General features: G+C 42.5%; 1 protein-coding gene across 2 annotated transcripts; it reads right to left on the bottom strand.

The window, feature by feature from the left end:
- Positions 1 to 12,598: 12,598 nt before the first annotated feature.
- TMEM161B (transmembrane protein 161B) lies at positions 12,599 to 41,315 on the bottom strand. Of its 2 annotated transcripts, XM_035099832.2 has the most exons (12): positions 41,126 to 41,315; positions 35,018 to 35,121; positions 32,797 to 32,880; positions 32,122 to 32,219; positions 30,917 to 31,073; positions 23,562 to 23,713; positions 22,438 to 22,498; positions 20,110 to 20,250; positions 18,317 to 18,430; positions 16,456 to 16,630; positions 15,171 to 15,267; positions 12,599 to 13,789 (listed from the first exon to the last, which is right to left on the bottom strand). In XM_035099832.2, the coding sequence occupies exons 1-12, from the start codon at positions 41,126 to 41,128 to the stop codon at positions 13,524 to 13,526; spliced, it is 1,452 nt and encodes a 483-aa protein (XP_034955723.1). In that variant the 5' UTR covers positions 41,129 to 41,315; the 3' UTR covers positions 12,599 to 13,523. The 2 variants fall into 2 exon arrangements, with proteins under 2 accessions (XP_034955723.1, XP_034955722.2); XM_035099831.2 differs by lacking the exon at positions 41,126 to 41,315 and having other exon boundaries at positions 35,018 to 40,041.
- Between the last annotated feature and the right edge of the window lie 30,774 nt (positions 41,316 to 72,089).

The raw sequence follows: 72,089 nt of genomic DNA, 5'->3' as shown, positions 1-72,089 counted from the left end.
TATACCTGTTGTGTCCCTACTACACCTTGAAACCTGTACCTTGCCTATGCACCTATCTGATTCATGCATTAAAGCCTTTGGCAGAAACTTGAGCTGGGAGTTGGAGTTCTTCATCTGGCAGCGAGTTTTTCTGTGCACACAACAGCCGGTTCACTGGTTTCCATGCTACTTGAGTCAGTAGCAAAAAGGAGCACTTTGTAAAATGTGTAGTTCTTCAACAATTTCAAAGCACTCTAAAGTATGCCGTGCTCCAAGCCAGTGTCTTTCTATACCACCACTAATGTATATAAAAAGGCACAGTATCAAAATGACAGTAATCAGCTTCCTCCATTTCAGGAATGAAATTGTTCTGTATTGCCTCAGGTGCACAAATGTACACCTTGTTGTTGTTCACCGAGCACACAAAAAATTGGCCAAAATACGATAGTTGCGTATGTGCATCCCACACACCATCTCCATGTTTATATCCCGAAGTCATCAGAATGCAGCAAGTTTTCAAGGGATAATGGCTTGGATTCCAACTTGGTGCCTGCAAATGGAAAGCCTCAAACCATTCACAGACAGCATCAAGATCTACCAGCAGATTGGGGTGGGGGAGCAGGAGAAGGCAATGCCAGTATGTCCCTGAATGCCAGTTGCTGTGAATCACCAATAGAGAGAGCACTGTGGCCCTCAGCTCCTGCTTTTGGGCTTTCCCATAGGCCTCTGAATTCTTGACTTGAAGGGCCATTGGCCTGGTTCTGCCGGGCTCTTCTCATGCTTTCCTCTCATCCTCCCAAGTCACTTCTCATGCAGCTCAGGTCCCACAACCCCTCAGAGTAGAGTTTCATAGAGTGCAAGGGGTCGGAAAGGGAAAGGGGAGTTGCTGAGTCCCCTCTCCCCAGTACCATCACAAGCATTCCAGTGGTGGGAGCATCCCATGAGTGGAGTAGTGCTTGGGATGCCCCTGCCAGAAGAAGCCTAGTTAGGAACCAAGCTCTTGAACACCAAATTTCTTGTCCTTATTTTCTGTGGCCGGCTAATAAGCATCCATCCAATAGGCAAAATACTATATGATGTTTAAGTCAGGTCCATGAGGTGTTTTCATGGGCCTATTACAATGCAACACACTACAAAACAATATGGAAGGGGGTATCTTAGGGACCCAGGTGGCGCTGTGGTTAAATCACTGAGCCTAGAGCTTGCTGATCAGAAGGTCGGCGGTTCGAATCCCTGTGACGGGGTGAGCTCCCGTTGCTTGGTCCCAGCTCCTGCCAACCTAGCAGTTCGAAAGCACATCAAAATGCAAGTAGATAAATAGGAACCGCTACAGCGGGAAGGTAAACGGCGTTTCCATGTGCTGCTCTGGTTTGCCAGAAGCGGCTTTGTCATGCTGGCCACATGACCTGGAAGCTATACGCCGGCTCCCTCGGCCAATAATGCGAGATGAGCGCGCAACCCCAGAGTCGGTCACGACTGGACCTAATGGTCAGGGGTCCCTTTACCTTTACCTTTATCTTAACAAATTCCTGTAATACAAGGGGCCATAGTTCAGTGGCAGAACATCACTTTTCCATGCAAAATGTCCCAAGTTCAATATCCAGCATCTCTAGGTAGGGGTGGGAGAGACACCATGTCTGAAACCTGTTGCCACTGAGTGTAGACAACACTGGGCTTGATGGACCAGTGGGTCTGACTCAGTATAAAGCAGCTTCTGGTGTTCCAAACTTCTCCTGAATGTGAAGTCATAGATGCTGTTCAAGGTTATGTGGTTATAACTGACATCTACCCCCCAGGTCAGGGGACGCGGGTGGTGCTGTGGGTTAAACCACAGAGCCTAGGGCTCGCCAATCAGAAGGTCGGCGGTTTGAATCCCTGCAATGGGGTGAGCTCCCATTGCTTGGTCCCAGCTCCTGTCAGCCTAGCAGTTTGAAAGCACGTCAAAGTGCAAGTAGATAAATAGGTACCGCTCCGGCAGGAAGGTAAACGGCGTTTCCGTGTGGTGCTCTGGTTCTCCAGAAGCGGCTTTCTCATGCTGGCCACATGACCTGGAAGCTGTACGCCGGCTCCCTCGGCCAATAAAGCAAGATGAGCACCACAACCCCAAAGTCGGTCACGACTGGACCTAATGGTCAGGGGTCCCTTTACCTTTACCATTACCCCCAGGTCATGCTCACATCTAGGGTTGGGCAATACCTGGTTTTTCAACATCATGATATATCACCAGCTAAACATCACAATTTACAAATACATCACGATGCCAGAAATAAAGATGAAGCTATGTAGAGGCATTGGCTGGCTTCACTGTTTTTCCTGCGTTGTGATTTTTCTCAGTGCCTCCTCTTGTACTTCACTGCTCCTTGCGTGAGGCAGGGGAGAGCTGAGCCAGCAGAGTTAAGAGGGGCTGCAGGAATCAACAGAAGCATTGGCTTGGTTCACACTTTCTCCCACATTCTGATTTGTGCACAGTACACACACACCATGATTCACAATATATTGTCAGGTCAAAAATTATAAAACCATTATCAGTATATGGACATCAAACTGGTTTTGGACGTTACTGTATATTGATATATTGCTCAGCCCTACTCACCACCACCACCACCCCTTCTTCTGCTTCTTTAGTTCAGCAGTGTGCAGAAATAATGCACAATGCTGTCTTACAGCCCAATACCAAGTTGTACAGCCAGCAATAATACCAGAATCTCCCAACATGCTATGCGAACAGGCAAGTAGAACCTGCATGTCATACTATGTCTATGTTGTGCATGAGTCCTTCATGCTTGCTTATATTAAAACCAAAACACATCTCATCTGTTGAAGGGTTTTAAGAGCCTCTTTCATTCGAATTTTGTGTTGGAAAACTCAGCAGTTCACCCCACAGATCAGCTTCTGCCCCTAAGATGGTCCATCATAATACCGAGGAAAGTGCTGAGCTGGAGGCCAGAGGAGTCCTAGGGACAAGGTCTCCCTCCTCCCACAATGCTCTCTGCCATAGCCAATGCTAGTAATCAGATAAACTAGGTCAGCACAAACCAACAAGGTGAGGCAGCTGCAGACTAAATGGGCAAAGGCAGCAATGAGCCAGATAGCTCGGAGGGCATATGCACAAGAGTTCAAATCTCTGGAGAACACCTTCGTGCAGCACTAATCAATTTTTAAATGTGCTTACTTCCTCTCCCACCCCCCACCCCGTTTTTTTTGTAACTGAGTTGAGGCAAAGTATTTCGCACTAATTTTGTAACCGTTTTTAGCATCAAAAGGCACACTCAACCTGTCAGTTGAATTGCAAGCACTTCAATTAAAATTTCCCTTTCCTGATTATTAAAGCTAATCAAAAAGATTCCTCCCTTCCTCCCTCAACTTTCCCCCCCACCCACCCAAATAGTTCCACCTTGGCACCCAAACTTGCATTGTGCTTGCCAGTTTAAAGAAGCCTGTGGGGATCCCATGGGCTTGTCAGGAAAGGAAATCCTTCATAGCTGAATAGCTGGCATAAAATATACAGAAGGTTCGTTGCTGAATTGCAGAGGCAGCCCTAGGCATCAGTGGAAGATGCAATAAGCTCAGCAGTGCTTTCTGGATGGCCCTTAACAGTTTGAGGGCAGAGGAGGATTATGTAGGAAGATCATTTCTCTCACCCCCCACTGCCACCATGGCCCATATTCCCAGCCTGCCTGCTAGGGTGAGTCAAACTTCACAGTGGGTGAGAAAAGTGCCTCCACTGCCTGCTGTGAGGTGGGTAGTGAGTGGAGAGACGGGCCTTCTCAGTGGTGGTGCCCCATTTTTTGAGAGCTCTTGTCAGAGGCCCACCTGACAACTTTATTGCTGTCTTATTTTCCCCAGGCTTTTAGCCTGGGACAGAAATAGTTTTCAATGCTTGCTTTTCTTCTGCTTAACTTCCAGGAGTTGCTGTTGTTGTTTATCCTTTACCCTCTGGAGGGTAGGACTCGAACCAGTGGCTTCAAGTGACAAGAAAGGAAATTCCAACTAAACATCAAGAAAGACTTTTCTGACAGTAAGAGCTGTTTGACAGTGGAATGGTTTCCCTTGGGAGGTTGTGGACTCTCCTTCCTTGGCGGTTTTTAAGCAGAGGTTGGATGGCCATCTGTCATGGATGCTATAGCTGTGATTGCATCGTTGTTGATTTCAGCTGCTCAATAGATGCTCATGGGGAGCTGTCACTTATGGGGCAGGCACTCAACTATTTCCCTGGCTTTCCTGCCCCCAAACTGGGCTCTGGAGATAATTATAGTACAGTGGTACATTAGTACTCGAACAAATCAGCTCCTGAATGCCGCAAACCCGGAAGCGAGTGTTCCGGTTTGTGAATGTTTTTCGGAAGCCAAACGTCCGACGTGGCTTCCAATTGATTGCAGGAAGCTCCTGCAGCCAATTGGAAGCCGCACCTTGGTTTTTGAACAGTTTCGGGAGTCGAATGGACTCCCGGAACGAATTAAGTTCGAGAACCAAGGTACCACTGTACTAGAGAGATTGGGCTGGATAAGACATAAAAGAGTTTGTGGTACCATTTTTTTTTTTTACCTCAGGCAGTTGATCTTCTCAGTTCTCACACCTGCTAGCCCTGTGGCACAGTAAGGTGCAGGTTTCTCCCATAAGGACAATATTGGAGAACAAAAGTGTTTGGGTGAACCAGACCCTGAGTACACTTTCTCTACTTTAACATAAATTTCAGCTGAGGTAGATCAGAGCATAGATTCTTCGATTTGGGGGGGGGGGTTGCAGTTATGGAGGCTGTTGTTGTTGTTGTTATTATTATTATTAATACCCCGCCCATCTGGCTGGGTTTCCCTCACTACTCTGGGCGGCTTCCAGCAAATACCAAAATACATTAAAATATCACAGATTAAAAACTTCCCTAAACAGGGCTGCCTTTAGGTGTTTTCTAAATGTCAGGTAGTTGTTTATCTCCTTGACCTCCGATGGGAGGGCGTTCCACAGGGCGGGCGCCACTACCAAAAAGGCCCTCTGCCTGGTTCCCTGTAGCTTTGCTTCTCACAGTGAGGGAACCACCAGAAGGCCCTTGGCACTGGACCTCAGTGTCCGGGCTAAACAATGGGGGTGGAGACGTTTCTTCAGGTATACTGGACCGAGGCCGTATAGGGCTTTAAAGGTCAGCACCAACACTTTGAATTGTGCTCAGAAATGTACTGGGAGCCAATGTAGGTCTCTTAGGACCGGTGTTATGTGGTCTCGGCAGCCACTCCCAGTCACCAGTCTGGCTGCCGCATTCTGGATTAATTGCAGTTTCCGGGTGACCTTCAAAGGTAGCCCCAAGCAGAGCGCATTGCAGTGGTCCAAGCGGGAGATAAGGCTGTGAGCATTGGGGTGGGCTGTAGTGCTTCAGTGATCAGCACCTCATAAAACTCATGCATTTGCCCAGCTGTAACCTTTATAGAACTTATATTTTCAACTTAAATTTGATTTTTATATTTGGCTTTTACATTTTTACATTAGATTTTACACACACACACACACACACACACACACACACACACACACACACCTTGTCCATGAGACAAATGCTGCCCCGCCAGAGTCCACAAAAATGGCAACGCTACTCTCACACACTGGAATAGCTTGATACTGTCTTTAAAAAAACAAAAACAAAAAACAACCGAATATCTCAACGGTATAGGCAGACTACCGGTACTTTACCAACAACACACACACACACACACACACACACACACACACACACGACCCTCAAAGGAATGTGGTTGCTTTCAAATTCCGCAAAGTGTAATACCATGAAGTTGGAAAAATAAGGAAGTGGGGAAAGCATGGGAACATACTGATAACACAAAACTCCCAACAAGGTTTCCTATACCTCCTCTGTGGACTCCAGTTTCACTTTTGAGTCCTTTTCCCAACTCCCTCTTTAAGCAGTTTTGCTAGTCTCCAAAGAAATAAAAAGCACAACAACTATTGATCTCAGGATGCCAAGCACAGGATTATGTTAAGAAAACTTCAGCGAAACAGAAATGCCTTTAGTTAAGGATTTGGTCCGTAAATATTCACTGTGCATATAATATATTTAGAAGGGCTTTGAAACAGGGCAAATCAAATAGTGGTACTGTCTTAAGAGATCCATTCTACATGTACAAAAGGAAGTCACCACCACCACATATTTATTGATCTTTGGTTTGAATAAATTTCCTTTTTCTGATCTGAGCAATTCAATAAGAACAGATACAGTAACAGTCCACATGTATGGTATGAACAAATAAACAGGTTAAATGGTCAAGTTACAGTGAAGATTAACATTACAGTACTAAGAACATTCTATTGCCTAGTAAATGCAGCGTAATTGATATTGCTTCCCACCAGCTGAAGTGATAGTTTGCAGAGGCAAACTTATTGATGCAATTACTGCTATCCACAGTAGGCATTAACATTCATATGAATCCAGTATGGCTGGTGCTTAGCCAGCAACCCATTTCAGTAAAGACTGTAGAATCCGGCTCCTCCTAGAATATTTTGACGAATTATACAAAAAGCAAATCTTGAGTCACAGTGTTTACTATGTTGGTATCAAAACACACTGAATGGGATATAATTTCTATAGCACTTGCAGAGCACAGAGCAGTTTACAAGCCTTATTACAACTACCTCTTATCCTTTCCCACCATTATTAGTAAAGTGCTGCCTGACATGCAAAAATATAAAGTAGATTAATATATTGCTTTTATTTGCAGGCATAAAATATAGCAATAAGCAATACGTTTGCTTTACACATGGTGTAAAAATTTGTAGGTTATAAAAGAGGTCTCCTGGCCCCCACCTTTTGCATATACCTTCTTACTTACTACTGGTTTTGAAGTATAGCCTACCCTATGGACACTGGAATATTACACAAGCTGCACTGGGCAATGAACTGAGAAATGGACAAAGTACAGAAGAGACTTTTTCTTTTTCTTAAAGGGGGAGGGGTGGCTTCATTCAGTACAATCTTAATTTTATGGAGTTCCAGTTACAAGCACTGCACTTTGATTTGTAAACTGATCCACTAAAAAGAAGGTTTTATATATGAATGAATGAATAAATAAGTAAATAAATAAATAAATAGGGAGGGTCATTTCTCATCTGAATTCTCCAGCTGTGTGTGGTTTTTGAGAAAATAACAGTTAGCCAAGAAGATAGAGGTGTCTGTTGGTTATAAGAAGCTGAAGACTTAAACATGATTACTTTCAAGTAACACTGAGAGACTTTCTTCCAGTTACTGTATGTAGGACTTAAAGCTGCACTTAAAATTAGTGACTATCCCGTTTATTGGTTAATGTGTGTAACTTGTTTTCTCTTACCTGTGAACAAAAAGATAATTCTCATATTACTTTTTGAGATGAGATTATACTAATGGCATGATCACCACATAGATGTAGTAGCACTGCTGATAAATGCGTCAAGGACAGTATACCAGACTATGGATAGCATGTTACATTTATATCACACATTTCCATTTAAAAGCTCAAGGTGACTAACAAACAGCATTATATATATGTATATATGCGCACGCATGGCAATTTCTCAATTCGGAGTCTATTTTTCCCTGTCCAAAAAACAAGACAAAAAAAAAAAAACCAGCCATTTTGTCATTTTGTATCCAAATTGTCTAGAGGCTAATTCACATGATGTTTCCATGTAGGTTGACATCAGTTTGCACCATGCCACAGCCCACTGCCAAGGGCATTTGTTGTACCAGTATATGGGTTTGATTTGCAAGTGAGGCAAGACATTTTATAATATACACCATAAGTGGGGCAAAGACTATAGCAGAGCAAGCAAAATTAAAATTGAACTGATCCAAAAAGAATCATCAAAAGCTCTGCTGACATCACTCTCTAAACAAATGCACATTTTCATAACAATTGTACTAACACAGCATTCCATTTGAAGCATAGGGGAAATTAATGTAGGTTATTTACTGGAGAACCAGAGAGATCTATTTTGCCCCACATACAATGATACCAGTCAATTAAAAGTTGTGCTTGCAGACTTCATTGTAATTCAAATGATTGAACCACTTACAATTGATAAATCTCCCAAATGCCAACAAAAAATTGTTTCCAGGCATGTATTGAGGCATGAGACCAGCTTTCCTTTGTTTAGCCTAAAAATATTTCTCATCAAGTCGCTCCTCCAGAATGCAATTGTGCTGTTGGCTCTTAATCAGGGAGCAATTGGTTATATCACACAACAGCCCAGAAAGGCACAACTTCTAAGAAAGTTTTCTGCCATTCAGGTGTGTCTGCATTTGATCAATGTTAAGTTGAAACCATACAATATTAAGTTGATATCACACTATGATGAACGTTTCATCTGCACAAGCATTGCAGCTTGCCAAATGAAAGGACCATCCTTCTCTTCCCCTTGTGCGCTGTTCTGGGGGTGTGAGGAAGGAGGGGGGAAACTCTGTTCTGCAAACAGAACTCCTTGTTCAGAGCTTCCACTGACAAAGTTAGGTGACTCCTGCCTTAAATGTCTATCTTAAACTCTCATTGCTCCAATGTTCCAGTTTACTACCCACTTCTAAAGAGATCACACAGCAAGGATGTCAAAGATGACATTATCCGACACACAGATGGATCAAAGCTGTTTTCTATCACTTGAGAGCGTAGAACTCAAACGAATGGGTTCAAGCTGCACGAAAAAGGGTTTAGGTGAAACATTACGAGAAACTTAAGTGTTCAAAAGCAGAACTCATTGCCTCATAAGGCAATAGATTCTTCTTTCTTAGAGCATTTTAAACAAGCTGGATGGTCAGGGATGCTTAAGTAATGGGTTTCTTGTAAGGACTAGATAGTTCTTGCTCTATGGTACTGAAAAATTTAAAGCATCTTTTCTATAGGTTCTGCATTTTACAAAAAAGTAAGTTTTTTTAAAAAAGACACTGGTTTCTAATGATCTCAGGTGTATAATTTTATGCTACCCCCAACATTCTTAGAAAATGAAGTTAATCTGTATTTCATAACCAATTATATGACAAGGAGAAATTCAGCTGGTATAGTTTCTGCTAACATGGTGATGCAGTGATGAAGAAATAGCTGCACCTGTTAAAAGTCAGAAAAGTTGCCAGTCCTAATTCTACTTGAAATTGTTGTGAAATATCATAGCTTAACAAGCATTTAAAAACAACCTAAAGGAATCAAACTGCATGGAAAGGGTTATTTATATAGTGTGTCACATCAGATTCAAGCAAATGCAAGATCTATACCTTTAAACATGAATTATTTTTGAACTTGCATTTTTTTTAAAAAAATTAATCCAATTTTTATGTATTTTTATCAAGACAGACCTGGGTTTCAGCCACTGTTGATAACCACAATTCTTACAGTGCTCTTCTCCATACTGTTTCCTTCCTTCACAATCTTTTTTCCATGCTTCATGTTCTCCAGCTCACATATACATATCCGAAGTGCAATAGCACAAACGGGCACGAGATCTCTCAGTATGCTCCAATCAGCATGTGGAAATCCTATGCAATTCACTTTGATTGAGGCACTGGTGCACATTCCTTCACATACACAGAGCTACCCCCCCCCCCCATGAAACTTGAGTGCGAAAGCTCTGATATGCAGGCAAGTTGCACGGTGAAATCACTTGATGAGAACATTCATGTGCAGAAAAACAACATTCTCTGGGTGAATAATATCAGCACCACTGTAACCTAGATATTTTATTTATTTAGTCACGACTGTTCTTCAGAAGGATGGTCAATGCTGTAGAAGCCATCACAGGACACCGATATTTTTCAGGTCAAGTTTGATATAATGATTTGGATCCAAAAGTGCAGCTGTGCAAGCCAAAGTGACATCCCCCCATTTCTATTGCCACAGTCTCCTGTACCAAGATATTTGAGGATCTTGGCCCTCAAAGGTGGCTTTTCAGGCACAAGTGGTTGCAGTGGAGGGGAGAGATGAGAAAGCTCCATTGTGCAATTATAGATTTCCACTTGCTTGTGTTAGGATCCAAGCCATTATTTTAAAAAATGCTTCCTTCAGAATGTCATAAAGCCCTACTACATTTAAACTAAACTGCGTTATTTTTTTGGTTTTAAGCCCTGACTGGAAACCACACTTCAGAACTGTTTGGATTCTGATTTTTTTTCTTCTCCTTAAACAAATGAATGCCATTTGTACATCACTAGCCTTTGCAATGTTCAGATCTGAGTTGTGCAAAGCTGACAAGCAGCTTAAGTACACATGCACTTTTCATACAAAGAGTCAAAGTGAAGTATTCTAGTATCGTGGTATTCTAGTAACACAGAGTCTACACAGCATCACTGACAAAGTGTTGGCCTGCCAGGGCACTTCATAAAAAGGTATCAAGTCTTAGTGAGAACAAGCAAATGTGGGATCCTGGAGAGAAGGATGCACCCATTTTGCTCCTCTTCCAGTCCTGCGGCTGTGAGCTAAGCCATAGTTAGGGCTTAGCATTACATATGAACCTGGGCTAGTGGTTTATCTCCTCCAGACAAATCATGAATGGTATGCCAGAGAATAAAACTTGGCTACGTCTTGTGTTAAACCACAAGCCTGGATTTGGATGCCATGCTAAGCCAAACTATGTTTTAGTTCACAACAAAATGGAAGCACCAGGACTGGAGGAGAAAAGCAGTAAGAATCTGGTCTCCAAGAACCCGCACATTTCCACTAAGTCAGGCATCCCCAAACTGCGGCCCTCCAGACGTTTTGGCCTACAACTCCCATGATCCCTAGCTAACAGGACCAGTGGTCAGGGACGATGGGAATTGTAGTCCAAAACATCTGGAGGGCCAAAGTTTGGGGTGCCTGCACTAAGTAATTGTTTGTCAAAGCATTACATGCCAGCCAGGTCTATGAATGAAACACTTGAGTACTTTACACAAATACCTTGCCTACCTATAAAAAGCTGGTCAGGTTTATAATTACTAGCAGAATGAGATGTACAAGAGATGTTTAAATCAGTTTTACTACCATTCAGCATTTTTCTGTAAAGTTCCTTTTGTAGTTCTTAATCACAATGCTTTGGTGTTTTCATACCTGCAGTCCTTTAAATGCACCCTGCTAATGGGACTGAATTCCAATTTTTGATGGTAGACATTCATCTTTCTCTTCTCTCTCTCTCTCTCTCTCTTTTAAGTACAAGTGGTGGCACTACTGATATGGCTCCCTTTAGGTCAGGATGTGACTCTGTTATGGTCAATGAGCCACCAGTTGGACTCATTCTTTTAACTACTCTACACCAGCATAATCACCTTTGAGGTACAACTCTTCTCAAATGGTGCAATGTTACGAGTCCCTGACCATTCCAGGCCAAGTCACAACAGGCTAGAGCTGTCCAACAAGGGACAGGTGTCTCCATCATGCCTTGTGAACCTCTTGGGGGCATGTGGATGATAAGTTTTATGCCACAAGGCAATTCTCCTGTTTCTATGTGCTATGTCTATGTGAGCACACACAAAGAGAACCAAGGCTAGTATAATGAATTAAGCTTAAGGTCCAACAAAGGCAGTACAATGAAGAGACAGCCAGCTTAGAAGGTGAGCCTGGCATTTGGGGAATACTGCCTTTTTGGTTAGGCAGAAGTATCTAAGGCAAATTGTCTAGAAGTTCCCGTTTTCAAGTTTACACTACTAGAGGGAACTGTTAAGATTATTGTGAATTGCTGTTTCTCATGCTACAGTAAGAAATCCTTCCACCTTATCTATATGAATGCCCAGTTCAGCTCCTGAAACAAAAATAAGCAAAATGCTAGAAAAGTCAGTTTTATGAATAACCACTGTTTCTACCTTTCCAATTGAACATTGTCAACCAACATAGAATATACAGACAAGTAAATGAAAAGCTTTAGCTGGAGTTTTTTCCCCTGGGTTAGCAAAGTTTCTTAACATAGTCCCAACAGCTACTGTGGCAGCTGAATACTTAAACGACGGGCCATAGCAATTACTGCACAAGTGTGATACAGTGATCCATGGTGCTGTCATGAGCCAACTCTGCATATTGCACTTGTACCATATTTTGGGTGGTAATAGTCTGATGACGGCAGCTACTTCTATACAGTATTATATGTGCCATAGCAAAAAGGTGGCCACAACAGAACAACGTATGCTGGCACCATCTAGAATCTGTATCCATTATAACAACAGCGAGGCAGGGCAGGTGACTCACTGAAAATTAGAAAATCTGCTACAGTTCGGTACCCTCAATATGCTGTTGGACTCCTAACTCCCATAGTCCCTGATCTCTGGCCATGCTGTTAGGGCTGACAGGAGATGGAGTCTAATAATATCTGGAGAGCATCTCACTGGCTACTCCTGAACTACAGTACTTTCATTGACGTTGCAGCTATGATTACTTATAATTAAAGGCATTGACGAATCTTTTCACAGCATAACCCTTACTAATTCTCCCAAGCTTGCCTGTCCTGCAGTACACATTCATAGGGAAATTTCAATATTTTCACCTTTTGTGATCTATTAACTATATACACATAGTGAAATAAGTTTAGGAGACTTTGATTAGTGTCAACCTTTCTTGTGAATCCAATGAAATCTGTCTTAATTTCAGAACAGTAAAACCCAAATGGATCTAAGTGGATAAATATTAGCACCAATACGTCCAAGGAGTCATATGGCCATTTATTATTTTTTAAAAGACTATTAAGACTGAAACAATATATTTACTTTTACAATATGAAAATTCTTTAGGACTTCCTGACACATTACATTATAGGATACAGTGCCTCACATATGCTGTGGAAGCCTCAGCATATTATACCACTTTGCATAGTTCTAATACATGAATGTGCAGGAGTGAGGTACACATAGTCTCGCAGTCTTACGACTTACTGCTCTTCCATTATAACCACTAAAAGATGCGTTTCAAGTATGTGAGTGCTCAAAGAGTGAAATGCTTTTAAAGTCTGACAACTGCACACTCCTGAACATTCATACATTAAGTAACCAAGTGACACAATATTGCAATACAATACCCTTACTGTAATATGTAAACAAGTCCTTTAGCACAAATGCTTGCTGAGTCCATGCATTTTATTTACAATAAACTCTTTTGAAACAGCTTCCTTTACTGTAATATACAGTATTTCTTTGTCCTGTTGGATTACTTTGCTCTTCAGTAGAAAAACCACCCATGTTTTTTGCCAACAGGATAACTTCTCCAACCCCCTTATATGGCTCAGTTGAACGTTCCATCTTCTATGCAGTGACTATTAACCCTAGTACCTTAACACCACTAAGATCAGCCAATCAATGACTGAATAACACAGTGTTTTCAGGGCAGCACGAAGTTCACCAAAACAGAAGGTACTTCTGACATATTTCAAAGCAGTCCAAAAACAATTCAGCAGTTACCTACAACTTTAGGTAACAAAGTTACAAACTCATTTGCAATTTCCAACATTACCCAACAATTGCCTGGAACATGGAGAAAGCATTTATGAAAAAGACTTTGCCGTGTTATTTCTTCCATTTTTTCTTCAGTCTCCTTTGGGCACATGGGTTTCCTAGCTTTGAACTTGTTAGGTCATGCCACTGTTAGGTATTGATGATAGAACAGCCCAAAAAGGCTTGTGGAAAAGAGACAAGCAGCAATCCACCAAGTGAGAAAGGACAGAAGTCCTCTGAATAGGAGTGGAGTGAAAATGTTCTTCAGGCTAGCCAGTGCCATTGTTAGCTGTATTACAGTTACCTTCACCTTTCCATCATCAGATGAAGATTCAGAGTTTACTGAATTGCTCTCCACTGGTAAATCTGAAGTAGCTTCTGGATAAATACCCCAGGAATAGTTACCTACAGGAGGAAAATAAGACAGATGTTAAGGGTTATAGTCTCTCGGATCATTTTTAATTATTATGTCCATATGACTAGTGCTCACGCTGCAAAGAGCTGAACCACTTTCTAGGAGGTAATAAAATGGAAGCCGCCTGAATCCCAAGATGCACAATGCAACTTTGCTCAGTACAAACTCAGCATTTCTTTTTCGTGCTCTCAGCAACAGATGAAGCAGGAATTTGCACTTCTCCCCTGCAGCCAAATGTGCAAGCTCCAAAATCACAAGCTATACTTGCTTCTTGTTTTTACTGTGCAAAGCATGAGCTTGGAGATATAAAATTAAGCTTAGGACAGCATGCACCGATTCAGAAATTAAGAATACATGAAGGGGAAAACTTCTGCACCAGCTGCCCATCTAATATGAAGCCACGTTCAAGGTCCTTGAATTAATTCATAAAACTCTGAACAACTTAGGTCCAAGGTACCTCAAGGGAACTGCCTAAACCCTTATATCCCAGCTCAATCACTGAGATCCTCTGCAGGAATGTCGTTGGTTGTTCCTTGAGCTGAAAAGGCTCATTTGACAACAAGAAGAAACCAAGCCTTTAGTGTCATCAACTCATTATTGTGCAACACTCTGCCAATAGAGGCACCTTCTGTTTCAACTTTTAAGTGCCTGCTGAAAACCTTTCTATTCAGGAAATTAAGAATTCCACAATAGTTAACTGATTTCTGATTTTAACTTTTTAGTACAGTTTTTACTGTATGGATTTATATACTATTATTATAAACCACTCTGATATCTTTTATGAATAGTGACGTAAATGTATTTTTTTTATAAATAACAGAGAGAAGACTAATAAAGAAATGCTACTTCAGTGCTTCTCTGTCCTACAATTTTACAAGTAATGACCAAAACATCTGCTCACCTTATTCCCAACTCTAGTTCCCAATGAACATTATTTTGTATTGAATGAACTTTGTGTCTCTAAGAACTGATTTATACATTCTAGCAAGAACAGCACTTATTGGTGGGAGGCAGTGGGAGTGTAATATGTTATGCCCAACAAGCGTATTTTGAATTTCATGGACAGAAAGCACAAATACATGTGTGCCCTTCACAAAAATATAACTATTCTACAGTTTTATGCAAAACCACTGATACATTCAGTTCTTCAGCTGTTTTTGAGCAAGAACTGCCCTAATTGCCAGCTGTCTTATATATGCACATCTTGCCAGTCATTCCTGGATTTGCAACAGAGATAAGAAGCATGCTTGTCATGCAGTTGTGCCTCAATATCTTGGCTTGCCATTTCTTCCCAGAATACTTAACAAAATAATACCATTTTAGAAAACAGCATTACTTGGCAGGTTCTTTTCTTTATTGGATACATCTTACCTAAAGTTTTCAGCAGCAGAGTCATGTGAAGCAGCATAACCAGAGGCGCCACATACTGAAGTGCAATTATACAAAGGTAATAAAACACTCTGGCCACCTAAGTTAACAAAAATATTGAATAACTCAGTGCACAAGCTAATGCAGTATGACTATCACATAGCAAGCAATAAAGCACAGTTGTTGGTATTATCAAATAGTTTAAAGGTAAAGGTACCCCTGACCATTAGGTCAGGGCGCGGATGACTCTGGGGTTGGGGTGCTCATCTCGCTCTATAGGCTGCGGGAGCCGGCGTTTGTCTGCAGACAGGTTTTCCAGGTAATGTGGCCAGCATGACTAAGCCGCTTCTGGCGAACCAGAGCAGCACACGGAAACGCCATTTACCTTCCTGCCGGAGCGGTACCTATTTATCTACTTGCACTTGACGTGCTTTCGAACTGCTAGGTGGGCAAGAGCTGGGACTGAGCAACAGAAGCTCACCCCATTGCAGGGATTCGAACTGCCGACCTTCTGATAGGCAAGCCCTAGGCTCTGTGGTTTAGACCACAGCGCCACCCGCGTCCCTAGCAAATAGTTTAGAAGCAGTTTATTTTGTACAATTTATCTATCACTTAACAGAAAAGCCTTCTGAACAGTTTACAAGAAAGAATGCAGGAATAAAATCAGAAGCTGAACTCTAAAGCATACATAGTATCAGAATAGAGTGAAAATCACAACACTGAACAGAACAATCTGAAAACCCATGCAATTTTAATAGTGATCCCTTTGAAATCTGTTTGCTATTTCTGTCCTAAACACTCCCTAAAAGCAAGTATATAGTTTACATTATGTACTTGTCTGGTTAAAGTAGTATTACCCCTTGAAAATCAAAGGGACTCCCACTACCATAGCACTAAACTATTTCTCCAAGGCAAAAAACATAGATCTATTGATTGCAACTTTCATTGTCCTTTTGCCTTCAATCAAAACAGACGTTTTCATTGATAACCACTGTTTCCCTCCTACAATGTCATGAATTGCTCTATCCCCTAACCATTAGAATTGCAGTACGTAATATCCTTCAGAACTAATGAAAAGTAAGTGATTATTTCCAGAAAATATTAGGTTTAAATGTCCCTAAAGTCACAGTACCATGATTCTAGAGAACATTTCAGGTTGACTATAAATACAAGATGGGACAGTACTGTACTCATGAATTTAAATATATCTAATATATAATGAGTCTAAATATATCATTAGTTACTTCATTTGTTTTATACACACTATTATTCTTTCAGGCAGGCTTACCATTTTCTGTAGTTCAACTGTACTTATTCTGCCAACTTCCTTTTTCATTTGATCCACACATTTCTGTGCTAAATTAAGATAGGCTTGGAGATGACTACGCATCATGGCTAACCTCAAAGCACACAGGAGAATTATAATCCACAACCTGAGAGTATCAAAAGTTGCTTCTGACATTCTGTAGAATAGAGAAAAAGTAATGCAGTGATTTTCCAAAGGACGTCCTACACTGTACTAAGCACATTTTGTACAAGATTGTTGGAGTGCTGAAAGAAAAAATTCCACTACAGAGTGAAACCATTCAAATATCAATGGCATATTCAGAGATGCTGATAGTCACAAGCCTTTAGGAACGGGAGTGCAGAAAAATCTCTTATTACTACTACTTCAGTTAGCATTCCTATCTCAGAGCTTTTTAGATACTGGGTGCAATATGTTCTCAAGTAAATAAATGAGTCTTGACCCATTTGTCTTTCTTTTCCCTTGTCAAAGAGAAGGGCAAAAATATGTTCAGTGTATTTTTACAGGCAATGGGAAGCAACAGAAGAGAATTAATACTGACTTTTTAATTTATGCAGTTTACTGGACAGGGTATTTGGTCTTTTTACTGCTTTGGGCTTTGTATTGCAGTCTCATTCTCATTCTGTCTTACGCGACAGTTCTATTAAATGTCAAGCAATTACAAGAAATCTTCCAAATTGTTCTGTATTCTGTTCATGCTAAAAAAAATCCTATCATAGCCCAGAACTCATTTCCTTGTTACAGAGAGTTAGACAAGCTAGAAGATGGCGCCATTTATGCTTACAAGCAAGTTCTGAAGTTATTATTAAACACTTCCTCCCCACCTCCCAGTGACAGTTATGAAATTAAATATAAACATTTTTATGAAGTGGCAAAGCAAGATTTGCTTGAAGGAGCCAGGAGGACAGGCACCAAATATAGAACCTTGCCATCTGTATTTACCAAAGAATTCATAGCAGATGTGTAAGAGCATTGCATATTAAAATATAACAATTTTTGTGCATGCAGTGGTTATAGCTAACTTTCAGAAGCTTCTCCCCAATGCCTAAAGATCAATAGATCCTTTGCATTACAGTTTCTCGGTGATTTACATAACCAGCTGCCTCCTTTGCAGTTATAGCCAAATAGGGAATATAGTGGTATTAATAGTTGAGATCTCTGTAGACCAAAGAATAGGTTCTGTTGATAACATTAACCAGTGCCTTTTCTCGATTCCAGTGGGCACCTTTCTCTATGTTACTACCATCAAAGTTAAACCATTAGAAGAGAATGAATAACAGGCTACCATAATATATGTTATATTCCTTGGTACTAAATAAAAGAACAAAATTCCGAGGATTAAAGCGGGGGCAATTGTTAAGTTGTCCTCTTTCCACTCAATATAGCAATAATGGTTTAGAAAGTAAAAAAGATAAAAGTAAAGGACCCCTGGACAGTTAAGTCCAGTCGAATTTGACTATGGAGTGTGGCACTTATCTCTGCTTTCAGGCCAAGGCAGCCGGCATTTGTCTGCAGACAGCTTTTCCAGGTCATGTGGCCAGTATTACTAAACGGCTTCTGGACACCGTGACAAGTGCCAGAGCACATGGAAATGCTGTTTACCTTCATGCCGCAGTGGCACCTATTTACCTACTCGTGCTGGTATGCTTTCAAACTGCTAGGTTGGCAGGAGCTGTAACAAAGCAATGGGAGCTCACCTCGTCGCAGATATTTGAACTGCCGACCTTACGATCAGCAAGCCCAAGAGGGTCAGTGGTTTAGACCACAGCATCACCCACGTCCCTCTACAAAGTGGTACATGCACGGTAAGATTTTACAAGGTAGATTTTCAAAAGCAACTTACAAAGGCACATTCTCTTTTCCCAATGGGGGATTCATTATATAGTCCTTAGTAATGGGTTTTACCCACAATAAGACCATCAGGAGGGGTGCCAGGAAGTTTATATGCAGCAGAGTTCTGAAAGTTAAATAGAGAAACAAAATTAATGAACCGTAATAACTGCGTTTTCAAACTGCTATGTTGAAAATAAAGTAAAATACATATAATCTAGCTCATAATCCTTCTGATACATTTGTTTTATCTGCTAGGACGGTGGTTTTCAAAAAGTCACTGAAAATGCTGGATCTCCTGTATTTAATCCTGGGTGAGGTTATTGGTTTGTTTTTGTTTTTGTATTTATTATGTGTGTGTTTTTTTGGGGGGGGATCTTGTATTTTTATGTTGTGAACCGCCCTGAGATTTACAGATGGAGGGCAGTATATAAATTTAATAAAGCATCATCATTTCTTCAGGAAGAAGACACATAATGGCTCTAGCTTGTTTGCCACTACCAAATTTTCAATTTAGATTATATTGTAAAATTCACTATACAGTTGCACACAGTGCAACAGTAAAGCTCAAAGTGTCTGAACATGAGTTAGCTATGTGCCCAGGAATGCCCCACACTCTCTGGCAGGCTCATTGGGCTTTGGGGTTCCCGAACAGATATTTCAGACTATTACATTGACAGTCAAGCTAAATGTAGGGAATGCCAATGAATGCACAGCTTCACCCCTAATCCATACACCAAACCTGATTCACAAATTTATTAATGAACCGAAATATAATACAGTTACTGTTATTCTAAAGTAGCATATTTGTTGATTAGACAGTAGAGAAGGAAACTTTGAAACAGATAAACTGTTTAGTTAGCAATCAACATCTCTGCAATTTAAAAGCACTGAGGCAATGCAGGTAGAAAGAGGTAGCTGGTATGAAACTAATGGGTTTCTGCATGTGAACAGGGCCCAACAGAAGGCAGCAGATCAAGTATAATTTATGGGCATCATCTTTCTATGAGCATATCCAATGATCAAGTTGTCTGAGGATCCTTCACAGTGGCATAATGTCCCTAAACTACTTCCCAGGCTGACCCGCCATGCAACCTATCTCTGGGTTAGCCACAGGACTAAATGTCTGTTAATCCTCTTATAGGGGTTTCCAACAGTGCTTCTCCATCATTCGCAGCTTGTTCAGAATGCAGCAGCAAGGTTGCTTACAGGCACAGGCAACCATGATGTTATTATTCCTGTCCAGCATTCTTGAACATTCCTGGGGTCTCAGATATCACACACAATTTGGAGCTGCCACCGCTGTGCCTTAAGACAGCATGGGCCACTTCACCTGCACTATGCCAGGTTCCACACTGAATAAATGTGCTCTATTCAGATATTCAATTGTGCCGGGTATTCACCTTTAAGACTTCTGAACAGAAGTCTCATTTTCCTCCTCTCCTCACCTCTGCCTTTTCTTCTTTTAACATGTTTAATAGATGGTTTAGCCATATTTTCATTATGGAAATAGGAAGTTGCCTTATACAGAGTCAGATTATTGGTCCATTAGATCCGTACTTTCTACACCAACTAATAGCGGCTCTTCAGAGTTTCAAAAAGAAATCTTTTCAAGCTCTGCATGGAGATGCATGAGACTGAATCAGAAACCTTCTACATGCAGAACCATTGCTACAACCTTCCTTGACTTTTATTGTACCCTGAAAACTGGTTATGAATTGGCATTTTAGCTGAGGAAAAAGAAAAAGTGATGCCCAAATATTACTACTGGCAGATTTAAGCAAAATTCTACATGACGTGGCTTACTGGGTGATTTTTTCAGTTGATAAACTCAAAGCATCCAGATGCATCTGAGCCAATCTCAATCCAGGGAATGTCAAAAAAGCACCAATAAACGAACAAAGGATAGCCAAGACGAATTTGAAGGTTATTTTAGAAACAGGACCCCTAAGAAAAAAGGGGAAAAGGGAAACAATAGTCAACTTATCCAACATTCTAAGGACATGGTATATATTTTGCTCTTACATACCTCATGATGACAAAGGAAAACAAAAAAGCAAACAAAAGCCATATTTCCCTTCCAACTTATTACTGAAAATCAGAAATATTAAACCAATCTACTCTTGCAGGATGCATAATAGATATCTGAGCTATCAAGTCATTTATGCAAAAGTTCCTTTAGTACTTGCTGCCCAATAATGGGTTGTTCATTGGTTTTTTACAGGAGAGGAATAGCAGGTGCATGTGTGCACCTCTGTGGGTCAACATCAATGTATCAGTAGTAGGGAACCTCTAGCCCATGGGTCAAATTAGGTCTGCCATATCTTCCTATTTGTTCTGCCAGACCATTTTGACCAAACCATACCTACACACAACCTCATAACACATCCTCATATGAGATACAGGTAAAGATGCAACTGTGCTAAAAGTAGGTTTGCCTCAACAATCAACCAGTTGTCAGGGCTTGCAGAGTGCTGTATATAGTGTTTTGCAAGCCCCATTGTAGATAAAATAGGTCGACTGACATTCAATGATTGATGGGTATTTGGGGTGGGGAACATAAGGCGCTAGCCTGTCCACCAGATCCAGTTGCCTACTCTTGCTATATATTAATTGAAAACTATTTCTCCATCTGTGGATACTTATATAGGCAACATGATGAATCACAACCAGAAGAGAGAGGTAACAGGAGCAAGTTTGGGGAAAACCCCAGGTTTACAAAGTACCCAAAAAATCTGTGTGCACCTGGGCAGGGGAAGAACATCAAAAACATGATTGGTGAGGACTGAGCATCGTCAATGGGAACTGAGTGGAATGGAAGAGGGGGTGGAACGGAATAATGTATCCTATAAGAGGGCAAGGCTTGCATTCCGAATAGGAACTCTCTACAATGCAATATTTTTGTTGAAGGTCCCACTTGTGTGTTTCATACATAAGAGAGAGAGAGCTCAGTTGGTAGAGCATAGGACTCTTAATCTCAGGGTTGTGGGCAAAAGTTGACTGCATAGCAGGGGGTTGGACTAACTGGACTTGTGGTCCTTTCCAACTCATCATTTCTATGATTATTTTATGTGTATAATCTCTCACACACCCTTCAAATCATGATACTGATCCTGCAGCCTACCACAGGATGGAGAACAATAACCTTTTGCCAACTGTCACACTTTACTGCTAGCGACTTTTAAAGAATCTGTTACATCTGTGGATGAACAAATTGGAGGTTTCACCTGATGATTATCAGAATTTAATTTCTGATCATTGCAGAGGTCAAAATTAGTTAGATATTACTTTGTTTAGGGAAGCTTTTAATGTTTGACAGACTATTGTATTTTAATATTTTGTTGGAAGCCGCCCAGAGTGACTGGGGAAACCCAGCCAGATGGGCGGGGTATAAATATTATTATTATTATTATTAGCTCAATGGCCAGCCGACAAGACTCAAGAAAAAGACAGAGTTCCAATACAATAAGAAATTTAAGTGATTGCAGCTGGTTATGCAACTAAACTCAATAATTAAAAAGAGGACAGGAGCCCTGTTCTCACTTGCATTTCATCACCTTTCCTCTAAAAGTGTGGAGTTGCAAATTATGACCTCCCATTTCAAAAACATTTGTTTCATAAGATTTTGCAGTTTCTACAAATTCAAAAGGAGTAACTGAAAAACAGAAAGTGTGGTCCGGTACATCGGGAATGTGGAATTCAGGAATATGAGGTCCTACCGCAACAGGACCCATATCATGAAAGTCCACTGGAACCTTTACTTTCTGTCAAGAGTAGCTCCCATGTGCTGTATTAGAAGCTGTACCCAACAGTTTCAGAAGCAGTTTGAGGTATACAAAGAATTACTGTCATGAACAGAATGTGAAAGGCCTTGTTGGGTTTGAAACCCTTGTCCTGTGTGCTCCTGTGAATTAAAGAACCTTAATACAAACAAAATTCAACTAAAAGGAGAGCATGGATAACATTTCAATGGGTTGCATTCAATTAGCCTTTACCCAGAGTAGACCCATTGAAATGAATGTGCTAAATTAATCATAGCCATTAATTTCAGGGGGTCCTTTCTAAGTAAAATTTAGTTGAATAGAACCCAGTAATAACAATACACATCTCTACATAGTTGTTCATTATACTTACTGGGATTCCAAGCCTTGCTTTTCAAAAAACTGCACAGCACTTTCTGAAAAATTTGAGAAGCCTGCATGTGGAAAATTTTGCACAAGGTGAAACGCAGAATCTCAAAACACTAGCAACACAAAACATTTTAGAGGTAATTTTCAAATGTTAGCCAGTTTTTTCTTCATTCACCAGTCAGAATGCTCTAATTCAATTATGAACAGGCAAGGCCTTGGAAAATATCTCAGAGCTATTTGTATGTTCTCTTAAGGGTGAACAGACTGTCTTCTTTTTAAGAGTGCAATCCATATCCACCTGAAGTCAACAGTGTTGATCTTAATGGGCCTAAATTACAACCTAAGAGCATAACCAATTTCTAGAAGAGGTACTTCAGGCAACTGCAGTAAGAGCTGAAGAAATGAAAACAAGCTAAGGTTAGAAGTAGGCAAAACAGTCGTAAATATTTTGAGAAAGAATCTGTTTGTAAAACACACACTGGGCTGAACTTTCTCAGAGCTTTTGGCTCCTCAAAGATCAGTATATGGTGTGCTGTGATGTGAAGGTGCAGAGCAGAAAAAAAGTTAGTGCTGAAAATTTTGTGGAAACACTTTCTATGAGAGATTTTGTACACAGAAGGTAAAGGTACCCCTGACCATTAGGTCCAGTCGCAGACAACTCAGGGGTTACAGCATTCATCTCACTCTATAGGCCGAGGGAGCCAGCCTTTACCTGCAGAGCCGCTTCTGGAGAACCAGAGCAGCACAAGTATTTCCACCTGATTTTATCCCCCCTTCCTCCTGTTCCACATCCTACCCCATTTGGCAGGGCCCAGGGGTGGGTTGGGGGCTTGGGGATTGCCAGATCAAAAAGTTGTCTTCTACTGGTCTCCTTGACAAAGACCTTTCAATTCCAGCATGCATTTAAAAGAAGTTGTATTATGCCCACTTTCCCTGTGTTTATTATTGTTTTAAACACCAAATTATTTGATCGGTGATTTGTTTTATGGACTGCTCTGTAAATTGTTTTGTGACCTGTGATGAACAGCAGTCTATAAATTTTGAAAATAGATAAATATTGTATAAACATTTCTCTAGATCCAACTCTGGATATTAATGTTGCCCAAACACAACGTTTTAAGGTCTTACCTGATTCGAGTCCAAATTCTAGATAATTGTCTGTTACTATCAGAATGGTCATGGCTTTGACAAAGAAAAAGAAGCCAAAGGTTACGCAGACGGATCGCTCACCTCCCTCTTCTACTTTGAAGTAGTGTGTAGTTAATGAAAACAATATTTTGCTACATAAGAATAGTTAAGGAAAAAATAGTTTTGCACAATCCGTAGATTAGCCAAAAATTATTTTAGGATGAAAATTATATGGAGAAAGTATAGCTGAATGGATTTGTTTAAACACAGTGCTGCCAATGCATACTAAACTTACTACGTATATAGTGCATCTAGCTGCTCAGATCCTGGTTTGTATCTAATTGTATATTTCTCTCTGCTGATGGAAGGCTGCTTAATTCAGCAGACGTTTCCATGGCGGAAAGCTTTGTGTGGGGAGGGGAATCCCTTGCGTGACTCCCAGTTTTCCTAAGGGTCTCCAAACTCCCCAGAGTAGATTGGGTGGTGCAGAGGGCATAAATTAAAACCAACTTCCCCCCTTACCACTAATGGAAGCCACTTTCGAAACAACAAGACTCCCATCACCAGAGAGACACAATTAGATACAACTTCCAGTTTATCTATTAAAGAGATTTATTTAAAGAGAGCTAGCACCAATGATTTATTCAGAAATGAAGTATAAAAGGAGTTGATCTTAACAAAGTTTGATTTCTCCCAAGTTACATCCAAAACCAACAATTCTGTAGAAACCAAACAAGCTTTTTGTACAGTTGAATATTAATTTCACTTATTTTAAAGGAAGCTGAAATTAATTTGAGATATTAGGATATTAAAGCTTACAGTCTTTCTGATCAGAAACTCCAGAATTTAACAAATTTTATGCAGAAGCTGCCTCTTTCCACCTGGTCTAGGGCGGGGCCTGGAAGGCCTCATAAAGGACTGCTGCCGCTGCTCTGCTGCTGGTGCTGCCCAGGACTCTCTCCTGCTGTGAGTGCCCACAGGCCCTGTCCCTGCCTCCTTCCACCTGGTCTAGGGCGGGGCCTGGAAGGCCTCATAAAGGACTGCTGCCGCTGCTCTGCTGCTGGTGCTGCCCAGGACTCTCTCCTGCTGTGAGTGCCCACAGGCCCTGTCCCTGCCTCCTTCCACCTGGTCTAGGGCGGGGCCTGGAAGGCCTCATAAAGGACTGCTGCCGCCGCTCTGCTGCTGGTGCTGCCCAGGGGAACTTGAAACAGCACAGAGTCCTTTTTAAAATGCTTTTTAAAGAATTTTTAATGTTTTTATCTTCTTTGGGGTGGTAGGTGGGAGGGATTTTTAGTTGGGTGTGGGAATCTGTTAAATTTTAGTGTATTTGTAATTTTTATTGTTTTTGGTTTTATTGTTTTATTGTGTTTGGGGTGGTAGGTGGGAGGGATTTTTAGTTGGGGGTGGGAATCTGTTAAATTTTAGTGTATTTGTAATTTTTATTGTTTTTGGTTTTATTGTTTTATTGTCTTTTTTGTGTTCTTCTTTTGTTGAGTTCTTTGCTGTTTTTTACAGAGGTTTTATTTTGTTTTTAAGGGGAGGGGTCAGGGCTGCCCGGGAGGGGGTCCCAGCAAGCAAAATGGCTGGGGCAGATTCCACAGGGGGGTGTGCACTGGAACAACCGATCTCAGTGGTCACGGGTAGGAGGAGGAGTTACGCTAAGACCAGACCATGTCATTACCGAGGAGGCAGACTTAGTCGTTGTCTGAGGACTATCCCTGCCTCCAGGTCTGGTCCTGACCGGACGGATATTGGAATCAGCAAGGGATACCCACATGACCTGAAGGTGCTGCTGTGCAATGCCAGGTCGATGATGAATAAGACCACCGCCATTCACGACCTGATTGTGGATGGAGGATTTGACCTGGCATGTGTGACAGAGACCTGGTTGGAGGAAGCCGATGGGCCCGTTCTTGGCGCTGCTTGCCCACCAGGTTTCTCTTATGCACAGCAACCCAGGCCATCTGGGCGGGGAGGGGGGGTTGCAGTGATTTTTAGGAAGTCATTAGTTTGCACCAGGCGTCCTATTGGAAAGACCCAGTTCTCTGAGTGCATGTTCTGGAAGTTGGGCAATAGAGGCAGTACAGGATTCCTTTTGGTGTACCGACCTCCCCGCTGCACCAAGGATTCCCTGCCCGAGCTGCTTCAGGTCGTGTCGGATGTGCTCCTGGAGACACCTAGCTTGGTTGTCTTAGGGGATTTTAACATCCATGCCGACACGACCTTACAAGGAGCCGCTCGGGACTTCGTGGAAAGCATGGCCACCATGGGGCTGTCCCTGAATAAGTCTGGCCCAACTCATAGCCGCGGACATGCCTTGGACTTGGTGTTTACCTCTATGGATGTTGGTGATCTGACATTAAGTAAAAGCGAAACAAAAGAAGTGCCATGGTCAGATCACTTTCTGGTGCAACTGGACTTCTCCGCAACCCTTTCCCTCTGCAGGGAGGTGGGACCGATTCGGATGGTCCGCCCCCGCTACTTAATGGATCCAATTGGCTTCCAAAGAGTGGTAGGGGATGTTTTATCCCATGTCGATGGCCTTTCAGCTGATTCCCTGGTGGCCCGCTGGAATGCGGAGTTAACCAGCGCTATTGACTGTCTGGCTCCGAAGCGCCCTCTCAGATTGCATGGAGCCCGGACAGCCCCGTGGTTTTCCCCGGCGCTGAGGGCAATGAAACAGTCGTTGAGACGGCTAGAGCGCCGGTGGCGGAAAACTCATTTTGAATCAGACCGGACACGGGCTAGAGCTCAACTTCGAGCCTACCAAGTGGCAATGGCGACGGCGAAGAGGACCTTCTTCACCGTCTCCATCGCATCTGCAGAAAACAGCAGCAGGAGACTCTTCCAGGTGGTTCGCAATTTAGCGGAACCACCTGCTCCATCCGGGCCCAGTACGGGCCACATGATCTCCTGCAATGATTTTGCAAAGTTTTTTGCAGATAAAGTCGCTCAGATTCGGGAAGAGGTAGACTCCACCGTGGGAGCAGGGCCGGGGCGGGGGAGTGCTAGAGTCCTGTCTAGTCAAGTTTTGTGGGATCAATTTCAATCTGTTACCTCCGAGGATGTGGACAGGCTGCTTAGACGAATGAAACCAACCACCTGTCTCCTTGATCCTTGCCCATCCTGGCTTATAAAAGCTAGCCAGGAAGGGCTGGGCGATGGGCTTCGCGGGTTGGTAAATGCTTCTCTCCATGAGGGAGCCTTCCCAGACCCGCTGAAAGAGGCGGTTATTAAACCGCTTCTTAAAAAACCATCTTTAGATCCGGCCAATATGGCCAACTATCGCCCAGTCTCAAATCTTCCATTCTTGGGCAAGGTGATTGAGCGAGTGGTTGCGGAACAACTCCAGGCACGCCTGGAAGAAGCGGACCATTTGGATCCCTTCCAGTCAGGATTCAGGCCTCATCATGGGACTGAAACTGCCTTGGTCGCACTGGTCGATGATCTCCGGCGGGCTAGGGACAAAGGTAAGAGCTGTTTCCTTGTTCTGCTGGATCTCTCAGCGGCTTTTGACACCATCGACCATAACATCCTTCTGGACCGTCTAGAGGGCTTGGGAGCTGGGGGCACTGTCATGCAGTGGTTCCGCTCCTTCCTCCTGGGCCGTGTTCAGAAAGTGGTGGTGGGGGATGAGTGTTCAGACCCCTGGGCGCTCACTTGTGGGGTGCCTCAGGGTTCTGTCCTCTCCCCCATGCTTTTTAACATCTATATGCAGCCACTGGGAGAGATCATCAGGGGGTTTGGGCTGGGTGTCCATCAGTATGCTGATGATACCCAGCTCTACCTCTCTTTTAAATCAGAACCAGTGAAGGCGGTGAAGGTCCTGTGTGAGTGCTTGGAGGCGGTTGGAGGATGGATGGCGGCTAACAGATTGAGATTGAATCCTGACAAGACAGAAGTACTGTTTGTGGGGGACAGGAGGCGGGCAGGTGTGGAGGACTTCCTGGTCCTGAATGGGGTAACTGTGCCCCTGAAAGACCAGGTGCGCAGCCTGGGAGTCATTTTAGACTCACAGCTGTCCATGGAGGCACAGGTCAACTCCGTGTCCAGGGCAGCTGTTTATCAGCTCCATCTGGTACGCAGGCTGAGTCCCTACCTGCCCAGTGACTGTCTCTCCAGAGTGGTGCATGCTCTAGTTATCTCTCGCTTGGACTACTGCAATGCGCTCTACGTGGGGCTACCTTTGAAGGTGACCCGGAAACTACAACTAATCCAGAATGCGGCAGCTAGACTGGTGACTGGGAGCGGCCGCCGAGATCACATAACACCGGTCCTAAAAGACCTACATTGGCTCCCAGTACGTTTCCGAGCACAATTCAAAGTGTTGGTGTTGACCTTTAAAGCCCTAAACGGCCTCGGTCCGGTATACCTGAAGGAGCGTCTCCACCCCCATCGTTCTGCCCGGACACTGAGGTCCAGCTCCGAGGGCCTTCTGGCGGTTCCCTCATTACGAGAAGCCAAGTTACAGGGAACCAGGCAGAGGGCCTTCTCGGTAGTGGCACCCACCCTGTGGAATGCCCTCCCACTAGAGGTCAAAGAGAACAATTACCAGACCTTTAGAAGGCATCTCAAGGCAGCCCTGTTGAGGGAAGCTTTTAATGTTTGATGGATTTCTGTATTTTAGAATTTCTGGTTTTTTTTTGAAGCCGCCCAGAGTGGCTGGGGGAACCCGGCCAGATGGGCGGGGTATAAATAATAAATTATTATTATTATTATTATTATTAACGTGACTTGATAACATGATCACACAATCATTTTTCCTCTATTAATCACACTATCATCAGTTTCCAAAAGTCTTTAAAATAGTTTAAATAACATGAGTTTTCATTAAAAAAACAAGAACACAATACTGTTAGTCAACTACAGCTGAAACTCGGAAAATTAGAATATCGTCAAAAAGTGCATTTATTTCAATAACACAACTTAAAAGGTGAAACCAATATATGAGATAGATGCATGACATGTCAAGCCTTTATTTGTTGTAATTGTAATTATTTGTTGTTAGGTGGGTCAAATATAAATGGAATGTAATTAATGAAATGTAATAGCGATGTTTATTTTTGTTTATTTTTGTATTATTGTAACTATTTGTTTTATTACTGTGGAATTTCCAAAAGAAGGCATTTGTAAAAATTAAAATAAAAATTAAAAATAAAAAGTTGCATTACTGAAATAAATGCACTTTTCGACGATATTCTAATTTTCCGAATTTCACCTGTAATGCAAACATACTGCTATTGAAGCAACACTTTTAAGAGCACAAGCACTTATTAACTGTATCAATCCATACTGATTCTTACTATAATTCACATCAGAATTTGGATGTACCTACACCCTATGGCCTGGGGATTCATTAGTCAACAATGCCCAAAACAGATTTTAGTATGCATACTTAAGAATGTCACCTCCAATTGGGCATTTATTTGATTCATAGCGTAGAGAGGTAAATATTATTTTAGCCATGAACTACACTGATTAAACCGCTATCCACGTACCAGGAACACTGCTAATATTTTGTTTCATTTGACTTTATCAGCTCAAGAGACACCAACATCTTGTACTGAACTCTGCCTCCTCTGCTTCAACCAGTTTAGACTCATTATGAAGCTTCTCTTCAGAAAGCTGTTTGACCAGCACTTGTTACAGAAGCAGCAATTGTCTGTTTTCTTAATTATGTGACAATGTACAGAAGTGGTAGGAGTTGACCAGATTGGAGTACAAAGAAGGATGCCACATACTACTGGTGCCACCACCTTTTGAGCGCTGTCTGATTCTTCATATTTTTTGCCCATATATCCATCTGGGGTTTTGGGGGGGTGGGTAAGTTATGGTTGAGAAGACAGATTTCAGCAAAAAGAGATGCAAGCTAGTGAGCAAAACTCTTCAATGGAGATCTCATTCCATATACTGTAATATGAGAGGTTGTGAGTGTGGGCGGGTGTAGCCAGCCATAGAATCATAGAGTTAGAAGGGACTCTGAGGATTATCTAATCCACCCTCCTGCAATGCAGGAATATGCAGATCTCCCTTATGGGGATCAAACCTGCAACCTTGGCATTATCAGCACCGACTGAGCTATCCAGTAGATAATGCAGTGCTATCCTCTTCCAAAGTTAGCAAAGTTAAAGCATATCTAAAGCTTCAAGAGAATGCAAAATAATAGTTTAGGGCAATCTATGCAACTAAGAGATAGCAATCAGCAATTTGACTTTTTTTCATTCCCTACCCTAAATGCTGCCGTATTTTTGCAGGGTCTCCTCTTTGACAGCAAGCCTGCAGATAAGCAGAGGCTGGCACATGCTGAGATCTTCTTACAAAGGAGAGAAAAAGAGCTATATATAGATTGCTGCTGGTGGTACTGTTCTACAATAGCAGTCTGCACACAAGTGCTCCTTTTAGTACTGTATATGTTACTCATAACTATGACTTTTGCTGCATGCTGTGCAATATAGGCAGCTGTAGGCAGAAGCCCTAATTTTGTTGCAGTCCAATTATTTAGTACAAGTTTGTATTTAGAGTCTAACAAAATGTTACAATTTTGTATCTCTCCCTATGCAAATAATTACAAAACATGATCTAGTTTAAGATTTTACAGCCAGGCCCTTGAAAGAGTTCATAAATAGGACAGTTTTGTTTAGCTACCATATTTTACAATAAAAACATTAAAACCAGCATCTTGCAGAAAATCTGATCCCTAAAACTAGAAATATGATTTATTCTACTTATGTCAGCAAACAAATCATAAAAGGCTATTTATCAATACCTGAGCAGCAATGTCAATCACTAGCACTAGACGGGGGGGGGGGGGGACATTAGAAAGCAAGGGTATTTACTCAATCTTCTTACCGGTACAAATCTTATCACTGTGAATGGAAGCCAGCCTGACAAAGAATGCTGTGTACACCTAAAACATACAAAGTCATTTTTAAAGCCAAAAATATCCGGAACAGGATGGAAGGGGGAGGCTTGGCATGAGGCTCAACAACTTATTTGCAACTTACTCTGTCTCTGAAAATATAGGAAGACTGTGCAAAACTGTTTCAGCATTCTTTAAACACCTCTTTGGTACTATCCAGTCACCATTGCCAAGACCAGCAAGCGGAAGCTAAGCATTACTGTACCGTACTGTGCATGTCTTGTAGATGTTGGCTATGCTTCTGGACAAAGAAAAATTCTTTCATACAGAATAATGCACTATGTAATAATGAATTATGCACGCTTTATATGAACACTACCATAAGACTTCCTATGATTCAATTAAAAGCAACAAATTATATCCTGCGTGTTTCACAGAACATTAGATCTTCTTTTAAGAAGTCATACAGAACAGTTGTGACACCATAAAAGGATACATTGCAAAAGCCAGAACAAGCAGACACCAGACTATACTGATATTCATTTCTTGTGAGGGCTTCACCCAGCAGTAGTAGGCTTCAGTAACCAAATATACCACTGTAGCCGCAACTGTGAAGTCCACCAGCCACTGATATTCAGGAAAATAATGCAAGGCTGAAATATAAACGGCTACTTAGTAACTAAAATACAAGCAGAAAACAATTTTAGTATCTGTGGTTCCTAGAGTTTCAAATACACCCAAGATGTCCATACATGAACTGCAGTTATCAACCTTTCATTGTTGTTTTCTTAAAAATTAAAAAATTAAAAACCAACAACAACTTTCAACTATAATTAGATTACTACAAGACCAATCACAAAATGCGGAAAATAGCTAGAATATCCAAATACTGTACACCAAATAGAAGGCACAAGCTTTCTGGCAAGGAGGATATTGCTCCTTGAATCCAGTTCAAATGGATTCACTGCTTTATTATACCTAGCTATACTACTGGTCCATCCAGTATCATACAGTCCACTCTGAATAGCAATGGCTTGCCAGGATTACAAACAGGGATGTTCCCCAGCTCTGCTACCACAGGTGTTTTATCTGACGATGCCATGGATTGATCAGGATTGCATCCCTGCAAAGTGTGTGTTCTACCTGCCATCAAATACATAACTCTATGAGAACTACCATGACTAGTTTGATATCAGTATCATCTTGGGACAGCTTAAAAGCTTTAAGCTTAGCCTACAATGTATAGTGGGTCTTCTCTCTCTAAAATGATGCTGATTGGAGCCCTTTCTGTATGCCATCAGAAAGTCCTCCTCCAAAATGCACTGATGCTCAAAGTGAAGTAAATCTTTCCAATGTAAAACTTAAAATAGCTGCCTCCCTTCATGATCTATTAGAAACTGTAAAACAAATATTGGGTGTTACATGGAATTAATTTCTCAACTTACACAATTTACTATGCAAAGTTAGTGACAGCTATAAGGAACTTACCCTTCACCTCCCAAGTGCTTTTAAAACAGGGGCCAGATTTGAAATTCAAAAAAGGCTAATTTGCACCATTGGAAATGCTTGTTCTGCAAGAAAGTACCTGAACAAACCTGGAATTGAGAATTATGTAGCTCTCTTTGGACAACACCATACATTTAGGATTAAAGAATACACAATTGTGACACCATGCAACTTATAATGGTCTCAGACACTTACTTAATGCATCTATTTCAGTAATAGACTTTGTTTCCAGATGAAGATCAATGTCTTTAGGAATGGTTAGCGGTTTGTTTTCAATATGACCATTATATTTCCTGTAAAGAAAGACACATCATAAAAACCGTTCCATATGCTGAGTGCCATCAAAGTTACCAGGTCTCCCTCTCCTTCTCTCTCTCTCTGAGATAGAGAGAATTTCTGTGTGTGCATGCACACACACACACACGACCACCACCACTCCTTCTGGTTGAGCTGAAGAGTGGGACCTACTGCCATGTTCCACTCGCCAAATGATCAATCTGATGATGGCATGTATGTGATTTATCTGGTGCAGCCAAAGTTGGTGGGGTAGGAGGGAGGGAGAAAAAAGGTTTGGATCAGGGCCACAAACAGAGAGTAAGCCACTCCTACAGCAAACCAACAAAGTTTATAAGCCATACTCAATATGGGAATAATGGTGGAGAGAGAAGGCAAATACCTTATATATTCTATTCTATACTATTCTATGTGTATTGGGGGCAGATGTGCACATCCATCCATCCAGTTTTCCATATGTAGAACAGTATTTTTCTTCATTTTCAAAGACTAATTGGAATAGCAAATAGTCAACCCCATTTTCTAGCTAGGAGACAGAGGTTGAAAAATAGTGATGGGCTCAAATTGCTTACTTACCTATCTTTCTTGCTTTTTCCTTTTTGTTGCTTCCCAGCAAGAATACGTAATTCTTCTTCTGTGGGATGCAGATACCATCGCAAGCTACCAGATTTTTGAAGAAGCAGGTACCAACAGAAATACAGGTGTTTGTCAGACTAAATATCAAAGAATTTGCTTTCTTGTCCATTCACAAAATTCCTGATTTCAAGCTGATGTTATCATGTGTCACATACTTCCTTACATAAATGTTGCCCTGTAGTAGATAGCCCCAGTTATCAGAATGAGCTTCCAAGCTGGTATCACTTTTGTACATTGAGGTTTCAAAAGAGTAGCTTACTATGTTACAGAAACGCACATAAGGAGCTGCAAAGATATCAGTTTAAAAGTGCTGTAACTCAGCTAATGAGGTTGAGCCTCTGGTGACTGGAGGTGGGGGGCAGAGCACTCACTCTTCATTTCTGCCCAAACCCCACCTTTTTGCCATTTGCCTACATTTTCAACATTTTTATCCTTTCAGACAGCTTCTGAAAGCAAAAAACCCACATTCTAAGTAACTTGGTTAATAAGAGTTAAGAACAAAACAGAAAAGGGTTATGTTGCTATGCAAAAATAACCACTGGTAGCATGCAATATTTTCACTACTGCAGCTAAATTAATGTCAGGACTTCCAATATTCCATGACAGTCCCAATGAATACCCAGGGTTACAGACGCTTCAGGTTAGACGCTTCAGGTTACAGACTCCGCTAACCCAGAAATAGTACCTTGGGTTAAGAACTTTGCTTCAGGATGAGAACAGTAATCGTGTGGCGGCAGCAGCGGGAGGCCCCATTAGCTAAAGTGGTACCTCAGGTTAAGAACGGTTTCAGATTAAGAACGGACATCCAGAACGAATTACAGTCATACCGTTGCATCCGCTGTGGGTTGCGTTTTTTTGTGTTACGAACACAGCGGACCCAGAAGTGCTTACTTCCGGGTTCCACCGCGCGCGCATGCGCAAAAGCGGTCTACGCGCTCCGCGCATGCACAAAAGCGCCGCTTAGGTTGCGGACTTTTCAGGGTGCGAATGGCACCCCGGAAAGGATTGGGTCTGCAACCCGAGGTACCATTATAAATTCTTAACCCGAGGTACCACTGTATAGGAGTCCAACAAAATGCTGTTGTTTTAACATCAAGCAAGGTTCTATGCAACTATATCACCCCCTCCTGCCTAATTTGTGCTTCTACCTGTCCTCTCTAGTGAGATGTTTGAGCAATTGTCTAAAACAAGCAGCTACTGACGATGAGTACCAGCTCCCACAATCCTTCCTTGCATTTCCCATCCAGCTACCTGGCTCATACAATCCTTACTTGAATAATCAATTCACCACTTGTTGGAACAGAAATAATTTAAGGTGAATGGGAAAATAATTAGTTATTACTTGTAAAACCAATCAGCTGAACACCTCGGCCTCACACATTTTTAAATGATTTTGTTTAAACTAGGTGTGGAATTATTTAATCAACATCTTTAACTGATTTCTTACTATGGGAATGTTTTTTTAAAAAAAGATTAATTCTTGCAATCTGGAATTTCAGAACATTTATATCAGAATAGTTTGCAAGCTAGGGGATTATGTTGCTAATACTTCACCCTTTTTTCAGAACTATCTGTTGACAAGACAACCCGCAAGGAAAAGAACACATCCAAATGGAAATTTATGACTAATCTTGAACTATTGTGATCCAGATCACTAAGAAATGCATCACAAATAGCATACTTGCCCCTAACAGCAGCTTGTCTTGTGAATAAACTATCCCGCTTCTTTCCTTCATTTTCAACTTTGTATTTCAACTAGAGGAGGAACTGTATTTTATTACAGGCACTTAAGGAAGAAATATGTTGCCACAGGATTAAGAGGAACAGAATAGTCTGCAACAAGAACCCTGCCAAGAGTTATGTTCATTAAGATACACAGTAGTATAACTAAGCATACCACGTATTACTCAATTTCATCTGAAGTTACAGTACAGTGATAAATCTCCAAATGACTTTAAAAGATTGAAAGTGACTATTCTACTGAAAGCCAAACTTTCAAGATCTGCACATCACTATGATTTGTTTCTAGGTAAACGCAAATGCATTACAGAATTGGGCAATTACAACAACACCTTACAGTCTTATCAGTGGTATTATGGTATAAGCTTTCATGGGCTAGAACCCACTTTGTCAGACGTTCAATTTGTTGCCCTTATCTTACCTGCCACTACAGAGAAGCCACCGCGCCAGAGAGTAGTGAGGTATGATCTTCTGTATAATACTAGCCATCACCATGGTAACCACCAGCTGCACACCTATCACACCCTGTGGAGGAATAAGCCAACGTATGTTAACATGCAGGAACATTTTTTTATATTTCAAAGCCTACAGTTCTAAAATGAACCTTTATATACTGCAGAGTTGTTTTTGTAACTGTGAACTTACGACTTTTCGTCCTAATCCGTCCATAAAGGCATCGATAAAGGATTCAGAAATATGGCTTTCTAGCAAAGAAAGCACACATCTAGCTGTTTTTCCATTGTAGCACAATATTTCTGAAGATCAAATCAATTACCTAACCACCACCATTACTTTTAAAAATGTGTTTTAAAGGGGGACAGAGAATGCTCAGTTCAAATTCTTACCCTGCCTGGGCCTAGCTTGCAAATAGTCACTTGTCAGAAACAAGTCACAACTTCCAGACTTGGGTCCATTCTCTCTTTTATCTTTAAAAACTGGTGATTTAGAGCTGATTCATAATACATGCAGAAGCCCAGATACACCTGTGCCTACTACAGGAAACTTAAGAGAGTGACTGACCATTGCTCCTGGGCACATGACAACTCTGTTCCCCACATGTTTACTGTATTTATTACCATTTATGAATCACTTTCTCTAAAATATTTCCAAGCAATTGAATTATAAAAATGACAATTTCATAAATAAAACAATTTTGTATATAAAAGCTATTTTTTTAAAAAAAATTAAGAAATGTTACATGCTACCATACTGTACACCTGCATATCCAGTCTGCAGCCTAAAATAAAGAGGTTGTGAGTATAATACTTTCCAACGTGGTCTGTGCAACACTGTAGTGATGAATTTGCATAATTAGAATACATGTGGTAATTTCCATCACAAAGTCTTATACCTATAAGCCTTTAGAAATCTATGTTGGGTGAATAAGAAGTAAAGATATGGAATAAGAAGTAAAACAAAGAAAAAACCAGAGACTAAATATATGGTGGGGAAACTCTTTCGGTCCAAGGGCTGAATTCAAAGATGGCCATCTTCCAGGGGCCACAGTGGGTGGAGTCAGAAAGGCTCTCCAGTTACAAAGGAAAGCGCACACACACAAAATGTTCCCCAAGCACCATCCCATATCACACATCAGGTTCACATTCCAGTTCTCCATTTACCAATGCAAGACAGAGAATGCACACCCCACCCCATCCACATAAAAGTTGCATCTCAATTCTAAAGACAGCAAACCAAATACTTCCTGCACTTAGGCAGGAAAAACCAGATGCACACATATAGGATGGAAGACACCTGGCTTACTAGCAGTACATGTGAAAAGGAACTAGGGGTCTTGGTGGACTACAAGCTTAACATGAGTCAACAGTGTGATGCAGCAGCACAAAAAAAAAGCATCTATTTGGCAACCTACACCAGTCAAAAATTATTAATTTAATGTGGCATTTGGAACCCATTTTCAGGTTTCTGCATATTGGAATAAAAAAACTGCTGGGCATGCATAGTGCACCATCTGAGAGGCAGCAGACTAACATTTTACTTCACAGTGAGAGAAAACTGCCCAATATGCTTTTAGCATCTTATATACCCAAGTCGGCAATCCATGTTTCCCAAAAATATTGGTAAAAAGCAAGGCTCACCAATTGCTAAACATCACTTTATTACTTACCAAACATATTACTATTGCATAAATCTATCATATACACTTTTCATCCCAGTGCTATGATAAATCATAGTCTGAGATTTCATGGAGAAATAGTGACCATAATACAGTCAGATTATAAAAGACCTCCAGGAAATAACTTATTCAAGGGCAAGAAAATTGTTTGCACACAATTATGCCTAATATTTACTTTTGCTGCAGCACTTTGTTTTGAATAGAATTTAGCAGCTGCATTGTAACAATATCTAGAGGTCAGACAGTTTGGAACCACATTCTGATAAGGCATTGTGATAAGTGGTAAGCATAGAGCAATGGAAAAAACATGTTAAATATGGAAGACGTGATCTAGGGGGGAAACAAGGTTAACAGAGAGAAAAATGTATACAGTAAACTGAAACGCAGAGCACCACAGCACTATTTCTCAGATTTTATACAGTGAAACCTCGGTTTATGAACACCTTGGTTTACGAATTTTCGGTTTACGAACGCCGCGGACCCCTCTGGAACGGATTCACTTTCCATTACTTTCAATGGGAAAGTTTGCTTCAGTTTATGAACGCTTCAGTTTATGAACAGACTTCCTGAACCAATTACACCCATGCTTCGGGTTAAGTACGCTTCAGGTTGAGTACTCCGCGGACCCGTCTGGAACGAATTAATCCACTTTCCATGGGAAAGTTCGCTTCAGTTTATGAAGGCTTCAGTTTAAGTACAGTATATTCCTGCGTATAAGACGACTTTTTAACCCAGGAAAATCTTTTCAAAAGTCGGGAGTCGTCTTATACGCCGGGTCGTTTTATTAATACGGCGAGTATATCCCAAACTCTATATTTTAACTGGAAAAGTTGGGGGTCGTCTTATACGCCCAGTCGTCAATGGGAAAGTTCGCTTCAGTTTATGAACACTTCAGTTTATGAACAGACTTCCGGAACCAATTGTGTTCATAAACCGAGGTACCACTGTATTACTTTTTAGAAATATCATGACTACAGGGCTGATTTGGGACGCTGCTTTTGAAACTCAGTTTCAAAACTGTTTTCAATGCAGCATTAGTAGTTTCTCCAACAAAAACAACAGCTTCACTATAAGCACCAATCCTTTAGGCATATTAAGTACTCTTGAGTTTAAGATTTCAGGGTTGATTCACACAGCTTTTCCTCATCAAGGGTAGCCAACATGGTGCCCCTTAGATGTTCTTGGACTACAATTTCCATCAGCTCCAGCCAGCATGGACAATGGTCATGGGATGATGGGAGTAGTAGTTCAGCAACATCTGGAGGGCACCACGTTGGCTACCACTGCTCTACATGAAGCAGAGCACAAGAACAATTCTCAGGCTTGCATACATTCCCACTGTGCATACAAGGTCAAGAAAGATCAGCTCTCTATATACTCATTTTCCATTCACGTGATCCATCCATCTCTTTTGCAAGGATTGTGAATATAACACAAAGATACAGAGGACGAGAGTCAACATTAGCCATACTCAGAATATACCCACTGAAATCAATGAAATTAAATGAATCTATTGATTTCAATGAATCTACTGTGATTATGACTTAGTTAGGTCTCATATATGCATTTGCAGGAAATATTTGTGTGTCAAGGTGCGTGAACAGGAGTATTCAGTGTTAAACTTTAGGAATGTTGTGCTTCTCTTCCTAATGATGAAGCGTGACAAGTCTACCCCATTCCCACTGCCTCCAAAAGGTAAAAAATGAAAATCTATTATATAAATTGTATACAGATTTAACTCATAGTATGGATAGCAACTAATGCCACTCTGTAGAGCTGGAAATCTGGGAGCTGCATCCTTGCTCTGCTGAAATGCAACAGATCCTCAAGTCTAGGCTGAAAACAGAAACTAAACAGGTCCTGGCAGGATTCACTAGGTTCAAGTTGTACAAGGTTGCTTCCCACAGTCTAAATCAATGGAAGATAATAAGTAGTTCAGAAGACTGCTGCTTAGTGACCTAGTTTCTCAAACACCACTGGCTAAGGGGTTCTTAAAGTACGATATAGCTCATGCAACATTTATCATGCCTACATTAAGAAGTTTTGCCCCTAAAGATAATATGTAGTATGAATTCTAAAGCTTTTTCAACAGTCTCAACAGCATGGGATTCTCTGTAGCCTGACTCCTCCTTACCATCTCTTTTGTGGTTTCAGAAGCCTTGGGCCATGTGAAAGGAGTTGAAAATATTGCTCCTTTCCATCCTTTTCCAGGATCACCCCAGTTCCCCAACAGGGCAATACTAGCATAGAATGAGCCATGTTGAAATACAGGACCTGGTCTAAACAGCAAACTAGAAAAGAGATGTGCAGCACTGATTTTCAAGCCATAAGGTTAACATAAGAAGAGAACCCCTTCCCTTCCAGATCTACATCAGTGGACATCCACTCAGCTGGTCACTATACCGTGTTTCAGGAAACATTCACCAGTGCTGGCCTAGTACAGTATTAGGATAATCCAGTTTATTGCAGAGTTTTACTCAAAAAGTACCAAAGAAATACTTTTCAGTGGATAACTAAGGTCTCAGTTCTCACTTTCAAGTTGACAATAGGACAATACACCTGAAATTGCAATGAAGAACTCTAGAGCATAATGCATGTTTTTATTTGTTTTACATCCTGCTGCTATGTTGATTTTTTGTTTTGGATTCCCCCCCCCAATTTATTTAATTTTATTGTTTTTAGTGGTGTAGAACAATTTTAAGCATACTGTAAAAATAACAAATAAATAAATAATGACTTTCATCACTAGATTGGAAGCAATACTGCATTCTTTTTCCCACAGCAGATAAACGGGTACTTTTGGAAGGTCACAAGCAATGTGCTTAAGTTGTTGATAGCTGTCCTCTCCCAAGAGTTGAGGCATCCAGTTTCAGTGGTATGGCAATTCCACTTAACTATATGACAAATAGTATTTAATGGGGCAATCTATCCCATATACACTTGGGTTCATTTTCCACTAATATTTTTAGATGTACATGTAAAGCTTACATGGTGCAAATGTGGCAAATACGTTTGCAAAACACATATATGGCACATCACACAAATACAGTTGGGAAAGAGCAGAGATTTCCCTGGACACCATGACTTAAGTGTATGCTTGGTGGCAAATCTAGGTAATGCAGTGTAAGTGGAATTCAGGATGATTTGAAACACATACCATTTATGAAGTTGATTTTTTTTCCTTTGAAGTTTTACAGAAGGACTTGCAGGTCACTGAAACAACATAGTCTGACCACTAATTCAGCAGTGGTTGGATGACTGAAATCTGGAATGCTTACTACTATCACAGGTGCCATCTGCAGACACCCACCCACCCACCCCCGCAAATTGTACCAATACCACCAGTGCTCATTCTCATACTTATGTATATTTCCAAGTGAAATGATCAAGTACTGTATGGTACAAGGAGACAACTACCTTTCATCACAGAAGCAGGTGAGATGAAATTGCTATTTCAGCAGGTTTATATGCCCTTCTTATCCAGCCTAACAACTTGTGCTTATATTTAAGAACAGCAATATTAAAGGGATTAGACTCAGCCAAAGCAGTTCTCAACAAGCAAATAAAACCCAACTATATTTTTATATGGTATATATTAGAATAGCTGGGTAAATTTGTAGTTTCAGATTGAATATAACCATTGACTTGGTGATTTCTTTTGTTTTCAGTGCACACACACACACACTCTATGCATTCCATTGAGCTTGATCAATTGACTGTCCCTGAATCACAAATGAAGAGCAGGAACAACAGGAACAATGGCTTATCAGCAGGCCTGGGGCCAGTAGCTGGTCAGATGAAACTAGGCCTCACCCACCCCACCTAGAAAGTCCACCCACACTGGAAAAAGGAGAACACATGTGGCCACACTTCCCCAAGTTAACCTAAGAAGAGCCTACTAGATTAGCACAGTTGCCCCCCATTGGGCCCAGCATCTTGTTCACAGTGGCCAAGCAGCTGCCTGTGGGAAGCCCACAAGCAGGACCTTCACCTCTGTGTTTGCCGGCAACTGGCACCCAAAAGCATTCGCTGCCTCTCCCTGTGGAGGTAAGGGCATAGCCATCAGTAGCTATCGATAACTCCCTTCTCCACGAATTTGCTCGGTCCTCTTTTAAATTGATCCCAGTTGCTGGCCATCACTACCCTCCTGTGAGGTTGCACACGGATATTTGAAAACAGGAAACCCCACATCCCTAAGTAGGCAGTCGGGCAGAAGATGGGCTGATGTCCATAGGGTAGGGATTATGGGAGTCCGCAGCATCTGAAGGCCCGGCCTTCGTTTCGGAACAGAGATTTGTCCCGAAAGCCCTAAAAGGGCCAACTGTCTCTAGGTAGAACTTCAAACTCTTCCTGCCTCTCTTCTCCCCTCCGAGGTCTCACCCTCCAGAAACTCACCATGCTGCCCCAGTAGCCTCCGCCGCCGCCGCCTCGCGGGCTCTCCCCACACCCAGCTCATAAATCCTCCCCGCGCGAGCCGAGAAGCGCAGAATGCTCGCGGGGAGGCTCCGGTGCCGCTCGGAACCCCTCTCGCCAGCTAACGCCGGTTTCTAATGCCCGGCTCACGCCTCCCAAAGCCTGCAGAGGTCACGCCGGGACCCAGGTGAACAAGGACCCCGAGGAGGGCTGCCCAGAAGATCCGCCTGAGAAAGGAAGATCCTCTCGTTTCGCGGCGCACCGCTTCGTCGCATTCTTCCAGTCGCGGTGGAGAGGCAATTGCTTCACACCGAGACTCTAGGTGGAAAGGGAATGCATTTCTCCCATAACATGCTGTTCTTGAATTATTTGTTTTATCAGGCGCAAGAGAGGGCATCCCGATGCCGGGCAGCAAGGGCAGGAGCCCTGTCACGTGACATGGGAGGTCACCATAGTCGCCCTTTCTGCTGTCCGAGAAAAATAGTCTGAGGTGAAGCGGGAACGCCTCTCGCTTGTGATTCTTATCTGTGTGTGTATTGCAGGTCGCTGTTCATCCAACCCCCCAATCCCCCGCAAGACGGCTACTCATAGGTAGCTAAGCACAAGGATAGTTGGCAAAGGCTAGGCTTTTTAAAACGGTGTGAAGAGATCGGCAAATAACGAGAGCAAGATAAGAGACACAGTCAATGAGGGGAGAGGGAGGGAAGACTGACTAGCGGAGTGGCGCATTCAATTAGCGCATGCGCCGCCCTGAAAAGCGCCAAGGGCGGCTGTGTGCGCACGCATCATTATAACCAACCGCCGCCTGGTAAGAAAGTGCGTACACCCGGAAGTTTTGGCTGGCATGTCTCGTGCCGTGGAAGGAGGGGGAGCGGAGGAAGGTGCGTCAGGAGTCTCGCGCGAGCTACTGAGACGAAAGGCGGTTGGGGGCAGCTCGCGCATGCCGCCTGCTACGTTTGCCGTTATTCTAAGGCCGCTGAGGAGGAGGAGCCTGTTTCCCGCCCGAGGAGCCTCATCTGCGCGCTTTGCTTCCACCCGTGCAGAACCGCGAGCCTCCCAGCTCCTTAACGCGGACACCAAAATTATTGCACGAGCTCATCTCTGGTTGCCGAGTCGCGAATATACATACATACATACATACATACATACATACATACATACATACATACATACATATTCAGTCTAAAGGAGTGTGTGTGTGTCATTTGTAGCTGCTTTGACGCGAGAGAAATGTGGAAGCCCCTCACCCCTCAGTAGAATTGCTTGCACCACATAAAGATAATTAAGCATTATGTTCCACCTTTCTATAAAAAAAATAGACAAGGTGGCTTACAATCGAAATGAAAATAATGAGCTGTTCACTCCAATGTTGCGTTCACCCCAATCTCCGAGAGGCTCCAGCACTTACCCAGGTTCGGTTTCCTGGGAATGGAAATCAGTAGAGACTTTGGTGTCTTTAGGATATATGGATCCACAGGTGTGCATCCTGACTAGCATGAGGTGGAAGGAGTTACAGCATGGATGCTCCAACAGCTCTTGTTTCAGTGGGAGCCCAGTCACACACCAAACCTTCATGCACGCGCAGCCACCACTTGGCCTATTCTGCATCCTAGGATGATATTCCAGTTTGCATAGGCATTTGGTGGCTGAAGGGTGCTATGGGAGGGATTCAATGTCATACTTAGGAGATTATTTCATCAGGCAAGCAGAAGTGCTTGAGCTCATGGAGCATCCTCCCCTCTTTTTCCTCCAAACTGGTGGTTCTCCAGCCAGTTTGGATGGGTGCGGGGGGAGGGGGAGAAAACTGGACTAAGGCAACGTGTTTTCTAAGGCAACTCCAATGGTAACCAGTGAGGAGGGGCAGGATCCTAATGTGAGCCAGAAGACCTAAAGATGTGGCAGCACTTATTTGCACCAGTTGTGTTGGCTTTCTAGGCCTAAATCAAAGTCCGTGTGCTCTGTCACGGTGTTTGTTGCACCAGAAGCATTTATTCGTGCTGGCCACATAACCTGGAAAGCTGTCTGTGGACAACGCCGGCTCCTTCGGCCTGAAAGCGAGATGAGCGCTGCAACCTCATAGTTGCCTTTGATTGGACTTAATCATCCAGGGGTCCTTTACCTTCTTCTTCTTGTTGTTTAGTCGTTTAGTCATGTCTGACTCTTCGTGACCCCATGGACCAGAGCACGCCAGACGCTCCTGTCTTCCACTGCCTCCTGCAGTTTGGTCAGACTCATGTTGGTGGCTTCGAGAACACTGTCCAACCATCTCGTCCTCTGTCGTCCCCTTCTCCTTGTGCCCTCCATCTTTCCCAACATCAGGGTCTTTTCCAGGGAGTCTTCTCTTCTCATGAGGTGGCCAAAGTATTGGAGCCTCAGCTTCACGATCTGTCCTTCCAGGGAGCACTCAGGGCTGATTTCCTTCAGAATGGATAGGTTTGATCTTCTTGCAGTCCATGGGACTCTCAAGAGTCTCCTCCAGCACCATAATTCAAAAGCATCAATTCTTCGGCGATCAGCCTTCTTTATGGTCCAGCTCTCACTTCCATACATCACTACTGGGAAAACCATAGCTTTAACTATACAGACCTTTGTCGGCAAGGTGATGTCTCTGCTTTTTAAGATGCTGTCTAGGTTTGTCATTGCTTTTCTCCCAAGAAGCAGGCGTCTTTTAATTTTGTGACTGCTGTCACCATCTGCAGTGATTATGGAACCCAAGAAAGTAAAATCTCTCACTGCCTCCATTTCTTCTTTACCTTCTTACCTTGCTGCAGTTAACCATGGTCATAATCAAAGATCCAGGTCTGAGGGAGTGCTGTCTTAAGTAAATCCAGCACCGTGGCGTAAAGGTCCCTCTGGCGCCCACTCCCTTTCCCCAAGCTGCTCTCTCTCGCCCTGGCTCAGGGTCCCCAGCACCACCAGCCCAGGCTTCCCGCCGCCCCTCACCTGCTGTGCGGTGTCCCGCTGCCAGGTCACACCGCCGACCCCTCTCCGCCCCAGCCAGGGCGCGGGCAGCTCCCCGGCTCCCGCCACCTCCCCAGCCCGGAGGCCACGTGGCCCAGCAGCCGCCATCCGCACCGGAGGAAACAAGTGTGAGCGGTGAATTCTGGGTCCTGCAGTGCGCTGCTTGTTCCCCAGCCGGCTGGCCGGTCCACCGCTGCCTCTGGCTGCGCTCCCAGCAACCCGAGGAGCAGGAGGCGGTTGCCACGCCACCGCCTGTGCCCCGGGAGTGGTGGTGGTGGTGCGGCGGGCACCAGTGACGTGGAGGAGGCCCCTCGGGAGCCGCTCCCACCACCGCCGCTACAGCAGGCGACAGTGGCTCAGTGGGCAGCAGCTGACGGGATTTCCACGGCCGAAGGAGAGGAGGAGGCAGCGGAGCCATAGGGCTTAGTGGCTTGTGCACCCCGCCAATGCTGGGGCGCCCCTGAGAGGCCGACGCCCTGGCGCAACGAGCCACTAGCCCCTATGGGAAGGATGACTCTGGTCTGAGGTCTGGTTTCTGTTCCTGCTGGTGAAATTGGTTACATTGGCAAGAACAGAGCCTTTTGGGTGGTGGCCCTGCAATTGGGAACCTTTCTTATTTCCTCAGGGCAACCTAGCTTTTGAAAATCCTGTGGTGGCAGTTGGGTAAGAAAAAAAGTCATCTCAGTTGGAACCCTGGGAGCTAGATTTCTCCAGGCTGTTCTGTGTTCTCACTCCTCTCTCTCTCTATTTAATTTAAGTACAGTGGTGCCTCGCTTAACGAATGCCCTGCTTAACAAAATTTCCGCTTAACGAAATGATTTTTCGAGCGGAGGTTGCCTCGCTAGACGAATTCGTTTTATGAAAAATTCGTCTAGCGAATCAGGGTTTCCCATAGGAATGCATTGAAATTCAATTAATGCGTTCCTATGGGCAAAAAAAAATTCAAAAAAAATTCAATGCATTCCTATGGGATTAGCTAGACGAATTTTTCGTTATAAGAAAAGACCCATGGAACGAATTAAATTCATCTAGCGAGGCACCACTGTATATTGTCCACTGTTACCAAAGGCCTGATCCAGAAACATCTCCCCCACACGTTTGCACAGACGAGTTCTCCAAACAGTTCCCCATCCATTTCTCCCTACTCATTCCAAATTAATCCTGAATTTCAAAGGCCAGCCCAGTAAAGAAGAGCCCATGAGGCTTCTGAAATACGCTCCACCTTGCACTTTGGTGGGCCAGGAGTGTGGGGGGGGGCATAATTGGAAGCTACCAAATTCCACAAACCAAAACACTTTTTTTAACAATGGCAGAGGTGTAAATGTCACATTTGCAACAAAATCATTTCTGATATGGACACATTTTAAGAACCACCAACTGTCTTTAAAAAAACCACAACCTGTTAACCAGTAAATGATGGAAATGAGACAATATGCTGGCTCGGAAAAAAGCAGAGTGCATACCAGGAGGGCATGTCACCTGCACCAGCATTTTTTATTGCATCAGTGGCAGTTCTCCAAAGCCAACAAACACAATCAGCCAAAAGATTCAATTAGCTGCCCTATAATAGATTTATGGTAAATTTAATAGGCTAGCTTTCTGCCATATCTCTGTTAAAATGGTTTAGCATACATCTCGGCCAATGTTAAAGTTATGTGTAGTAGCATTACTGGGATACCATAATGGAACTAAGCTTGTAAAATCAGTTGTTAATTGCAATGTTGATACAACAACATGAAAACCTCAATGCACTAACATTAAAAGAAGCTTTCTGCATATCAACAACTACCGGTACTAAATTTTAGGGTGTCACAATTTTAAATATTATCCTTTAGTTTCTGATATGAAAGATATGGTCACTACTTTTTTCTTGTCTGGCAATGTAGTCTAATATACAGGCTTTCTAACCAACCCTTGCTTTAGAGAACTAGCAGGTTTGTATCTCCAAAGCACACTGCACATTATTTCAGTACTCAGTGCTGTTTTTATCTTACAATAGCTGTTCATGCTCCACAACATGAACATCTTTATGGGATTTCTATTTCTCTAATCCTGCACAGCCCAGGAGGTTAGTTGCAGAAATATCATTAATGACAAAAACATTAAATGAAAAAATTATGAAATCTGTATTAATATATGAATGTGACCAGAACAATTAGAATATGTTAGTCCTACCCATCTGTACAAACTAATGGATTCTTTTGTATAAGGATCGTTTTTATTTGAGAAACAATCAGAGTTCTAGAGTTGTAGTGCATCCTGTGTAAAAACTTTGTATTCTCTTAGTGTTCAGGCATAATAGCAAATGATTAAAAATAACTTGCTCCTGCTGGGCAGGTAGGGAACAGTGATTATTCAAGTCTACAGGAACTTGACCACTGCAAGGTCACACAGGTCAGAAACAGAATTTAAAAATCAATCCATTGTTTCATGGGGAACTACTGTAATGAACAAAATAACTACAGTATGTTCTGAGGCTTAGGAGCAAGTTAACTACATGAAAACAGTATTCCTTGAAAAATGCCATAGGCCCAGTCGGGGTTGTGAGCTCCTGAGGCAGTCAGTTTGCTCCAAAAGTACTGCCTCCTATCCATACAGGAAAACTAAGCACTGCAGTTTAAGAATTGTTGGCAGGCTAGCTACTAGCTTATAAACCTAGGAGACAGTCCAGTCCAGTATTGCTTATATGGTTTTAAAAATGTCTTCCGTTCAGTTAACTTTGCAAAGGGGGTGCTTGGGAACTGCTGGAAAAAGTTTAGACTACTTTGTAAAGTTGCTCATCTCAGTGGAGGCGAGTATGCACAGGACACGACCTCTTATATTCCAATCAATATGGTGCAAAATAATTGTAATAGTGTGACCCACAGGAGTGGAGCCCCTTGTTCAAATCTAGCTCTGACCACACTGGCTGAAGAGTCAGTACTACCAGTTGCCTCCACAAAAGAAAATCCTGACCACATGACTCATGCTAAGTATAGGAAGTGAGGAATGACACCGTCTTGATCCAAACAATATGCTTTCATACATTTATTTCTGAGGCATAGCTGTCAAGTTTTCCCTTTTCTCGTGAGGAAGCCTATTCAGCATAAGGGAATTTCCCTTTAAAAAAAGGGAGAACTTGACAGCTATGTTCTGAGGGTATAAAAACTCTAGACTTAACAAAAGTGTTTCTGGATTCTGGTTAACCAGTTCCATTACAAAGTCACTTGCTGAATCAGTTTTGTAGGTTCTGGCTCCCCGTATCGACTCTCCTGAATATCACTGTGCCTAAAATCACTTTCTGAATCACTTAGCCGGCCAGAACCCAGGGGTCTGATTACCCTGCTTTTCCTTTACTGTCTGTGGACCTTGACCTGCTGAAGCAAAGGTGCCTGTTTGCAGTACTTGCTTTAAAAGTCCTTCCTAAAGAGCTTCACTAAAGAGCTCCCCTTTGAGCTGAAGCAGAGATCCAAGAATCCATTTTCACCTGCAACCTTTCCCTGCCTGAGTTTCAGTGCACCCCAGTTGCATATACCGTATGTTGTGTGTGGGTCATCTAGTTGTACTTAGAATTATTATAGAATGTATGTATGTTTGTTACCTAACTATCCCCACTGTTGTTAACGGTATTGTTGCTGAGCTCTTTCCCGCTGAAATGTTAAATGGTATATTTTGATACTCTACACAGCTCTACTTCTCCGTAACATCTGAATCAGGAAAGGTTGTGAAAACTCTAGATCAGTGTTTGAATGCAGTGCTGGGCTGAAGGAGGGCAAATAAATAGTGCTTGATTCCTGGAAAGATGGGGATTCTTTGGGTGGGTAGTTCCATGTCTGGGGGATGGGCAAATTACTGGTTCTGGATGAGGATGCTCTTACTCTGAAGGAGCAAGTAGCTTAGGGGTACTCCTGGATACAACAGTGTTCTCTGTGGCTAGGACAGAGATTTCCAAACTTTTCATGTTGGTGACACACTGTTTAGCCATGCATCATTTTGTGTTACAGTAATTCAGTTTTACTAGCAAACCGGAGGTTTGCAGCCCCAGGAAGAGCACGGGGAGCATTCACACGACACACCCACACGGCAGCTAACACACTAACATGTCACAACACACAGTTTGGAAAGCTCTGGGCTAGGACTTGCTTTTACCAGCTTTGTCTAGTTCACCAACAACTGCTGTACAGGCATAGCCTGACCACTGTAGTCCATGTGATGGTAACCTTGAGGCCAGTGTTTGAAACTCCCCTTGTTCTAGGCACATTTTGCAACAGGGAATTTCAATAGTATGAGCAGTTTCTGAGCTGTGGGTTCAGTACTGCACCTAAGATTTCGGATTAAAATTGCAGAGTGGAAGGAAAGGAGGAACTTTTTCTGCCCCCACTTCCAGCCACTCTCTGAAGACTGGAGAATATTAGGGGGGTGCGCAGGGGAAGGACTAGACCATGTGAAAAATGAACATATTTTAGCTGTGGTTCATTTGTTTTCAGCTTTGTATTCTTGTTATAAAAAAGCACGCCTAGACATTCTGTTGTTGCACCCATAACCTAGCCTTAAGGTGCCATTTTGCTCCTAGCTTTCATATCTCTGTTTCTAAAATTGCTTGAGGTTGGTTTACTGTAATGTGTTCTATGTGGGACTGCCCTTGGATCTGGTTTGAAAGCTCCGGCTTATGCTGAGTGTGGCAGCCACACTGCTGATGGGGTACCTGGCTGACAATATGTGAAACCACTGTTAAAACTTCTGCACTGGCTATCCATCTACTTCCAAGACAGGTTATTGGACCTTGCATTAATTTGCAAAGCCCTGAACTGCCTAAGTCCAGGGTACCTTAGGGATCACCTGAGCCCTTATATGCCAGCTCAATCACCGAGATCAACTTCAGAGCATCATTGGTCATTCCACAAGTCATCGAGACTCATTTGACAGCAGCAACAAACCCAAGTCTCTAGTATCATCAGCTCAGTCCTCTGGAATATTCTGCCAATAGAGATTCAGCAGGCACCTGTTTCAGCCTTTAAACACCTGCTGAAAACTTTTCTATTCTACCAGGCTTATGCAGGCAATTAAGAATACATCTTTCCATAACACTTACCTGTATTCTGCTTTTTAAATGTTTATATGGCAGCCTTGAGTTCCATCAGGGGAAAATATGGGGTATAAATAAATATGTAATAATAATAATATGGTTTTTATTGTATGGTTTTAGGTATGGCTGTTGTAATCGACTCTTGTGAGTTTTTTTTTTTTAATAGAGCGGTGTATATAAATAGTTTTATAAATAAATCCACCAAGACAAATTGTTGGGAATGTCTCAAGAACCTAATTCGTGAGATTCCTAGAAAGTATATGTGAAACACGTGTCCACAGAGCAGGCTTTATATTATATAGTGCAAGTAGAAGAATCCCTGTGTTATATTTAGAATGTGTTAAGGGCATTCAGATATGTGAAGCTTTCTGCAAACCAGAAAGAAAAAGACCTAGGTTGAATAAATGTCAGGCCATGAGCTTCAAGCAACAGCTTTTCTCTTTGCTGAAAGACCGCTGATGCTTAGGGAGCAACAAGGGTCAGGGTGGGATATCAAGGTCAGATGATGAGTTTCCTATTCTTCTGAAGCAAGAAGACCAGCTCATCAATTAAAGGGCCAGACTTCAGGGGTCATTCAAACATGTGGAAGTGTAAAGGGTCAGTTTGTTGCTTTCACCTGTACTGGCTTCTGACGAAAGAATAATGCTAGAACACCAGCGAGTATGCATAATGTATTAAATTATCTCCTCCCCATTCCCATTGAAAGTACACAGGTGGGACCCCTTTATGCTTTCAGTGCTTCAGAAACATGCAGTTGCCACTTTCAGCTGAGGACACAATTGCTACCTAATGACAGAGTTAAATAAACTGAAGTGGTAAACCAACATGTGAATTATGAAGGTCTTTCCTCACTGGTGGGAATTGTGTGGTGTCCCATAGATGCTCATTATGTTTTGTTTATACCCAATAGTAAAGTCTGTCATTGCTTCTATAGCATTAGCTGGAAGTGATGATGTCTGATCATAGAATAAAAGCTAGTGAGGATTTTTGTTGTTTGTACTTATTACTCACTGTGTGTGTCTCTGCAAGTGCTATTATATGGCTGACTATTCACCCTGATTCAAACAGAGGAAACCTTGGAAATGTCTTGATATAGGCAGATTACAGAGAAAGCAGAGTTGTTAATACTAAGAGGAAAATAATCCCTGGTGCAGATTCGTTGACTTCAGCAATTACACCAGAATCTGGGTCACTTTTTAAATCCAGGACATGTACTTAGAATATTAAGTTCAATTTTTTAAAAACCCACAGAGAATAGTGAGGCCTGTCAAGTTTTCAGCTAGGCCCATGTGTGCCTTAATGTGAATCCAAAGTAGGCCTAAGGTAAAAATGTGAATAACTCTGTTCTCTGCATAATAAGTGTAATTTTATGCGCTTGCTGTTATGTAAAGTGATCAATGAAATTGTATGCTTCCCTTTGCTAAGTGATACTGAAAGCCTGCCTCCTTTTGGATAGATGGCAACAAAAATTGCAGGGTCCTTCCATTTTCAAATGAAGCCAGTTAGACTTTTTTGGGGGGGGATCATGACATATCACCTAGTTTAGTTCTGTGAGAATATACAAGTGAGATCTGCAACAAAATACCATACTGTGGAATATTTTTCTTCAATATTTGAGTCATTCAGTGAAGCCCTTTCCTAAGCTACTCCATTTCCCTCATTCTCATCTCCTAACAGTCACTTCACATTCAAGTGAGTACATTTAATCCTCATAGGGCAGTTTTGAGGGTCCTATAAAAGTTTTTCTGAGTATTTTTATACTATTGCAAAACTTAGGATCTGCTGAGTCTACTGCTACCTTCTCCCTCTTGTGCACAGATGGTGCCATTAAGAATCTGCATGAACTTCAGAAATGGAAGTAATGATTATGGTGAATTCCTACAGTCCTGGAATTCAGGGGAGGTGTAGCAGTGGGTGCTACACCAGCAATAACGACGCAACCATGATGACAAGATGAAATTGCGGAAGGCGACCCCAAAATGAGGCGGGAGCTCCCTTTTATTAGGAATTTGTCACAAAGTTAATGATTAACAGGCAGCACAACCTTCATCCAATGACAGCTGGACAATTCCAAGAGAGGTGGTGTTCTTGGATATGTCACATCCTGCCAACACCCTAAAACTCTGCCATAGAGGAAGTGTCTGGTCCTCACATACTCCTCAGACCTCTCCCTGTCACATGCCTACTCCTTAAACATCCCCCTCCTCTCCATCTTGTGACTCTTGGTGTTTTTCCAGAACATTACCACCTTTCCATTGTTCTCCCTCTGACTTGGGCATGACCCCTCTGGTTCTGTCCTGCTTCCCTTGCTCAAACCCATTTCTTCCAGATCTGACAAGTCCCACTCATGGAACTGCCATGACCTCCTGCCCTGCTATGTCCCTTCAACCTCTTTCCAGAAACCTGTACTTTTATATTAATGTATTGCATGGCCTGCCAGTGCAATACTATTAATTATGCTTTTGTGTGGTTTGCCAACACGATCCTAAAATCGTTCCTACATGGAGGTGGTGGCTGAACAGTTCCTTGACCTCTAGAAATAGAGTATTTATAGGAAATTAATAATGGGCAGAAAATCTAACACACATAAAACAATAATTTAAGCTACCATGGGAATATTGGTAAACTGGATAGGAAAGTAAGCGGGTGATCTAAATGATGGAGTTAACAACCTTCCACCCTTTCAGTCATAGGCTCAATGGCCCACCGTATTCTGAACTGGCAAATACCGTGTTTCTCATATTATAAGACACGTCTTATATTTATTTTTTCCTCAAAAAACCACACTATGGCTTATTTTCAAGGGATGTCTTATTTTTTTCCTCCTCCTGCTGCTGCGGCCGGCATTGCTGCTGCGCCTATCACTATGTCTTATTTTTGGGGTATGGCTTATATTCCTTGAATGCTTAAAAAACCTGCTATGGCTTATTTTATGGGTATGTCTTAAAATATGAGAAACAGGGTATCTCATCCAATAAGAAGGTGCATTTTAGAAAGTGCCAACCTTTCAAACATGGATTTTAAAGTGATTTTGGGACTGAGAACTGAACTCTGCATTGACCTTGAATAAGTGGCAACTAAGGGATTGGCTATTCTGGATAGAATCATAAAGGTAAAGGTAAAAGGACCCCTGAGTTAGGTCCAGTCACGGACGACTCTGGGGTTGCAGTGCTCATCTTGCTTTACTGGCCGAGGAAGCTGGTGTACAGCTTCCGGGTCATGTGGTCAGCATGACTAAGCCGCTTCTGCCGAAACCAGAGCAGCGCATGGAAACGCCATTTACCTTCCCGCCGGAGCGGTACCTATTTACTTGCACTCTGATGTGCTTTCAAACTGCTAGGTTGGCAGGAGAGAATCCAAAAGGTACCTGCAACTAATTAGGAACAACAACCTTTCCCCTTGGTATCCACTCTTGAGAACAAAGCATTTTATCTGACCAAACTCACCAGTTTCCTTAAGAAATGCCTTTATTGAGCTGCATTTCCAAGTGATGACCACCACAGTCTTCGATGGCCACTGACACGTGGTCCTGTGTGCAGATGGACTGTATTTGTGGTCAACTTCAAGTGGAAGACACCGTTCATTATCTGTTAGCCTGCCCCTTATATAGAGACCTAAGAGATAATAATAATAATAATATAATAATAATAATAATTTATTATTTATACCCCGCCCATCTGGCCGGGTTCCCCCAGCCACTCACTTTCTGAAACTTTTGTTCACACAAGCAAGCAAGTACAACCTGACAGACATGCTTTGGTTTCTTTTGAGACACAATAATAGCTTTGTAACACAGAGCAGCTCTCCATGCATTGGCTGCAAAAAACAAACAAACCCAGGAAACATAACTTGTTGGTGTCTCTGATATCTTCTCTCTCATACCATCATGGATGTTGGCTTATATTATGGATGCATGCTCTATATTATTTTATTAATACTATCACTATAGGTTTGGCTGCTGTCACACCAGAATCTTAGTTGGCAAGGAGTCCAATTGCAGGTAAAGCCAAAGCAAAGTCAAATAATTCTAGTTTTGTCTCTGTCCTCCTCCATGCCCAAGTTCAACAAAAGCAACACTAAGACCAAGGAGCAGGCAGCTAACAGGCAGACCTATTCTCTGGATTGGCTGTAAGTAAGAACACAGGCATGACAACAATTATACACTAATGTAGTTCTCATAATTGCCAGGTGAATTTAATGCAAATTAAGTTCATTTTGGAATAGAACTTTTAACGATTTCTAGTTCATCTTCTAAATTCATTTTCTTACATGTGTGTATGGTGGTGTTTTTTTTTTAATTAAAAAAACTATTTGACTCTTTGGTCCTTGAGGCTGCAAAATTTTGATTGTTGAGGGAAATAAATCAAACAATTCCTATTTCACTCTGTGCGTGCTTTGATGTTTTCTTAGTCTTATACTTCAGCACAGCAGTTTGCGACATTCTGAATGCTGAGGGGCAGGGGGAGTTGCCAAGGATCATGAATGTGAACCAAGCTAATACATTTTGTAATTGGACAAAAATGAACTGGAATTAGCTCCTTCTTGTACTAGACTAGATAGAACTACGGTAGTTCTTTTTGAAAATGAATTCTCCAAGCTCTGGCCCAGAGCCACCCCACCCCATGCAATTTATCTCTCTTAAGGGTGATCACCACCCTCATAGCTTCTCTCTCCTAAGGTTAGAGAGAATACAATGGAAGGGGATGATGTTCTCAACTTTTTTACCTCTCCTTGTGACTTTCATAAAATTAAGTCAAGGGCTGTGTGAAATTAGGCCTATGGCTACAGTCCTGTCTCTGTCTTTGCTCATTACAATGCAGCTCATTTTAGGTTTACACCAGGCATCCCCAAACTTCGGCCCTCCATATGTTTTGGACTACAATTCCCATCTTCCCCGAGTAATGGCCCTGTTAGCTAGGGATCATGGGAGTTGTAGGCCAAAACATCTGGAGGGCCGAAGTTTGGGGATGCCTGGTTTACACCATCTTTTTATAAAGATCTACCATTTTCAGCTACTCTTTCTGGATTGCAAAAGCATTAGGCCTTTTTCCCACTCAACATCCTTTAAAAGTGAGAAGGGACTTAATAATTGAGTACTAATTGTTGTTATGACTCTGACAATAATCCTGGGAATTTCAACAAACTCAGTTATGAGCTCTGGGATTTTAAAACTCTTCTCTCTTCAGGTGAGGGCTGTCACCCAAGTAAAGAAATCTTAGTTGATTAATTGTATGACTATTAATTTAAGAATGAATTAAATACCCAGGACTCTGCATAGAACTAGCAGTAGTTGTGAAGAAAAATGAACACTTTGTTTTTGGAGACTGTCACCACATGACATAGCAGGCACCATCTTGAAAGAGGCAAGAGGGATGTCTGTCATGAAAAATACAGTTTTTCAGCTTGTATTATTATAATTACTGCTAATAATAAATTTAATAATAATAGCAACATTAATTAATAATAATTCAGTTACTATGGCTTATCGCTTCCCACAAATGTCTTGAAGTGACTTTTAAAAAAATTAAAAGTCCAGTGCTGAGTGCAATGTTAGAAACCAATGCAATACAGATGGAGGTGGTCAAATCATAAAACAAATCCCTCTATTCCCCAGCATAGACTTGACTAGCACACACTGAAAATATATTCAAAAGTATTGAAGAATTGTTGCCAGATAAATGAGGTGACTTCTTAGTTCAATGACTTTGAATCAATGCATGTAAACATCTAATTGACTGGCAGTGCAATGCTCTGTGCTTTATGGGAAGAAGAAGTGAAATGTGCTCCATTGCTTGGAGCAGTTTTCTCCCTTCTTGGCTCACTTCCAAGCTGGGGTGGGGCATAAAAGAGCAAGACACAGTGAGGTGAGGGAGAAGCAGGTTCCCTCTCTTCTCCCCCATGGACTCCTTTTGGTGAAATAACCCTACTTGTGAAGGGAGCAGACAGGTGCACACCTACCCGTTGGTAATGAACGACAAGTTTCTGATGATGCGGAAGTTCAACAGGTGAAGCTTTAGCTAACCTGAAATTACAGTATGCTTCATGTCACACTGGAGCCCAGCCAGAAAAGCCAGGCAACACTGCACCACTTCTTTCCCTTGTATTTGTGAAGGAATGTGTAGTCAGCCTAACAAGGATTGCAGAATGTAAAAGCGAATTTAAGGAACAGAAGAGTGAACCTTAACTATTTTCTGTGCTGCAAGCATATTAGGCATTACACACAAAGCAAAGAATTTGTGGGTTGCCTCTTGGGTATGAACCACATCTCTCTCTCTCTCTCCTCTCCACCCAGTCTGGATAAAGGACAAATACAGAAAAGGGAAGTGTGCAAACATGGCCTTGTTTCCTCCTTAGTCTCTCAGGAGGCACCCCCATTTCTGAAGAGCCATGAATATGTAAAGTCAGAACTGTAAGCCTGCCACTGTTACACTGTTTAGCGCTATACAATTGCTAAAGAGAAGAAGCAGGAATCCAAGCACTTTCTCTTAGAGTGGCATGTACACAGTCTCCTCCCCCTGTTCCTTTCTGGAGAAATAGAAGAGAATACTTGAGAGGACTGTTAAGATCTGAAGATATGTGGAGTAGGAACACAGAAAGCCCTGTGACATTTTTCAGTAAGAAACATTAATCATACAGAGCTGAGAGCTAAGGTTTCTGAAAGCTGATGGACTGACATACAAATAGGAGATGTTTGGGTCCTGGGTAGCCAAGTACCCTACTTTACAGAGGACAGTCCTCTAATTAAAGGGCCTTCTCTGTGGTGGGACCCCATTTGTGGAATGCCCTTCTCCTTGGAAGCTTGGTGCAAACACATTTATCATTCTGCTGCCAAGTAAAGATTTCTCATGCTTTGCGGTATTTAGTGCAGGTTGTTCATTGTTTTAAGGCAAGTAGCTTAAAGCAAGTTTGAAATGCTCTGATTATGTTGGTTTTCTAGTTCATGGTTGTTTTTATATTATTTATGTAACTTGTAGCCTGTGGCCAACCCTGCTGTGTATCTTTAGTAGGATCAACTGAAACATGACAAAGTAGCAAGCTTGTCCAAACTTGAAACCTCACTCACAGCTTTGTGTCATTTCAGTTGGTCCTAAGAAAAGCTTTTGCACTACTTTGGAGTTTTAAATGCACAGGTTTATCGTTCATCTTTCTGGAGCTGAGAAGTATAGCTTATCTCTGTATAAGTACACTCTTCCAGCTCACCCCCCCCCTTTCATCTCATTGCTGTGTGGTTTGTTGTCAAAGTGCAACATTGCAAGTCGCCGGTGCAGCAAAACAGCAAGGCTGTTGCTGGTGCAGAAGCTCTGGCTAATGCAACAGTGTTTAATTTGTGTCACTGTCCTGCTGAATACATTGTGTGTGGACAGAACAGAGATGTGGTGGTGGTTAAGTGTGGAAGTCACAACTCACTAACTGCAACCCCGTCTATGTCAACAACATCTGGATTGCCCTTTGGGCATTGCAGAGTTGTGAGTCAAATGAGGGCTCAGACAGCAGAATGAAGTTGACGAAACCAACAGGTGTCATAGAATCATATATTTGGAAGGTACCCCCAAGGGTCATTTAGTCTAACCCCCTGCAATGCAGGAACTCAGCGAAAGCATCCATGAAATATGGCTATCCAACCTCCGCTTAAAAACTTCCAAGGAAGGAGAGTCCACAACCTCCCAAGGGAGACCCTTCCACTGCCAAACAGCTTTTACTGTCAGAAAGTTCTTCTTAATATTTAATCAGAATCACCCTTCTTGTAACCTGAAGCCCTTGGTTCGAGTCCTACCCTCCAGAGCAGGAGAAAACAAATTTGTTCTCTCTTCCATGTGACAGCCCTTGAGATATTTGAAGATGGCTATCATATCTCCTCTCAGTCTCCTCTTTTCCAGCCTAAACCTACCCAGCTCCTTCAACTGTTCCTCACAAGGCTTGGTTTTCAGACAGGTTATTGTGAAATAATGAAGTCTATTACCAATTGCAGACCTAGAGAAAAATGTGGGTCTTCAGACAGCCAAGGCAAGTGTCTTTCAGTTTGTTGGCTCAAGATGCTTCCCTGGTCTGACCAAGACACTTGTCAGCTGGTCTCTCTTGTCTCCTCTCTCCCCTATTATTCAACCTCAGTCCTAATGTGACATGAATAGTAAAGCCCCCAAACAAAGCAGATTCTAAACTATAATGAATGGACAGTAGAAATCAATGAAGGAAGAGCTTTCTCCCTTTTAAATGTCGTTCCTTCGTTATTATGCACAAACTTTCTGTTTTAAAAAGTAAGGCTTTTGTGTCCTAGCACTTAGAGGGGAAAAGGTGTTTTTGTACTAGTTGGCACTTCAGATCAGTATACATTATAATGTTTTCATTTCCCAATTTAATAAATTACTGCATCCATTTAATTTATGTAAAATCCTCACCTAGCCAATTTAAAACTTACTAATTGCAATCACTGAAAACACTTTTAAAATGAGGATAAAGCAAAAACCAGCACAGTTCAATTTAATCAGCACAGGAAATGGTCAACATGTCCCTTTGCTATAAAAATAATCCCCAAAAAATTAAAGAGCAAAAAGGGAGAAAAAGGGAGAGAAAAAATTAAAAATGTTGTGGAATATTAATTAGGTTTGAAACAGCTGCAATTAGCATTTCAGAGAGCTTCTTAAAATTCAAGTACATTGTGATCCAGATATTAGATATAGACTGTGCACGTTGCTAGATAGACAGCCAGATACAGTTTTTGCTAATTCCAGAGGTGCAGCTAGCCATGTTAATCTGTTACTGTTGCCAACAGCGGGAAGTTGAAGGAGAAATCTTGGACAGGTTTCACACCTGGCACTTCCAGCACTTTTAAATCTCTTTGCTTCTATTGAATTCTGCAAATGATAGAAATGCAGTTTTAAATAGTGTTGTAGCAGGCTTTAAACCAATTAAAACACATGCAAGAAGATGGATTTGCAAACACAAATCAATCTCCTAGCAGTTATTGTGACATCACTGAAGAGTTTTATCTCAAGCACATTATTATTATTATTATTATTATTATTATTATTATTATTATTATTATTGCCATTTGCTGCCTTCCAGCTCAAGGGCCCCCAAAGTGGTGAACAGCTTATATTAAAACAACAAAATATGCATCAAAGTACAGTTCAATTTCATAAATCTATCAATCAGCACAATGCAAGACTGCGTACTCACAAGTCAGAAATGGTTTTCTTCTACTTCTCCTAACCAGGGAATTAAAGAGTGCTCTCATCAAACCTATACCCCACACTTATAGGGGCTAGAAACCTGAAATGATAATGACAAATGGTTTTTGAAGGATTTTTAATGCTTCACTCAGTTCTTCCTCGACACTTTTGAGCTTTTTCACATTTTAGCATCTCCTCCCTGTGTAGACGGGGGGGGGGGGGCTTTGATCATTTTACTGTGTAGTTCTGTGTAGTGTGAATGCATACTGTAGGTGAATGGTTTGATGGTTATATTATGTATGGTGTGTGTGTAATATTTATGAGATTGTTCTGATATAATTATGTTGCATTTTCATGTATTTAGATACATTTTGGAGGAAGTGAATATAAAATTTGTTTTACTTACATGCATCATTTGGAGATACAGTATTTTTCAAATTATGTTACATAGACAATGGGATTTTTATTAATTAGTAGTAATAGTTTTGGTTTTGAATTGTATTTGTATTGTATTTCTTACATTAATTCCTTTTTTGTTGGGATTTGTAAATCGCTTATAGATTTCTGCTGAAATATGAAATAGATAATAGATGATAGATAAATGCACAGATGAGAGGGAAAGCAACTCCCTCATCCAGTGATTCATTGGTTTCTATTAATTTCATTGATTTCCATTAATATCATGCCAATTCATCACTGGCTTCCAGTGAAATTGATAATATTATGGGGAAATGTTGTTAGTTTCACTGCTTTTAACTTCCCTTTCTATTCTCTAGTAAAATTGCTGGGTTGGGGGGGAGGGGATGAATTCTTCCAACACATGTATGTTTTCTTCAAAAGGGCATCATGGATATGCACCAGTGATAGGCTAGTTTTTTGTTTGAACCTTGAAATGAAGAGTTTTGTCTTAAAGCAGTAGTGTGCTACTCTGATCACTCTAAGAACTGGTTTTATATTCAATTTGAAGGCTATGTCACCATCTGGAAGATGGAATGTTTGTCACAATTTAAACAGAGTATGTTTTTTGGTCATTGCTACCCTTTTCTTCTCTAAACCCTATAGAGATCTCTCTTCTCTCCTTCTGTTGCCACTGTTTGTCTCTTACCTCTCTGTACCTTTTAAAAACATAAGAGCCTGCTGGATCAGCTCAATGGCCCATCTAGTCCAGCATCCTGTTCTCACAATGGCCAGTCTGTGAGAAGCCCACAAGTGGGGCCTGAGCACAAAAGCACTATGCCCCTCCTAAGATTTCCAGCAACTGGTATTCAGAAGCATACTCCTTCCAACCCTGGGGAGAGAATAGAGCCATTGAATTATTGTATTTTAATGTTTTGTTGGAAGACGCCCAGTGTGGCTGGGGAAACCCAGCCAGATGGGCGGGGTATAAATAATAATATATTATTATTATTGTTATTGTTATTGTTATTATTCCACTATAGACAAATTCATGGAAGATAAACTGTTTCCTACTCCCCCAGGTCCTTTTGCACAATCACATTTCAGCTATCCTACTTTCTTTTACCTCTTTCTTCCTCCCTGTCTCTCAGTTCATTCCTCTCTTTCCTACATCTATATTTCTGTTACCCCACTTCCATTCCTCACTGAGTTAAGCAGCAACAGCCCACAATGCTCTCACTCTCTCAGCAGCTCCTATGCCAAGGAAATCTGGGTAATGTTAGGTAAAGGTAAAGGCACCCCTGACCATTAGGTCCAGTCGTGAACAACTCTGGGGTTGCGGCACTCATCTCGCTTTACTAGCCAAGAGAGCCAGCGTTTGTCCGCAGACAGCTTCCGGGTCATGTGGCCAGCATGACTAAGCCGCTTCCAGTGAACCAGAGCAGCACATGGGAACGCTGTTTACCTTCCCGCAGGAGCGGTACCTATTTTTCTACTTGCACTTTTGTTATGCTTTCAAACTGCTAGGTTGACAGGAGCTTGGACCGAACAACGGGAGCTCACCCCATCGCAGGGATTCGAACCGCTGACCTTCTGATCAGCAAGCCCTAGGCTCTGTGGTTTAGACCACAGCGCCACCCATGTCCACTGATGCCCGAATCCCAGATGTGAGAAAGCAGCACAGATGTGGAAGGCTTTTGGTGGGCTGGGGCAAGTCTTAGTCAGGGGAGGGGAACCTGTGGCTCTCCAAATGTTGCTGAACTATAAATCCCATCTTCCCATCTTTCTTCACATTGAAAGAAAGGGGCACAACAGTCTTGTCATGCAATGCCTGTCCTAAATTTATTAGAAAGTTTCTTTTGATATCTCAGTGCTCAAAAGGCATACCACAGTAAGATCTGTTTTATACCTTGACTGGCCCCCTCAAAAAGGATGCAGGGCTTAAGCTGGTGTTAAACTTTCAATCTAGAATAGGATCCTGAATGTGCACACTGCCTTCTATTCTGGTATACAGAGCCAACTCCAGGTTTTATTTTATTTTTATTTTTATTTTTTTTGAGGTGGGGGATTCTCAGCAAAGCATTCTCTGGTTAGTTCCCCTCTTGCCTCAATGAGCCCTGGTGGGCTTACAATGTGGTACTTCTAGCACTAGAAGCCACCACTTCAATTTCCTACAATGCCCCCATTGTAACATCATTCCAGCACATTGGGATGCATTTAAATGGCAGCTACCTGACCCAGCTGGTTTTTCAAGAAGGGCTTGGGGACATGCGTCAGCAGTGGGTTCTGCTGGGCTTCAGCAGCTGCCCCAGGATATTGTATGGTGAGCCTGGGCCTGAGGATACCTCCATATCTTCAGGGGAGATACTACCCTGTTTCTCATATTTTAAGACATACCCATAAAATAAGCCATAGCAGGATTTTTAAGCATTCAGGAATATAAGCCATACCCCAAAAATAAGACAAAGTGTTAGGCGCAGCAGCAATGCCGGCCGTGGCAGGAGGAGGAGGAAAAAAAAAGACATCCCTTGAAAATAAGCCATAGTGTGTTTTTTTGAGGAAAAAATAAATATAAGACATGTCTTATAATATGAGAAACACGGTATGTTAAAAAGAAAGAAATGCAGAAGGCAAGTGCCATTTCATCACATGAAGCCAAGAAGCCTCACTCATCCAATGGTAAAAGATTCTAGCCCAGCCCTTTTACTATGCTGGCAGGGGAACATTCATACGTGGTTCTCCACCTGTAGCCTGAAGTAGTTTGCTCTGTCACCTTATTTGCATCTCACTGTGCTGCATATGTAGGCCAGTCCTTAGTTATAGCACTTAGGACAAGATGTGCTGGATGCAATATATCTGGATGCACTAAAAAAAAAAAGTGTCCCCAATTACTCAGATTCTTAAAAGCTTAACCTTGTTTTTAATACATATAAAAATTAAATATGACAACCCCCCCCCAAAAACAGGCATTCACCCCAGAGTGTGAGCATCTTCTGAGAAGCCTGATGTGGCATTTTAGGACAGCGGAAGTAAGCACCCCCCCTTTAAAATAAACAAATTGGTTTCCCATATGCATATATATGCAGGTATAATCAATTAGCCAATCGATTGAGCCACCAAAAAAATGCAGTTAATCGACTAATGTTCCTTTCATCAAATCATGGCCTTTGTAAGTGCGTGTATGCAAAATAATTAGCAATTTAAAAGCCTCTACTGCCTGATTAATTGGAGGCACTTTGATCAAAAATAGTTTTAATCAATTAATCTAACTAATTCACTGACTAAACGCTGCAGCCCTAGTCATTTGGCAGATACTGCTTCTCCTTTTTAGAGAAATGTCTGTTAAATCTATCACATAGGAAAAGTAAGTGTGCGTGTGAAAGAAAAAGGAAGGGTGGGGGGGGGATATTGCTGGGAGCAGCGATGACATTAGGATCACAGATGGATCTTATTTGTTCCCTCGCTTCTGTTTTTGTTCTTTAAATACCATGAGTGAGAGTTTGCATAACTGCAAGCATGGAGCGGAAATGGCTGGTCTAGCAGCGCAGAACTTGCAACCTCATGGGTTTGTCAACCACTTCGAACATAAGCAGAGAAATGGAGGAGCAAAGTTACTTTCCCCTTTTCTGAGCCTGAAAAGCGGCGCCGTTATTTTCACTTATTCCTCCAGCGGTTTGCCATTGCCAAGGATGAATTTAGAGAGTAAGGGAGAGAAAACTAGCAGATTCTAACCGTGCGACTTTCAGCACCCAAAAATTGCCACGAACCCTCACTGCTAATCCCCATTTACTTAATTTTTGGTGCATGAGATATATGAATCCCCTCCCCCGTACAGACACCTGCTCCTGCTCCTGCGCCTTTAACACCTGCCAGATAGGATAAAAAGAAACGGTCCCAAATATAACTTTGCGAACTTCTGTGTCAGAAATAGTTGCATCTGTTGAATTACTGCCCGTCCTGTAGCCGCCAAAAGATACTAAATCTCTCGTGGTGGTGGTGGTGGTGGGAGTGAAGCTGCGCCACAGGTCTTGTCCCATATGCCCATTCAGACATAGCGATCTCAGATCAAACCAACACGGGCACCCCAATATAAGAGGTGGACGAATATGCTTTTGTATTACCACGGCAATGGGTTCGTTCTCCCCAAGGAACAGTCCAAGTTTAGCTTGCAGAATTCCGGTCGCTACACTGTGGGTACAAGCGGTGAACTATTCTAAGCTTTTGGAACTGGGAAAGTACAATTTGGAGGTGGGGTGTCCGACTGGGAAACTTAAAAGAGGGGGCATCGATCGCTGAAAGCCTCCAGGGTGGGAGAACCTAATGCCTCTCGGAGACTATATCGACAATAATAGCAGCCCCAGCTTGGCCTCCTCTCTCTCCAGAAATAACCCCACTCGGCAGCCTTCCTTCGCTGGAGAATCAAGACAGCGTGTTGCGGGCCTTTCTCTCACGTGTGTCGTCTTGCCTCTTCAACAGAGCAAAGCCCCGGGAAGCTGCTGCAAGGGGTGCCGTCGGAGTCAAGTTGAATCACCTGTGAAAACAGCAGGCGTTTTATTTCCACCCGCGCGCCCCTGGAGAGAGAACACGGAGGGAGGGAGGGACACTTAGAGACCCACCAGACGCTTCCCTTTGAAAAGACCTTTCTCCACATAGAACGGAGTAGCTACGTGTGTGTGTGTGTGTGTGTGTGTGTGTGTGTGTGTGTGTGTGTGTGTGACAAGGGCACTCCAAAGTCTATAACTGTAGGGACTTGATTCAAGTTCAGGAGGCTCTTTGGCCAGGAAAAGATCAAGCTCTGCGTTTCCAGAAATAGATGCGCACACATCTTCACAAGAGTAAACCAGAGGCCGTTTCCTTTGTTTTGGTTAATTTTGAACTGGCGGGACATTGCAGTTGTCTTGTCAGTTAGCCTGATTTGAGAGCCTCTGTATGTGTGTGGTGTGTGTGTTCGTGCTTCCGCCTGCCCTCAGCAATCAGGCTTTCGGCTCACGAGGCTTTGATTGTAGGAGTTGCCTTATTTGCATTGATGAGGATGAGCCAGCTGCTGGAGCAGACAGAACTGCACCTGACACAATCAGGGAGTTCAAGATTAGCGCAGGGAATCAGGAATCCACCCCGCTCCATGGCAATCTCAGCCCCTCTATTAGAGTCACTCATGCAAAATGACCCAAATTTTGCAGCGAGCACAATTAGCAAGCCCAAATGCATGTTAATTTGGGAGCTGACATTTCATTGCCTTTTACTTATTAAATATAATCATTATGTGTAGTTTACTAGACAAGGCTGGTGCGGGGGGGGGAAGAGAGAATGTGAAGGCCCCTCCTCCTCCTCAGCCCACCCCACCCCCAGCCTCCGGACATATGAACTAAATTCCCCACTCAGGTTGAGCAAGGTAGTAAGTTGACTCCTTTCGCACAGTGGCTGTCTATGAGCAATTGGCAAGCGGGGAGGAGGGGGGGAGATCCTCAGTTTGCACAGAAAAAAATGAGAGGGGAAGGATCCTTGCAGGATTTACAGCTGCAGTTGAAGTGGGGGGGGGACCCCTGCCTGGGATAGGGACCCACCTTGTCAAATCATTAATCCACAATCAACCCCTGTCCACTTTTCATAGCCCTCACCTTGCCACAATCTCAGGTGAGGGAGTCTCTTAACAGCAAAGCATTGCCTTGGTTCTTTGCACCGTTACTCCAGTAAAATCACGAATATCTTTGGATCAGGGGCAAAGCTGCGCGGATCATCCTTTTTATGTGTTTAGCAGCTATAGGTTTTGAAACGTTCACTTATGATTTGGGATGTGGGGGGTTGAAATATTGCGAAAATTGAATAAGTGATAATTCCGAGCCCAAGCATGCAGTTGGAAAGGGAAAGCTCCCATTGGAGAACAGAAAATTTAATGAGCTTTTAATGGAATGCAATGCTCGGAGTAGTAAATTATTTGTTAGTTGACGATGCAATCAGCATGCTGATTAAGGTTGCCGAGGGTTTCCCCCTCCCTCCCTAAACATTAACTGAATGGAGACGGGTTGTCCTCTTTGTTGTGGTGCTTGGGGGGCTTTCGGGAAGCAAATGGACTTTCAGAACAGAGATTGTCAATAAAGGTGAGTGCACTTCAGGTGTCATTTGAAAATCTGGCGATAAAATGCTTCTGATAAATATTTAAAAGCATTTGCAATCCACAATGTGCTTCGTCTATATAGTGCCTTGTGCAAACCCTGGTTACAGAAGCAGCAGGCCTGGAAAGGCCTTGCAACCTGATCCCCCCCCCTCCCACTCCACTCTCGCTAGATGAATTGATTTGTATATTTTATCTTCATTTCGGTTAAACGGGACCTTCAAAATGCTCGTTTAAGTGTAGGTTTGTCTGTCATAATGGACTTGCAATAGTAAATGTGTAAGAGGACAAAATAATACGTAATTGGAAAGTGTCTCTCCCCCCCCCCCCAAATTAGGAACAAGTGTGTTATTAAGCAGCGTTAAATATTCTGGAATCGTGCATGCATGAAAAAAGAATTTTAGAAATAATGTGGGAAGACTTGGCCATTCTTTTCTCTAGCAGGATTCGATTTTATCTTGTTTTCTGAGAACTTCGACGGGGGTCATCCGTACAGAAGATCCCCTCTTACTAACATCCCATCTTCTCCTGCTGTCTTGTCAAATCGTTCACGAGGATTTTAAGGAGATTCAGAGCATTGCTTTGCGTGGGGTGTGTCTCTGTGATCCTGTTTAAAACAAATCTTAACGTTTTGGTCATTGATCTGCCTGCTTGGATATCAAGATTTATGACTGCCAGAAGGAAACATTTTCTCCTTTTTCTTTCTTTCTTTCTTAGAAGTAAGAGAGGCATGGAGGGTGTGTGTGTATGTGTGTGTGTGTGTTAGACTTAATGTAAATGACCACAACGTCCTCCTTGTATAAATCCCCATTAGCTGAAACGTCCCGTTAAGCCTCCCTCAATGATCAGGTACCTTCAAAATCCGATAAATAACCATCTATGTGTTTTAACTATTCCTACTGATGACCCAAGAGGTTAAATGCCTTTGACTGCCATTTGACTTCTGACCTCATATAAATGTTATCTTATCAGTTCCTGCTTGTTAACTCGCATTGGGTGCTTGTCCCTGTTGGCTTTTAGATAAAAGAGGTTTTATTATATTTCCTATTGGAACTGAACTGTTGCCTTTGTTTTCGTCGCCAGTGTCAGCTCCCGGAGTAACCTTTTCACCTCTCTGTTTTAGTGAAAGGGTGTCTTTTAAAAGCACACACGCACAACGCAACTATTTACAGTGTGTCCCCCCCCCCAATATCTTTTTCTTTCTTTTTCTTTTTAATTGCTTAACTCGCTGCTTGGCATCGACGTTGGATTTAGTCCTTAACCCTACCTCCGAAACCGTGCTGCAGAAAGAGTTTCCAATAATAATAATAATAATAATAATAATAATAATAATAATAATAATAATAATAATAAATAACAACAACCCCAGCATGCTTTAAAAGGGGGGAGACATTTCATAATTGTAGGTTTAAGCAAAGGGGCGATGAGTTGGTCAGATCAGATATGCAAATGTCTATCTAAGGAAAGAAGCACGCTGTTTAACCCTCTTCTTTCTCTCCTTTTTAAAAAGAGAGCGGGGTGATGTCATCTCCCCCCTCTCTCCCAGCTATATTCCTTTATTCCAGCTTCTTCTTCTTCTTTTGTTTTGCAAAAGCCCTGATTTCTCCTGCGCGCGCACGCTCGCTCACTCTTCCCCTGCGTTGGAGTGTTTGCCATTATCAACCCCATACAGAGGCGTGGAGAGAGACTAGCATAATGAGAGATGTGTACAGTACTACACCTTTTAGTGTACCTTTCTGGTAAATGCAGAGAGAAAATGTCAATACACGAGATATTATAGGCAGGGAGAGATCCAGATCTTTCAGGGCAGTCAGTCGGCCTCCTCCTTTTCGGATTGCTTAATGCACTGCTAAACAATGCCTTCAAATTAATTTGTGGGTAGAAATTAGGCTACCACCAGAGAGAGGGAGAATGAGAAGGCAGCCATCTTGTGGGTGTCATTTTGTCCTCGTCTTCCTCCCAGTCCCTTTTTACCCCCCTTATGACTTTCTCTATCTGCTTAATTATCCCGGAAGATCCTAATGTGTATCGGGTCTTATATTCCCGCCCTTTCATAGCCCATAGCAAAACTGCCTTTTCCCTTTCCTACTGGAGACGGAATCCTTGCAGTTGCTACAACAGCTATAATGTAGCTGCTTTCATTTAGAGATCTGCATACAATGGCGCAAGTGTGAGCTGAGGCTTATTTATTACAAGCAAATATATATACTTGACGTGAATACCCCAAAGCTGATGAGCCATTTTGATTTTTCTGCAGACTTTCAGATGCTTCTTCTCCAAGTCGAGTGAGGAAGAGGGTGAAACGCTTCACTCTTTCAGATTAACTTTTGTGCTGCATGATGTGTCGTCGAAGGATTTATTTTATAGTTAAGCTAATAGTTTCCCACGTTGGGGAGGGGAGGGGGAAGAAGGAGGAAGAGAGAAGAATACGAAGAGTTAATAATGCTTATTTTACGCAGGCAGTATTTGGGAGATGCGTGTTTTACTCAGAAGGAAGTCTGTGGAACTTGCACTCCCTAGTTAAAGAGTTAAGGACTGCAAGCTGGGTGTCGATTCCTGCACCTTGGATCATTAATCTTCCAGTGACTTAAAAGTACTGGAAACGGTTAGTCGTGGGAACATCTGCAAAAGCAGCCATCCTAAAGGAATTCTGGCCTCCTAATTGTATCAAGGAACAATCATGGTATTAAACTAACGCTGTCCTCTGCACACATGTGCCAGAATTCTCGTTTCATAATCCTTAAGTTGATTTAAAAATGAAGTCTCAAAAGTCTCACCGGTAATATTATTAACCATTATTATGTGGAGGTATTTATCAATGAAAAAACAGTCCCTGAAAGAGCCGCTGACGTTCAGCTACTGATAAGGACATCATTGACAGCAACTTGTAAATTAACCTAAAAGAGCAGGTTATAGAAGAACTCTAGCTATATTTTCTCCCCCTCTTTTCCTGAAGAATACTACTACATACTACTATGGTACTACTACTACTACTACAAAAAAGAAAAGAATTAATACTTTGTTCAGAATTTTCCCACTGTAAAATATGCAAACAAGTGACCCTGTGCAGGGTGGGGGGGAGTGATCTTTTTATAGTGAAATGGTTGGTATATGCCACTTAAGAAATCTACCTTAGAGGGGGAAATACACAGAGGAAGCTTTTTGAAAATTGACTATTTATTCTTAACATTCTCAGTGAATATACGGAAAGGACTCCCTTCCCCTTAGATTTTTAACTATCCGGTAAAGGAGCAGACAACAACTTTTTGGAGAGAACGAGTTGCAGGAGTAAAACTGGCGATTGTGCCTATATATTTAAAAACAACAACACAGGAGTGGTGGCAGTTGACCCTGAGCAGGGACCTGATCCTTAGAGACTTAACCACGCATGTGAACTTTCCTTGGGCGTCTCAGAGCAGGGGGGCGAGTAGCCTACTAAAAACCAAAAGTGAGCTGAGGTTTCGAGAACGATAGGAAAGAGTGCAACTCCTCCAGCGCGTCCTCTCCCCCCCTCCTCTTGTGTGTGTGTACAAGACACAACTTGTATAGGTTCTCCGCTCCTGTAAACATGGCCCTAGATTTAAATATCCCAGGTCTCGGCCACACCCGTCTGCGCCAGGCGCTCCTTCGCCCAACCCGGGTCTCCCAATTTTCGCGTCGCGCTTTCTGCCGCCTCCATCCTTCGCGTGAGACAAGATCCCACCCCGGCGCAGATTAATTTTCTCCCTGTTTATAAAGATAATTAACTCTCTCTCTCTGTCTCTTTCTTCCAGGGTTTCCCACAAACTTGTCCACCAGTTGGTGGCAAAACGTGGTAGAAAGAGACAGGGAAGGGGCATAGCCGCATAGAATCCTAGAAATGATCCTATCATCATTTCTACTGGGTTCCGGGCTGGTCCCGAAGGAAGGAAATAAAATCCCTAGAGCCAGACTCAAGCTGAGAATTCTGGGGTTGCGTTAACTGCACAAACTGAACCCGCGTATGCAGCTGGGTTGTTGGACAGTGGCTGCTTCAGATCGGGTGGCCACGGTGCGCCCTTGGGGAACAAGGTGACCCTAAATCATATCGCAGGGGATTCCCAGGTGGGGGTGGCGGGGAGCAGTTTCAGACCCCGTAAATCTTCGCCTGGGCTTTGTCTGGGTTCAGGGTGAGGAGGTTGAAGGGTCTAGTTCGCAGGCACTCCAGGGTTCAAGCTGTTGCTAATGGGTTTGGGCCGCCTGCCGTGCCTGGAAACTTTTATTATCCAGCTCCGTATGCGTGTCTCCCCGCCTTCAGAGAATTTAAAAGGAGGCGGGGAAGAAGAGTCACCCCAGGCAAAATTTCTCGCGACCCCCCCCCCCCGCCCCCGTTTCCACGGACTGGTCCAAACCCAAGTGCCAGACTGAGGATCTTCTCGTGCTAGTAGGCCACGCAGCCTTGGCGGGGCCCGTTCAGCAATGTTCCCTGGGAAAACTACAAAGGCCTTCATTCATCGCTGCGCGCTCGCTGGCCCGTCCGGGACGTGGCTGAAAAGGGGCCGGCTAGGAAATGTGCAGCCTGTCCTGGTATTTGGCGAGAGCAAGAGTGACAACTTATTGGAAGTTCTCAAGGAATCATTTATATTTCACACTCCACTAGGCAGCTGATTTGAGATTGTCTGTTAGCATAACAAAAGCGCTGAGCCTGTGAACTTCAGAACCCTTTCGACCTCTGAGCTGTTGCCATGAATAGCCCTCAGCCCTGCCTATAGAGCTCTCCCAAAGCTCCCCTGTTCGTGGTTAAATTGTTAATCAGGGTAATTTAATATAGTTTTCAATATGCCTCATCTCTTATTGGGGAGAGGTATTCACGGATTTTCTCTCCTCCCTCTCCGATTTTTTTTAAAGTTCTTTTTGAATTCAAGTGTGAGAGGGGCAGCTGCAGACAGGGCGACCGCCTCCCCTCCCCTCCCCTCCCCTCCCCGCCTTAACTCCCCCCCCCCGCCTTGAACTGCAGCACCCAGAGTGGCGATCAGCAAAATGCATTCACACAGAGCAACAATCCCTTTCCTTGCACTCCAACCTGAACCTGAAATTCCAGACTGTTTACCCTCCCTCCTTCTCTGTCCCCCCACCCCTCAACTCTCACTCCCAGGCAGGCAAAAACAAAACAAAAAAACTCCAGAAGCCCAGCAATTTCTGAGTCAACAGCATCGGATGCCACTCCTCTCTCTGCCACAAGAACAGCAGCCGGGATGCAGGCCCATGTGGCAACACACCTCCCTTTCCTCTGTTGTACCACATTGTGCCAATCCAGAATGACATTTGCTAGCTGAAAAGAACTCCGTCCCAAACATTGGTTTTCTTCCTGTTTTTTCCTTCCTCTCTCCCTCCTTAAAGGAAAAATAAAATAAAATTAACATTCCTCTAAGGATTTACCTCTCACAGAAATCACACAGAAAAGGGCATTAAAAAAAGCAAAAACCCCAACAACCCACCACCCACCCACCTCCGCCCCAATAGTGAAAGATCTCGAGGAAATCTTGCATTGTTTTTCCGTATGGACATCCCCACTGCAATATCTTGTAAAGGGGCAGAGTAAAGGAGGAGAGAGTCAGCAGCAGGCAGCTCATAATAGTCCAGCTCTTTTAAATACGATTCAAGCATCTCATTTTCATAAAGCTTAATTGTCAACAGCTTCTGGGAGAGAGGTACCTGGGAGGTACTGGGTTGTGGGCTGTTGTTTTATCCCACCCACCAGAGCTGGAAGACTGTGGAAAGGGCCATGGTGCATGATGCAGCAACTGTTTGCTTTCACAAATTTAAGTAATTTGTATTTTTAAGAATAAACAAACAAACAAATGCATCACCGATCTGGATATTTTTAAAAGCTTCTCTCCCCCCCCTTCAGATAGTGCCTCACCTCCCCACCACACCTTTTTTATTCTCTTTTCCTATGTTTGTTGGTAAAGGTATCACTCAGCAAGTATGCGTATTTTGATGTGTGTCTAGATATGAAGGGAATGACTTGGGCTGCTTATGATAATACGGATTGTGTACTCCCTGTGTAGTATTAGAAGATGGGTGGGAGAGAAGGACCGTGTTCCTTACAAAGTTTCAACTGGTTTGTTTTAAATTGCAAGATCATTCAGAATAAGGGGTGAGATTTAACCCCCCTACACACAAATATTATGAATCGCATCCCTAAAGCAGTTTGCCCTATTCTCGTAAACCGTGAGCTAGCTTAGGTTGAGAGAATGAGTTTCATGTGGCCATGGCAAGTTTTGTAACAGAGCAGGGATTTGAACCTAGGTCTCTCTGGGCCAATACTTCATCTACTCTGCCTCTTTATGCAGTGTTTTGGGTTTAATACTGGGGAACATGCGTAATCCACTAAGATTTTGGCATTCCACCCTGCAATAGTTCTCCATATCAGATAAATCTATGGTCTACAGTGCTCTTATGAGCCTTCCTGTTCTTTAGGAACTAATGTGGCGGGGTGTGTGTGTCTTTCTCTTGAGAGGTAAGATCTAGAGTTGCGCAAGGTAGGACTTTCTCGATGGACCAGCCTCCCCAAAGAGCCCCACTAAGCTCATTGCTACTGCATGCAGTGCTCAAATTATAGGCGGCAGGATTTGCTTAGCTCCTTTCATAACAGCCCCCTTAGCCACTCTTTTTGAAGGGTACAGGATAACCACGATTTGGTTTTTTAAAATGGGGTGGTGGATTAAGGGGCCCCTGTGGATTTCGTTAAGGACCCCTGGCCTTACCCCGCATAATTCAAGCCCTTGGCATGCTATGAGATGTTTCTATTCTCTCCAGAATTTGAATCGGGATCTTTATGGATAGTGATGTATTTTGATAAATCTTTTGATACCAGTCCTATCATGAACTTTGCTGGTTTCACCCTGTCTTTATTGTTCTTAATTTCTTCATATTGCAAATCACGTTGGGTTGGGTTTTTGTTTTGTTTCTTAAAAAAATAGATAAAATGCATTTTTAAAGAAATATATAATCAATGGTTGTATGTACGTTATTTGGGAAATAAAGGCTGTGGTTGAATTTATGTCTTCCAGATAGGATTCTCCAGGGGGGAAATATTGCCAGCCCATCATCTCTCTTTTCCTTGGGCTGGCACCCCCCCCCCCAAGATTGGTGGAACATCACACTTCTGTTGTAGTCTTCTTGTAAGATAGGAACAGGGAAGAGAGAGAGACTGGCTGGCAATATTTTTTTCCTGGAGTTTGGTGGAACTCCATTATTTGAGGTTAAATTCTGCTATTT

Source organism: Zootoca vivipara, chromosome 11 (genome assembly GCF_963506605.1).
Source record: "Zootoca vivipara chromosome 11, rZooViv1.1, whole genome shotgun sequence".
NCBI lineage: Eukaryota > Metazoa > Chordata > Lepidosauria > Squamata > Lacertidae > Zootoca > Zootoca vivipara.
This window is presented reverse-complemented; position numbering and strand designations above follow the sequence as displayed.

Coding starts and splice junctions, on each gene's coding strand:
- TMEM161B (XM_035099831.2), bottom strand. CDS start 35,163: ATGTTCCTGCATGTTAACATACGTTGGCTTATTCCTCCACAGGGTGTG. Junction 18,431..20,109: donor TCAACTGAAAAAATCACCCA/GTAAGCCACGTC, acceptor TTTAACTTTCAG/AACTCTGCTGCATATAAACT. Junction 15,268..16,455: donor CAGTTGAACTACAGAAAATG/GTAAGCCTGCCT, acceptor TTGTTAACTTAG/GTGGCCAGAGTGTTTTATTA.